General features: G+C 38.2%; 1 protein-coding gene across 1 annotated transcript; it reads left to right on the top strand.

The window, feature by feature from the left end:
* Positions 1-18598: 18598 nt before the first annotated feature.
* On the top strand, positions 18599-60332 carry LOC149234614 (pyruvate dehydrogenase E1 component subunit beta-1, mitochondrial-like). The gene is made up of 15 exons (XM_089371886.1): positions 18599-18905; positions 21025-21098; positions 21385-21462; positions 26974-27054; positions 27179-27205; positions 27343-27405; positions 27528-27614; positions 33232-33357; positions 33506-33639; positions 33850-33922; positions 34011-34076; positions 58738-58776; positions 58858-58982; positions 59084-59198; positions 59891-60332. The coding sequence occupies exons 2-15, from the start codon at positions 21045-21047 to the stop codon at positions 59957-59959; spliced, it is 1137 nt and encodes a 378-aa protein (XP_089228012.1). The 5' UTR covers positions 18599-18905; positions 21025-21044; the 3' UTR covers positions 59960-60332.
* Positions 60333-72089: the final 11757 nt, after the last annotated feature.

Here is a 72089-nt window from a genome sequence, read left to right as displayed (position 1 = left end):
TATATAGAGAGAGAGAGAGAGAGAGAGAGAATGGGTAAAAACAATAACTCATAAATGATAATAACACTAAGATATGACTTGGGAGACCCTTTTGAGAGAAAACATAACTGGAAGGTGACATTTCTTTGCTTTCTTTTTCCCTGAATAGAAATGATGCAAATACAAAAGAGTGAAATTTGTGGCCCATGGGTTGCTATAATACACAAACCCTCTCTATTATGTCCTTTCGCTATCCACTCTTAGCTACTCTGCTCTATTATGCAACAAAATGCACTCGAATAGAATCAAACCCCTTTTCCTCCCAGTGGCTTAGTTATAACACAGCCGATAGCCAACTAGTCGTTAAATTTGACCCAATCAACCCTACATATTAGTTATAACTTGAGCTTTCTAGAGCCTTATTCATATGGCCATGTGCATATCCCATTTTCCATGAGTAATGGGGGTGAACGTTCCATCCTCCCAAATTATGGTAGTTAATCACGGTAAGTCAACTTCTGAGAGGCATAACTTTTGTGTATGAACTTCAATTGATACGATTCTTGAACCGTTGGAAAGGTCTTTAGGTGTAGAATAACAAAGAGGGTTGTGGCACTTAATGACAAATATTTATCCCTAAAAATTATCATTTATTTCCTCAAATCAGATTTGAAAGGTTTTGACCCCAATTCTCCAAATTGGGTACTTGATCCAAATTTATGTAGGCATGAAATGAAATACAAACTTAAACGTAACACAGACCTATAATGAAAACTAAAATTCAATTCATGAATAACAAATACAGAAAATTGTTTACATGCAAAATGGAAACAAACTAGCTCAGGCGATGGTAACTTATCTATAAAAAGAGATGTGACAACTACATGCCTCTTGAACCGTGTTACAATGAGGCCTAGAGATATTTTTATCATAAACAAGAAGTGTGAAACCCTAACCCTAAGAGATGAAGCGCCAATGGTTTTGGGCCCTGTTGGGGTAAGTTGGACTGCCAACTTCCTAGGGTCGTAACTTTGGCATACGATCTCTGTTTGACCATCATAATACCTTGTTTCGAAGATCTCCACGAAAGGGGAGAAAAAAGAATCTACTAAATAATTTTTGGCACTTTCTGGTCTCTCCATTTTCCGAGAAAAGGACCTCAAAATGGCTTCAGAAGTTTAGGACTCGAAAAACTGCCAAAAATATAAAGTTGTGCTAGAATTAAGGAAACTGAAAGAAACAGTGTTGAGGGTCCAAGTGGAATAGGTGGGTGGCCACCAATATCCACCTGGATCATTCCTCCTCCCTTAGGAAGCAATGGTCCCCATTTCATTGAGTGCCTCCATGAGATGGGGAAACTTCTGTTGAACATGGTCCCTGATGAGCCAATTGCCCTAATTTTGGAGTTGGATGACTTTGACAACTTGATACTATTGGGTCCTCTATTTGCGAGTGTTCTTGATCTATGTGTCCATGCTTCGATCAGTTATGACCTATTCAATGCAATTTGGGTTGAGCTTTGTCGGCGTTAGTTGCTTGACAATTTCTGATGTGTCTAATAATGGTGGGAAGTATGGCTGAAGGCGACCCACATTGAATACGGGGTGCAAGCCAAGGAATGGGGGGATATTGAACTCGAAAGTGTTGTCTCCCACAACCTTGGTGATGGTGTAAGGCCCGTATCAGAGTGGTCGAATCTTCTGATGGGTTCCGACAAGGCATTTTTTGCAGTTGTAACCAAACTTTGTCGCCCACCTGAAACTTATGTGGCACCCGATGTTAATCGTTTCGTTGTTTGTACTTGGCATTGGCTTTATTCAAGATGTCATGAACTTGTTGGCGGATGTGTTGAATGTGCTCAATGAACCTAGTGTCTTTATCAGCTTCAGACTAAACATGGGCAGATTCTTCCTGTGTAGTTGCAAAAGGCAGTGCAAACATCAAGGGGACATAATGGTTGAAAGTCTGGACCCACTTGAAATGGCCTGTGGTCAATCGAGCTATGGAGAGCTTTGTTGTATCTGTGTTGCACATAGGGAAGACTCTCATCCCATGTTCGCGAATGTTTAGAGTTGTACATGCGTAGTATGTCCACAATCATCCTGTTGACAACCTCTATATGGCCATCAGTCTAGGGGTGAAATGCAATCGACCTGGAGAGCTTGGTCCAATAATGAAGAGAGGCTCAATCAAAATGTGTTGAGGAACTTGCTATCCCAATCTGATATAATGGTCTGTGGGACCCTGAAATGTACCCATACTCGTTCAAAGAAGAGTTTGGTAGTGGTTTCTACTGTGATACTCTACTACAGGCAACCAATATGGCCATCTTAGAAAATCTGTCAACGACCACAAATACACAGTTGTTACCATGCTTAGTAGAAAGAATGTTAAACATATAGTCCATGGAGATGGATTCCTAGGGCCGACTAAGAGTAAACAAAGGAGTATACAGGCCTTGATTCTTAATAGTTGGTTTGGCGGTAACACTGGCAATGTAAGATCTAATATATTTTCCAACATCTTGTTAGAGATTTGGCCAATAAAAATGCTTATGTAGAATTGCCACTATCATTTCTACTCCAAAGTGACTTGCGACTCGACTATCATGCACCTCCCAAATAATCTTGGCACGCTTGCTTAAAGGAACACAAAGGTGTCTTATGTGGCATAATAGTGCATCCTAGAGGTGGAAATATGGAACTTGCTTGCCCTCCATGACCATCTTGTATGTGATGGCAAATTTAGGATCATTTTTGTAAAGTTGCAACCATCTAGAAGTCTCATGCACACAAGAGTCGAGGACAGTGGTCAGTGCCACAACAGGGGCCCGACTAAGGCAATCTATAACATTATTCATGTTGCTCTGCTTGTACTTAATGTTCATATGAAATGTTGTTGTATGTGGACCATTTCTGATGACGGTTGTTCTGAAACTTCCCTTGTGTCTATATAAACTGAAGAGGTTGGTGATCTTTGTGGATGATTGTCTCCTTCCCTAGAATGTAATGTTTCCACTGTCAACAAGCCTACATGATGGAATACATCTCTTTATCACAAGTGGGGTATTTATGAATTGTATAAGAGAGTGTTTCACTGTGAAAGGCCATTGGATGCCCTTGTTGGGTAAGGAATGCACCAATAACATAGTTAGAGGCATCTGCCTCAATTTCAAATGGTTGTTGCAGGTTTGGAAATGTGAGCACGGTGCGGAGCAAAGGTGGTGCTTCAACCCAACGAACACCTTATGTTGGGACTCAAACCATAAAAACTTTGCTTTCGCTCTGCCCTTGGTGACTTGACTCAAAGGCCAAGTGATATAAGAGAAGCCCAACACGAACCTTCTATAGAAATTGGCAATTCCCATAAATGTGAAAAGCTGTATTAGAGTGGTCGGGGTTGGGCAATCCTGAATAACTTGGATCTTAGCCGGATCCATGCATGCCTTGCTCATCAATGATGTAACCTAGATATTGGACCTGGTTCATGCCAAAGGTGAATTTATCCAAGTTGGCACATAGCTTGTGTTGCCACAGGGTTTTAAGGACTTGTTGAATATGTTGCAAGTGTTATTACCAACTATTGTTGAAGATGAGGATGTCGTCTAGATATACAATCACAAACGAGTTGGTGAAGGGTCACAAGATGTCATCCATCAGCCTCATAAAAGTTGTAAGGGAATTTGTCAACCCGAAGGGCATAACCAACCATTCAAAAAGGCCCTTCTTGGATTTGAAGGTGATCTTCCATACATTTGTGGGTTCTATTAGAAACTGGTGATAGTGGGGCTTTAAATCAATCTTGTTGAAGTACTTGTTGAACATATGTGAGTTGAAGAGACGTTCCCTCTCCTCTGGATCATTAGGCTCAATCTTCTGTACCTTGGTGGTGGCAACGATGGTGTTGGGCTTGCATCGATAATCTGCTTTCCCTTGCCAGGTTTCGACTTTGAGTCAGAACATGCATCAAACTCTAAAGCTTTCAGCTCAGCCACTAGTGACTGCTTGGTGCGACACTCATTTATGTTATGAGTTTAGGGCTCTTATGAAACTCACACCATTTTCCTATGTCCTTCTTCATCTTCGTGGTGTTATTCTTTACTTGTGGCTTCAATGTGTTGTCCATGGTCAACCCACCTGTTGAGTCTTGAAAATGTCATTCATTTCCATTACACTTTCACTATTATGTCCATTATATCACCTCCATTTCACTACTATGTCACCACATTCATCCCACTTTCATTATCATTGGGCCACATTTATGTTTTTCCAATCTTTATTATTTCTAAGCCTTTTAAGTGAATTTGTGGTTAAACATTAGAAAATAATGTGCATATGCTTATACCTAACAAATGAGTTGAGATTGTTGACATGTGTAGGTTGAAAGGAGGCTTCTAGAAGACTCTTATGTGGCACTCTAAGGCCAAATTCGAATTTGAGTGGAAAGAATCATGGGATCATGAGGATATGTGTCACATCTCCTAATTGTATTGTAACTCTAAGAAGACATGTGTCTTATCAGTTCCTATTTTGATTAGGACTCTAGAGGTAGAGGGAGAGATTCATGGATTCTCATTAATGAGATGGCTTCTCATCTTTTTGTATAAATAGGAGATCTCTCTCCTTCATTTGGGAGCTTAGCTTGTTAGTCTTTTAGCTTGTGAGTTCTTTAGCTTGGAGTTTGTAGTTCTTCCTTGATGGCTTTTGAAAGCTTTGGAGAGCTTTGTTGTACTTTGTAATATTGAAGAATTTGAATAAAGCTTTGATGTTCTCAACATGGAAGGAGATGTGAAGTAGATTTCATGGAGCATATTAGAATGTAAGGTAGAGTAGATTTCATTTTGTAATTTTGCTTTGATTTCATTATGTCATTTGATTGCTTTCAAGTTTGATAGATTAGATTTTTCATTCATGCAATTTTAATTCATGCAAGTGTGTTCAACCGGTTGATTGTAGGTTAGTAATGCACATAGCTTTTTAATGACTAATGACATGACGGAATCATCTTGTCCTTCTGCTGTTTTTTTTTTTTTGAGTTCTAATTCCAGCATTGTTATTTCAATCAGTTTTGTTTTGCTCATTTACTTTCCTGCAATTTAGATATCATATTGCTTAACTTGTTCATGATTGCTTCCCATAAGGTAGATTAAGCTGAAGGGTAAAGGATCAGAAGAGTTGATGTAGTGTGATTAGTTTCCTTTATGCAATTTAATTTCTTGCAATTTAGATATCATATTGCTTAACTTGTTCATGATTGCTTCCCATAAGGTAGATTGAGTTGAAGGGTAAAGGATCAGAAGAGTTGAAGTAGTGTGATTAGTTTCCTTTATGCAATTTAATTTCTTGCAATTTAGATATCATATTGTTTAACTTGTTCATGATTGCTTCCCATAAGGTAGATTGAGTTGAAGGGTAAAGGATCAGAAGAGTTGAAGTAGTGTGATGAATTAGTTGCTTTGCTTTCAGTCTTTAAGTTGCTTTAAGTTCAGTTTCTACTTTCTTTTTCATACAGCGGCAAGGATACTGGGTTTCATAGTCACTAGCTCATTGATTGGTTGTTGCATTCCATTTTGATTGAAGCAGCTGCATATTTACACTTTTGTTCAAGTACTAATTCCACCAATAACATGTTTTGAGATCTTTTGAAGTGCTAAAGTTTTGGAAGTTACAATTAGAGACTTAGGCCTTAGGCCTTGTCTTGAAATCTCTATCCATAATTGTCCTTTAAAAGTATTCTTAAGACCTTAGAATAGGATTTCCATTTGCATTAGACACTTTAGGAAACTAACAAAAACAAAACCTCAAAACAAAATAAAATCTATAAAACAACGAAGTAAGAAAAAGGTTAACTAAGCACATATGGTGCACCACACTTCATTAGTTTACGATACCCGGATTGATAATTTATGTAGAGCAATTTAAGACATTAAATTGACTAGACACCACCTTGGCTCTATCCTTTGTTCTGTAGTTTAGGGGTGCCTTTTCCCCGCTTTGGATTCATAGATCCAAAGTCTCGCTTCTTTTGTTTAAATTTCTTCTCAATCTTGACAACATATCGGTATGCGACGCCAAGCGAGGAGATGTCTAGGAACTCCATCTCGTCTTGGATGTATTTGTGTAGACAACCATGGTACTTGAGTACCAGATGCCTCTCAGAATCCTTGATACCCAATTTCGTGCGAAGGGTATGAAAGATATTTGTGAACTCTGACACGTCTTGGTCCCTTCCTTGTCGCAATGTGGTCCATTTATGTACTTATCTTCATAGCTCCCAACAGGGTAATATTGTTCCTTGACAGCGTCTCGGAAAGAATTACAAGTGGGTGTGGATGAAAATAGTGAGGGTACCTTCTCGTCCCTCTGCTCACAATAGGTTTCCCACAAGTCCTTGACGTGGGGCATGATTTTGACAAGTGCAAAAGTAATATTTTCCCTATTGGAAAAGTTATGGACCAAAAAATATCCTTGTAACAAATTTAACCATCTATTTATAGCATCTGCATCTATTTGGCCTTCAAATATAAAAATGCCAAAGTTAACTTGTACCTTAAAGGGGGCAGTACCTTCGAAGTTACTGCTGGAAGAAGATGCTTCGCCTGTTGATACCCGCCGAAGGATATGAGAAAAGTTATCCATCATCTCGTTCCTTTGTCACTCGAGGGCCTAGTTGAGAAATATTTTGAAAGGATCTCTTGCTCCCTCGTATTTATTTTCTTTCGCCATGGGAAGCGAACGGGGTCGGCGAGGGTGCTCTTGTAATGGTTCAACCAGTTTAATTCAGAACTCCTTATACCTTGACCTTGTTGGGGACATGCATAGAAAAACAGAGAAAGAGCATACTGATATGATACCACTGATCCAAATTTATGCAGGAATGAAATGAAATACAAACTTAAACAGAACACATAGTTACAACGGAAGTTGAACTTCAATCTATTAATAACAAATACTGAAAACTGTTTACATGTAGAATATAAACAAACTAGCTCAGGCAATGGTAGCTTATCTATGAGAAGATATGTGATGGCTACATGCCTTCTGAATTGTGTTACAATGAGGCTTAGAGGCCTTTTTATCATAAAGAATAAGTATGAAACTCTAACCTTAGGAGATGGAGCGCCGACAATTTTAGACCCTGTTGGGGTAAGTTGGACCGCGAACTTCCCAGGGTTGTAACTTTGGCATGCGATCTCCATTTGGCCTTCATAATACCTCGTTTCAAAGATCTCCACGAGGTGGCAAAAGATGAATCTATGACATTAATTTTGACATTTTTTTGGTCTCTCCGTTTTCCCATAACAACGTCTTTTGGGACCTCAAAACAACTTTGGAAGTTTAGGACCCAAAAACTACCAAAAATAGAATGTCTTGCTAGAATTAAGAAAACTGAAAGAAATAGTGTTGGGGGTCCAAGTGGAATAGGCGGGTGGCCACCAATATCCACCTAGATTAGTCCTGCTATTAAAATTACTCCTATAATTCGATTTCTCTATTTTTTCCGCCTTGAAAGCATCTAGATGGATAACAAGCAATATAATGATCCAATCTTGATCACATTGACACTCGAAATAACTTAAAGTTATATATTTCTTTCATCACTACCAACAATTTCTAGATGAGTCGTTTAGGGCTATATTTCTCAATGCAATATGAGATAAGAGAGCTCTAATAATGAAGGATGAATACCCCATAAGTAAAACAAAATAAAATAACATGGATGAATCCCCACAAATAAAATAAATTAAAATAACTTAATATTACATAGCTTAAATTGCAAAGAAAACTAAAAACACGCCCCAAGGGCCAATTCTACTATATTTTACTTGAACCTTTTTGTTACCTTACTTACATCCTCATCTATATTTCATTGTCTCGCAAATTCCTACATGGCTTCATTTTTTATCTTAACGAAAATAGGCAAGAGGATCTAATAGCCATTCACTCTAGAGGAGTGTCAATGCTTTTTTGTGGGTCGCCTAAATATTTTAACACCTTATCAACCCTAGTTCAAAAAAAGCTCGGTGATTCCTCCAACTTGTATTTCTTCTACTACCATGAGTGCATGAAAACCTTTACTTCCACCATATCCAATCTTTTTCCGTATGTTCAATTGCCCCTCTTAGTCTAATCTTTCTTCCAATATTTTCATTTGATTGTGGTGATTATTCTTGCATGTTAGACTTCTTCCAAATCTTGTTCACACATCTTAACCTCCTCTTTACGATCACTAGAACACAAAGCACACAACAATAATGTGCACAATGGTGGTGGGCCATTGTATTCCAATTCCCAGGGGAGATGTTTACTAAAGATATCAATATGCTAAGCGAGAGGATATAAATTAGGACCCCTACCTTCTCATCAAGGCTATAAGCATCAATAAACACGCCTCCAGAGACCATCATCGGGTATGTGTGTAGAACCCTTGGGTTGGATAGAGCATATGTAAAGCTACCAAGACTTGCATAGTTTGTGAGTCGTACTTTCCAGAATGAAACTAAGCCACATGCATGAATATATGTCGGCCTTTGGGTTCTTATGAATCCTTGTGTTGACATGTATTAAAGTTATGGTAGGTGGGATTTAATTTCATCTCCCATTCCTTGCACCGACATTCACACCTATCAATCATGGGATGCCTTAAAATATGTTTGATTATCATCATGAAATGGATTTGTAAATGACTTCCTCCTCTACATTACCTAGACTACCTTCTTTTGTTTGGATACTTATATTGGCATGGTGATCCGCTTTTTTATTTATTTTGTGACCTATGCACTTGAAAAAGCTTAAAGCTGTATTTTTCTTTGGTCAAGGCAATCGATTTTTTAACAAAAATGGTTAGACTTATATTTGTTAGTGAAATATAAGATGAGAGGGCTCTAATTTTGATGGATGGATCCCCATAACCATTACAATTACAATGTTTCTTTCTTTTGACTTACACAACCCTTCATAAACCATTGCCATCTCCCCTCATTATTGGTGGTGAATGTCATTCCCCAAACAAATTATATGTTTGTTTGTACCTTGGGATCTTAAATGATCCTTTCTCCTAGTATCTATGTTTTTTTCAAATAGTAATTGGTGGACCAAATCACAACGATGGTCACTATTCACCTCAATTTCAAGAAATTCAAAGTTTCTTGTTCGTTCGAGCTTATAGGAATTATTCCTCGTGATTTTCAACATGTTCAAATTTTTGCCACACAGACTAACATGGCTTGAGAGAATAGAACCTAGGTAGAGTGGAATTAAATCCACTAGCTACCACTTGAGTTATTGTCCTTTTACTCTAGTACTATCTATGTTATTAACAAATTTGTTATAATTTCTATACTATCACTATTTATTTAAATTAATTTTAATAATAAATGGAATTTTCAAAATCTTTAAATTTCTCAAACATACATAACAACTAATAAATTTTGGTGAATTTAAAATATATGAGAGTGAAATTTAAAGATAATTTTATTTTATGTTATTATATTTCTCTATTTACATGGTTTATAACATTCACATATTTAAATAAGATTTTTACAAATGGAATTTTTTAAATATTGTTTGTATTTTTATTAGGTTGTTTTTGAGAATTCTAAAAATTTATATGGGCAAAGTTCGAAAGTTTTAATTAATGACTATATTGTTGAAAAAACTCATAATAGGCTTTAATTATGTTTTTTTTGTTATAATATTTTACATTACACAGTGTGGGAGGTTGGCTGGCTGGCTGCACAATAGACGTTCGACGGCTGTCGTAACAACCATTTGTGGATTTAGGAGCCTAAGATCGTATTATTTTTTAGTAAGGGTTTTTGTCTGCGGCCATAAGAGATGATGAAGATCGGTGCATCCAAGCTCTACATGCCTGCAGACTCAAGGAACAATTGAGCTTGCCTTTTATGAATTACTATTGCGGTCTCTGTCATCAGTGAAGGGGGTCTTTAATTTATTTTGAGGGACAAGGGTTTCAATTGGTTATTTTTGCAGGTGATCTATGATTCTTCTTATCTGTGCGGCCAGGGCACAACAATTTCTGAAGATCTGTTGATGAAGTTTCGATTGGCTAATTTAGTGAACATTGACTCGCTGGGGAATCTCTAATTCATGGTTTATTTTGGAATTCACTTTTTCCTGTACACAAAGTTTTCGTAGGGATTTTCTATTGCAAGGATTGAAGACAATATCAAATTTCCTAGTTCAACGCCTTTCTTAGCCTCATATCATTTGAGACCTTGTTTCTGAACTTTCTTTTCCTGTGGCTAAGAGTCTTCGGGTATAAATGAGGTGAGGAACCGAGCCTATATAAGAAACCCTATCCCTATCTAAATCATCATCGGATTCGAGTAAATCACCACGAGCCCTTTTGAATGAACCCTCTCAAGGTGCTAATTTCTATCAATACAAGTTTTAACGGCAAGTGACAGCAAAAGAAGGTCAGTTTCGTCTTGTAGGGAAGGTGCGACATCATATATCTTCCTCGACAACTGATCTGAGTGAAACATGAACATCAACTGCAAGTACGAAGGCGCTACAACTTTCAGTTTATACACTTTGTGCCTTCAACCTACAGACAGAATGAATGCTTATTTGTGCAAATAATGATAAACCACTATTCTATGATCTCTGAGAAGTTGAGAAGGAAGACTTTGTTCATGGGCAGACTTTATTTATCGGCGAATTTATCCGCACCTACTTCAGTAATTCATGGGCAAACAATGTCAGACTTTTATCTTTAAAGTTTTATGTTGATGAGAAACAAGCAATGTGGACAATAGTGAGAGCAACGAGAAGTGAACAATGAACAGTGTGAGAGCAGGGAGCTTTTATGCAGTAGAAGTATCAAGTAGCGAGCAGGGAGTAGCTTGTAGCCTGAGCAGGGAGTAGCTTGTAGCCTGAGCAGGGAGTAGTGATAACCTGAACAGCGGGGAGCAGTGCGAAGTAATCTTGGCATTTTATAGACCTACATCTTTCTCGGAACAGGTTGGACGACAAATGCATTCAAACATGACAACGGGACAAGAAATTTCAGAACATGTGGAGACAAATGATTTAGGACAAGTGAAAATTGCCTCATCCGCCAAAGTTGGGAAGTGGGTTTGGGTCAATGCCAAACAATATCGGGGCATTTTAAAACGAAGACTAGCCCGTCTAAAATGGGAGCAGACAAGGAAAAAATGGTCTCAAAAGGAAAGTACTCGAGCCCTTTGCAATAAGCACTCAAACAAGTCCCCTCTACAAGCATGTGGCAACAAGAAGTCTAGAGGAAAATTCATTGATGATTCTGCCTTATATAGTCCCACATCCACACCTCTCACTTGGTCATCTGATCTTTATGTGAAAGAATTGTTAAATGCAAAACAAAGGTTGGAGGTTTTAGAAGCTAAAGAGTAGGAAAGAGATCATAAAATTCATATAATAACAGTTGAGAACAAGGCTTTAGAAGAAAGCAATAAAGTTTTGAAAGAACAAGTGGCATTGCTACAGGAAGCTCTCCTGATAGGGAAGACATAATGGCAACGCATGAAGGCAGATGTGCAAAACATAAAGAAATTTGTAGTGGAAAGTACAAAGGTGGTGAATGCGAAATCATCCTAGGATAAAGGGAAAATGATTGCCCAAATAGACAACCATGAAGAGAAAGCAAGAGAAGAAAGGAAAGGAGATTCCACCAAAGTTTCCAAAACTTGGGCTCAAGTTATTAGAAATTATGCAAATAAAGAAGGAGAAGCAAACATTCAGGTTGACAACATGCAAGATAGATAAGGTAAGGAAAGACAAAATAGAGCAACAAACACAATTATTAAAGGGGTGAAAGACTATGGGAAAAATGAATGTACTATTGACCTTGCAAAATACTTCTTGAAAGACAAGTTGTTATGGCAAGGACAAATATTCCAAGCATGGAGGGTGGGTAGGTGAGAGAGCTAGGTCCATAAAAGTCATCATGCCTATATTGCATGATAAATATACCATTCTAATCAAGAAGCATCTCTTGATGGGTTCTTGCTTTTTCCTATAAGAAGATTTAACTATAAGACAATAGGAGGAAAGGAGGGAGGAAAGGTTAAAGGTTAGGGAAACAAGAGATGAAGGCAAGGGAGCATGGATTTATAAAGGAAAAGTTGTGATAGCGCGATTTGGACCTCCTTCCAAAACAGAGCAGCAAGATGGAAATAAAGAAGAGGCAACAGACTCTTCAATAGGAAATTAGGAAGCAAGGTCAGTATGAGAAAGCCATACCCAGGTTTCCTTAAGATTAGTTTGTTGGAACTGTAGAGGTTACCCATGGAGACGAGGACCTGGGTTAGGGCGTATTGCGGAAGATAGAGACATAATTTGCCTCATAGAAACACATGAGCATGAAGGGTGCAAGACACCTCTGTTTGAAGGATACTGGAAGATGTCAATGTGGACAAGGCAATAAGGAATGGTAAAGGGCACGGGGTATCATGGTTTTACTGAGCGAGAAAGAAGGTTGTCTCATTCAGTTAGAAAAAGAAGACTCAAATAAGCAATTCATTTGGTTTAAAATATCAGAAAATGGAAACCACATCAAAATTGCAACATGCTATTTTGCACCACAAGTTTCAAAAATCTACAAAGGTAGAGGGATTGACCACAAAGATCCATTTGCAGCCTTGAAAGCAGATATTGCAACATATTCTCAGCTAGGTAAAGTTCTTATAGTTGGTTCTCAGCTAGGTGAAGTCTTTATAGTGGGTGATTTTAATGTTAGGGCTGCAAGTGAGCAAGCTAGCATTCTTTGCTGTAAAGAAGATTGCGACCCTATTTGACTTACAAAAGAGTGTAATCATCAGTGGGAAAGAATTTAAGAGGACAAGGGTTGTAATCTCTTTGGTGAACAATTTCTTACTCTATGTGGGGCCTTTGATTTAGTCATTTGTAATGGCTTGACTAGATGGGAAAAGTCTAGTAATTTCACTTGTAATACTTACAATGGAGCAAATGTAGTAGATTATGTAATTTTCTCGCATGGTTTGTGTGAGAAAATGGAGGAAGTTTTGATTGGAGATCAACTGTGGGACTTAAAATCAGATCACAAGCCAATTTATTTAAGTTTCTCTTGGACTGGAAAGAAACAATTAGAGTAAAAAATTCAACATGTCCAACAAAATCTCCCACAGGGCAGAATTCTTTTGACTCCAGAAAATTGTAATACCTTCAAAATGATGCTAGAGAGGCTCTTCGAGAAGGAGAAAATCAAAATTCATGGCCTTCATAGTCATGAATTAACACATTTAATTCAATGCGCACTTGCATAGTGCAAAAGAGAAAAAATTAAAAAGTCTGAAACAAATTGCTTTCTGGTTAATGCTTGGTTTGTCAAGGAATGCAAAAAGGCAAGGAGAATGGGGAAAGAGTCAAACAAGGATAACATAAAGCTCAAAGCTTATGAGTAGTTATTAAGAAAGAAAAAGGTCGATTTCATGGTTTCAAGGAGGGAAGAACTAATCTTCCTTGGGAAAAATAATCCCAAATTATTTTGGAAGGAGCTCCAACTGAAAAAGATACAAACTGGAAATAATATTACAACTTCTAAATGGTTTGACTATGCAAGACAACTCTATGAGAAGGATCCCAAGGTTGACCCTCCCCCCTTGGTCAACACTGATACTGAACTCTTCACGATGCAAGAAGTAGAGATGGGTATCAAGAAGTTGGGTGTTGGAAAAGAAAAAGACTTAGTTGAACTCCAAGCAGAATATCTAAAGTGGGGCTCAAAGATCCTTGCACCTCACATTACAAAATTTTTCAACAACATCATACAACAGGGGCTCCCCATAGATTGGACAACTAGTCTGGAAATACCTCTTTTCAAGAGCGGTGACATCAATAATCCCTCCAATTATAGGACCATCATGATAAACCCTTTGTTTGCAAAGCTATTTGGAAGCATGCTAGAAAATAAAATTAGCAAGTGGACAAAAGAAAGAGATAAGTGTGCTAAAGGGCAAGCAGGTTTTAGACCTAAACATTCTATAGTTGATCATTGTATAACTTTAAGGCACATCATTGAAAAAATTTGGGAGAAAAATGAAGAAGTCTTTTGTTGATTTTAGAAAAGCGTTTGACACGGTTCCTAGGGATAAGCTTTGGCACAGAATGGAGGAACTTGGGGTTCCTAAACATTTGAGAGTAGCTATACATAGGCTGTATGAAGAGGTGAAAGTCAAAATTAGAACTTCAACAGGCATTTATGAAAGTTTTAGAAGCGATACAGGCATCAAGCAAGGTTGCCCAATGTCTCCTACCCTTTTTGGTTTATATATGGACAAGCTTGAAGAGTGGTTAAATTCGCAAGGGGGTAATGGTATCTATTTGGGAAAGTTTGTTATAAGACTTCTTTTGTATGCATATGACCTTATTCTGATTGCTAAATCAACTCTTGGTTTGCAAGAGCACTTACTATCCCTTGAGAATTTTTGTAGAAGTGTGGAGATGCAAGTCAATATCAGCAAAACGAAAGTAGTGGCTTTCTCTAAAAATAGAAAACATAACCAGCATAAGTTCTACTTTGAAGGCAACATTTTCAAAGAAGTTGCGGATTACAAATACCTCAGAATTGACTTCAACAAAAATCTAAGCTGGTATGGTTGTACAAAGAAAAGAACTTTGGGGGGTTGGAAAACATTTTATGCTTTTTAAAATAGGTGTAGAGAGGCAGAGTTGTGAGATTGAAAAACCACTCAAACTCTTTTTGGGCTTCTAGTGATTCCGATGATTCTTTATGGTTGTGAACTATGGGCCAATGGTACATCCGACATTCAATGGAGACAAATTGAGAAAATTCAGAAGTGTTTGGTTACAAACAAATTCAAGATTAAAAGTGTAGTTCCTTATGCTATCTTGTTAAGTGAAACATAGGCTGCTCCTATTGAAGCAATTGCTATGGTGCGAGTCATAAGACATCTAAAAAATTTGAGCAAATGGAAGAGAGTAGATGGCCTAAGGTTGTCTTTAATGACAGATTGTGCAAAAAAAAAAAAAACATGGATGCAACAAGATAACAATTGGTTTAGTAAATGGGGCATTTGCTTAAACACGTGTCCCATAAACAACAAAGAGATAAAAACTTTTGTTATGATATGTTCCACAAGCATACTTGGGATAAGGAGCTAGGAAGAAAGAAAAAAATACTATGTTGAAGTGTTTAATCCCACTCATAGTCATCAACCAAAAGCATACATAGAGGCCAATATCTCTTGGAGAGCCAAAACTCTTGTTGCTCAGTTAAGGACTAATTCTCATCAACTCCGTTGTGAAACAAGGCAGTGGAAAAAGCCAAAAAAAGTGTGGGAGGAAAGAGTATGCATTTCTTGTTCTTCCGGAAAAGTGGAAATGGAAAAGCATTTCATTTTAGAATGTGAGGCCTTCAGAGACAACATGGAAAGTTATGCAGATATGTTGGCATCTAGCTCTTGGGATAATCTATTTAGCGAGGGGTTTGTCGAGAAACTGAGAGCATTTATTGTGAAGCTTCATAGAAAAAGCGCTGAATACTTCAAGCATATGAAGAAGTAATCTGTCCCATAAACTATCTTAGCCTCATAGACGCTAAAATAATTTATTTCTTTCTTTATTTGAAAGATTGAAAAATGTATTTAGTTAAAATTGGAATTATTTTATGGGCCATTTTTATTTATTTTTAGATAATATAATTATTAAAAAAAAGTGAACTTTTTATTACCAGGATAAAAAGTTACAAGTATATGCCGCAACATTCATTTTGCTCTATAATTGAGATCATAGAGCTCGCTGGAAGAGGAAACTAAGCCTCGTCCAGCTAGACATGTAGGGAAAACCACTGAACAGATACATGGCCTCCTCCTATGAGGAATGCTCGGACCAGTGCCCGTCCAGTTGGAGTGCTTAAAAAATAAATTAAACAAGAAATATGAGGAAAGACCGCAGCGATTACAAGAAGGAGAATTGAGAGAAATCATGACTTTCTCCCCTTTTTCTTCTCAACTTTTTGCCATTCTCCTTGGGATGGAATTATGGGAACAATTTGAAGAGGATTGTCTTCGCCGGGTCGAGGATTTTCCTTGTCTGAATCAGAGACTTCTGGAGAGTGCTGCCTTTTGGTTCCACTGATTTCCATTGAATTTGTGTTCTTTCCCGATTGTGATTCCATAGGTTCTTGTGGGGCTGTCCTCTGAGTTTCTGTTTGGTTGCTTTCATCCTGGACTGGTTCTTCCTCCTCATTATCTTCCTCCTCGTCTGATTCTGTATAAGAGAATTTCCATCCTTTTTGATGGTTACCTGTTTTCTTCTTCCTGCGGCTGTTCTTTTTGTATTCTGGACATGCATTTTGCAAATGTCTAGTTTGCCGACATATTCTACACCTGAAAGCTGTATTTTCATAATCTAATGACTGCAACCAGCTACGGTCTTTGTATTTCAGTTTAATGTTTCCCGGTAATCCTTTACTAAGGTCTACTTCCACACATATGCGTGCGAAAGTAAATATTCTTTCTTCAATTCTTTGTGTGTCCATTTTGATAAATCTGCCTATGGAGTTGCCTATACATGCAAATATCTTTTGGTCCCAGAAATGGATGGGAAGATTATGGAGGCGTACCCATACAGGCATCCGAGATACAACATAAGTGTTTGCGTCAAAATCCGGGAACCATGGAGTAGTAAAGAGACCCGAAGAGCCCCAAAACCACGGTCCTTGCTGAAGCACAAACTCTTTGATTTCTGGCGACTGAAATTTTACTATGAAAAATCCTTTTGAACAGAGGTGGATCTCACAGTCCAAAGACCAATTTGTGAATATCCAATGAAACAGATCCAAGGGTTTGGGCCAAAACCTGTTAAATCGACAAATGATGGCTTGCTTTTCATAGCTGTCACATACCTTCTCTGCTTCTGCTATATCGATTGTTAGTTCTGGTATTTGCTGTAGTTGTTCCACTATGTATGGACTTGGTTCTGTTCCGGCCTACTTTGGGACTGTCGTAGGAGCTTTCCCACTTTGTAAAATATGCTTGTAGGACGCTCCTTCGCTTTTGTATTGCTGGTGCTGAGCTGGGTTGTGATTCGATTTGGATCCACTGCCTCCTTCTGTTGTTTTGCTGGTTGCTGCACCCCCTCGCAGTCTCATATTGAGAATGATAGTCGATCCTGGCTTGATGTTGTACTCCTTCAAGGTTCTGTGATCCTGTAGCGATCTACCCCCTGTTACTAGATTTTGCTCGCCTGCTAGATAGCCAATCTGGTTAGCTATGTTATTTTTCAGATCTATTGCCCTATCTGTGTCATGCGTCCAAATCAAGATTGTATTTCCCATGGGCGTTCTGACAAGGATTTGAAATCGATTGGGTTCTGTCCCGGCAGGGAGGTCTGTGTTGAATGCCAGGGCGGATCTCATCACAGCTACCCGTCTATGCTTGTTGTTATATGCGCAGTAGCCCGGGTTGTGGAAACTTAACACATCCCTGTTCCAGCAGCATTCCCCACCCCGAAGATCCAGGGCCTTTGGATCTTGGCATCTCTTTCGATTATTGGCTAGATCGATTAGATCCAGGCCGGATCTGCAATGTTTGAGCCTGTCCATTGTAGGAGAGAGCAGATCTGCACCATGCAGCCCCCCTTCGTTGACTTCAGCAACAGATCCAATGAGAAGGCCTGCAGATCCAAACCCTGCCGCGTCCAGGGTTCCCTTCCTTCTTTCCCCCTTGTCGTTGCTCCGCGCAACCAGCTTCTCTACGCGTTTCTGGGAGCGGCTCGTCCTGGCCCCTTTTGCAGTTGGCATATGCGCTGCATTATCATTGATTTTCCCCTGATTCGGTACCCCCCTTCCACCGTGGCCGAGATATACCGCAGATATTGCCTCATGTGAGATCGAGGTGTTGTCCCGTGCATCGTGGTTCTGTTCCTGCTTCCCTGAGATGACCTTCTCGGCTTCTTGCAGGTTGTGGCGGAGGGTTGCAGGGGCGGCCATGGGAGCAACATCCAGCTGGGACCGAATATTACTAAATGAAACCTGCAAATTCGACCAATCTCAAAAACTAGAATTTCATAATTATTAATTTATTAAATTATTATAAAATTTAATTAAATAAACCAATTTAATTATAACTATTTTTTTAGAGTACATTCCTGGTAGACGTTAAAATAAATTTATTTCTTTCTTTCCACCTCAGATAATAGATATTAGATAAATGAATTGAAAATTTTATTTAGTTAAAATTGGAATTTTTTTATCGGCTATTTTTATTTATTTTTAGATAATATAATTATTAATTTAATTAAATAAACCAGTTTAATTATAGCTATTTTTTAAAAGTACATTCCTTGTAGACGTTAAAATGAATTTCCTTCCATTTAAATGTCATCATAAATCTTAAAAGTTTATTAATCTCTTTAAATGTCACAATTGAATGATGAAGGTATTTTTAAGTCACATCACCCTTCTCCGAAAGGAGGGAAGGAAGGAGCTCAATTGTAAAAAGTGTATTTTCCCAAATGAAGGAGGGAGTGTACTATTAACTCGTTTACCGATATCTTCTCTCAATTTCACTCGGAACCATTTTCTTGAAAGTCAATATAATCGTATCTCGTGTTTATAAATGAAATACAAGCATCTCCGTAAAGCTACCCATTACCCACAGGCCCCCACGGTTTACTTGACGAAATCATCATTATTGTTGGGCAGACTCAAGCTGTTGGGCAGACTCAAGGGTTTGGTGAAAACGTGAAGGTTAGCTGTACGCAGACGCAGACAGACAGAGGAAGAAGAACAGAGCCTAGGGTTTGGTGGGAGTAACCAACAAGGGTGTGGTTGGTGAGGAAGACGACTCTTTGTCTGACCCGACTTCCTTTTTCTGCGAGTTCTGTGGTTCCTGCGTCGGACGCAAATCGGCCATTGACAGTGTTATTCGATCTTCTCAGGTCAGGATTCCTATCATCAGATCATTGAATGAATGAATGTTTGATTGCGCAAAGCTTTGAGTGTAGTGGACGAGTTTTAAATTTTGGCAATTAGATTCAATATCTCAAATTTTAATGATAACGATGTGCTGGATCCTAATTTCATAACAAAACTTGGTTTAATTTGAATCGGCCTTGTGGGATTCTAATGTTTAACGCTCAATTTGCAGTTGCTGTTATTGTAAGGTACAAAGGTATTCGTAAATATGGCATCTGATTAGCGAACTGGAAATCTTTTGTTGAAATTTATATGTAGGTTTACATGTAAGTACATGGGATTCAGTGCTTGTTGATAACGTATTGGAATACTTTCGGTATTGGATATTTTTTTTTTTTGAGTTTTACATTCAGATCATGAGATGGCAGGCGAAATGATGTGCAAATGAGATTCTTCTTAAAATAGTATTTTGGGGTGTTTTTGCCTGGCAGTCAGACAGGGATGAATGAATCATGATAATAGATTTAAAATTCGAGATATATCTATATATAATGGGTATGTTCTCCCATGGTGTGGATGCTATGTAGTATTGCTAGATAGGTATTGGTGCCAATTTTATTTTGATTGGTGAAGGGCCACTGGCAGAGCTTCTTGAGATGTATTTATGTATGTTTAGTGGTTATGTTCTTCCATGGTGTGAGTGCTATGTAGCATTTTCAAATAAGTGTTCGTGCCAATTTTGTGTTCATTGGTGCAGGGTCTATCCCAGAGCTTCTTGAGATGTAAGGGATTGGCCTGTGGCGTTTAATCTGGATCCTATGTTGTACTTTTATTATCTACTTAATTCATTGATGGCGGAGGGTCTTATTTCTATTCAGTCGGATGCCTGAACATTAATTTTGGTCCATTTCAGGATTCTTGTCATGTCTCGGCTCAGTGGCTTTGAGACATTTTGGGTTTCGCATTGTACCTAAAGTTGTTGTACATTGTGTGCATGGCGACAGGAACTCTATGGATAGGCTTATCAGTAGTTTGCCCATGTATGTCTTTCTGGTGGCTGGCCTATTTCGCGTTGCGTACAGCCACGGTCCAAATGTTGTTTCAGTGTTGTGCAGAATTATTATTTATTTCTATGCATTATTGCGTGGGTGTGAAAAAAGACTCCAGGGGAATTCAACTGTCAGGACTTATTGTCTTGGTAAAATCTTTTCATCGACTTATATCTATAGTTTTTGGTAGGTCTATGCACTTAAATTGTGGAAATGAGACTCCGAAGGGTATTCATTTGGTGAGGATTATGTGGAAGACATCATCAATAGCCTCATAGATGAGGAAATGAACGTACGGTTCTGTTTGCTTAATCTGTTACCTATTTACAGTCCACCGTTAATTATGAGGCCCATCTCCAATGTGCGTATGATGTTTCAGTACATGGATTGAAGTCATGGGTAGTGGTTATAGCCACTGTAGGAAACGGTTCTTGTTATAATCTGTCATAGTCCAGCTTGTTCATTGATTTCTTTCTAATAGAATTTGAAGTTCAGTAATAGACTATATGTCGACGATGTCTATTTTCTACTGCACACCAAAAATAACATTACTGAAATATGATCAATAACCATGTTGAGAACACGCTTTGATGATGGAAGCTCGAAGTGCATTCAATGATGTATAATGATGTGGAATTTTGACAGTAAGATGGAGTACATTCAATATGCATGCAATTTTAACTAGCTTCTCTTATGAGTTACAAGCTGATTAGATCATTCTTCCCAAAATATTGTATCTAATTAATTTTATAATGTCATTCCCAGGTGTGAAAAGTGATACGACATTGGCATGTAAATTAAAGTAAAGTTTTTGCTACTTGTGGTTCCATGAGTAGTGTTAATAGTGGTCTAGTATAGAGATTCCCATCAATCTTCTGATACTTTTCATTGTTGGACTGGATGGTTAGCTTTTATAATATAATGGTTAATTCTGATACATCTCCTTAGCCATATTATATGCCTGTATACCATGATTTATGGTAAGGATTATTGTCAGTTATTTGTAAATATTCTTATGAGAAGATTCTGTGTTTTTTTGTATATTCTTGTGTTATTTGTTCATGCTACATTAAAAATTGGTGGTTGACTGCAGTTAAACTCTAAGAAGAGAAGATGTGGGGTGCTTTGCGGCAAAAATCTGGCATGACAACTCTTTTTTCTTCATTGGTATAATTGTCAACCTTTTACTTAACTGGCTATTAAAGTGGCTTGGTTCTTTTCCTCTTTATATGGCTAGTTGGTGATGTGTGATAATGTTCTAGACTGCCATTACTTAATCATTCTAGCTTGGGATGTGTCATGTCTGTGCTGCTAAATCTATTGAGGAGATGATAATGTGAATTGGCATCTCTTGTTAAGAATAGAAACGTTATATGCTAGTGTGGTAATTCATAGCTTGTTTTGTTTGGTTAAACCTTATTAGTTTCTAATATGGTGTTGGATTGATGTTCAGAGACATGGTCAAGTTTTGGAGAGGTTGGTGCCTATGGCATCCACACCCTTAAGAAATTTATCTACTGCTGCTAAAGAGGTAAATCAAATGTATGAAAACAACATTTCAAGTTCCTTAGTGTTTTGGCAGTAAGTAGTATTTGGTCACTGGTGTAATATAATGATTGCTATTTTCAACACACTTACATATTAATTAGGAATCAATTCTTTATGCATTTTCTTCCGAAGAAATTCCATTCAGTATGTCATGTTTTATTGGTTTGTTTGTTCTATTGGTCTTTGGTGTTTCAAAACGGCCACATATAAATTGTTATTCCATTTTAGCAAGACAAACCTGAAGGGTCAAAGATGTCACCTGAGGATCCACTTTCTCTAAAAGGATTGAAACCTAGAAGTAACTTAAGCTGTGTATCTGCAATTCCTTTCTCCTCAACTTGTGGCCTATGGATGTGGCTACGACTACAAAAACTCTTTAGCCTGGGTCTTATAACCTTTTTGAAAAATTGTACAAAAAATGACTGAGAGGTTTCATCTCCCAACCTCTCATTTAGTACCTAGGGCTCTTCCTACGCTAGTTCTTTCCTATTCTACTGGATATAATTTCAAGTTTCATTGACCTACTTTTGTCATCTGTGAACATTCTTAAAATTTGTCTTTCTGTTAATTTATGGTATGTTCTTATGCTAAAGAGCAATTTACTTCAAATCTTCTTATTAGTCCAATATCAATTTCCAGTATAGCAATCACATTAACATGATAGGAAAATGCAGATAGAACATAAATGTAAACAATGTAAGACAAGCCAAGACAAGAGACACAAGATGTGGCACCAGCCAGGGACAAACCCCAATGTGGGGAAACCCTTTGAATTCTTCTATATTCTTCAATAATTCAGCAAAGAGAGAGAGATAGTACAATATCACAAATCTTTGATTTTACGACAACAGCGATAAGACCCTAACCAGCAAAGTCAAAGCTAGTCAAACAGCTCCCAAATGACCTCAAGTCAACCTTGAAGAACTCGGTCTTCAACAGCAAGCATAGGCAGCACAAAACAGTCCACAATACCCAGTCAAACAGCAGTCAACGCATCAGCAATTCTGCAGTCAGCCCTAACCAGTCAACGCTGGTCAGATTTGTGGTCAAACAGGTCAATGTTTGGCTGTCCAGCAATGCGGCTAGCCTAGGAGAGGCTGCCCAACCCAAAAACGCAGTCAAACCTCCTCTTTGCTGGTCAACGCATGCAAAATACAGCCCTGCTGCTCCACGGTCAACCCCAAGTCAACGCTGCCCTAAAAACAGAAATCTGCGTCCTTCTTTCAGCCACACATGAGAGAGAGATGCTCTTCTAATGCATAGGAGAGAGAGAAGATGTGTGGTGAGATGAGTGGAATAATGCCACAAGGTCTCCTCCTTTTATATGAATTGTGGAGGATAAGTTGGGGGTGTGAAACACTGTTTTGTTTGCTGGCTGGCCTTGACAAATTGTCAAGAAAAACCAATAAATTCATATCTCCATGAATACATGTCGGAATCGGATAATCGTTAGATCGTTCTTGATCTCAGTGATCCTTAAGAAGTAGGATTGAATATCCTCGTCCTTGCCCTTCTTAATATCCTTCAACTTATTTTTGAGAAATAAAATTTGACTAGCATCACTAACCTTGAACATGTTGACGAACCTGTCGTAGATCTCTTTGGAGGTGTTCAAATCAGAGATGTAGGCCACCAGGCGCTTGTCAATGGAATCTCTGATAATCTTCTTCGCTTTGACTTCAGCCCTATTTTATTTACTATTTAGCCTTTGCTGCAGTCGGTGCATTTGAAGGAGGCTCAGGGATTTTACCCTTCATATAATCCAACACTTTTTGTTCTTCCAAGGTCAAATCAAGAGACATCTTGCATCCATGATAGTCAGATTTTTCACGGAGCTTGTCTTCAGCTGGGAAGTGGGATGAGGAACCCATTGAGCCTTTTGTCCTTGTCCAACTGTCCTTGGTGATTGCTCTTTCACTGTTGCTTGGGCTTTGTCTTCACCTCAACTCTGATTCCATGTGAATTTTAGGCAACAATGGTATGTTCTATGCTTAAGAGCAATTTTACTTCAATTTCTTTATTAGCCCAATATCAATATCTAGTTTAGCAATCACATCAACATGATAGTAAAATGCAGATAGAACATAAACATAAACAGTAGAAGCAACGTTGAGGATGAGTTGGGGATTTGAATACCTGTTTTTCTTGCTGGCCGACCTTGACAATTTGTGCATAATATAAATAAATTCATATCTTCATTTATACATTTCAAAATCGGATGATCTTTAGATCAATCCTACATCTCTCAGAGAGAGGAATCCAAGAAAATTATCCGCTGTCATAAATAAGATGACCCATGTGGAGTTTGGCCCTAGTTGCCAATTTTAACAACATATCAGAGTATGGTTACGAGAAAACCAGTATCATTCAAACCTTTTAAGCAGTTAGTCCAGAACCCCTACTTGATTGCCAACTCACCAAGTTACGTTGGAGGGATTGGCCCATGTTCCAATTTGTCTCTACCCAACAATTATGCACCTATTGAAGAGAATATTGTCATAAACTCTAGCTCTGACAACAAAGTGGAAGCAACCCTTGTTATTCCCATTGAATCGACAACAAATTGAGTGGTGTTCTAGTTCATGTTGAGGATGAGACATCAATAGTTGTCTTCCAAAACTCTTATAATTGTTTTCAGTTCACATTTCATAGTAGTCGGCATGATTGATGAGCTGGGAATTGTTCTACTGATATGGAATCTAGCCATTTGACACTACTAATTCAGATTGTTTACTTGACTTATTCATTCCATGGTTTTAGAAGCAGCTTTCCTGTTTCACCAGTTGGGAGTCAGTCTAGTATCCCTATATGTGACCTTGGCTTATGGATGGCTTTCTTTAATGTAAGCATCAAGGGAAAAGCTTTTCAAACTGGTGTGGTATGCTATGATCCTATCTAGTGATGTTATGTACCTCGATGATTATATCTAATTAAGTTGATAGGTAGGTGGCTATTGAATGTAGCCCACTACGCTAAATAATATATTATGGCCAAGTCATTTAATAAGGGCCATTATTGGTTATGACTAGGGTCAGGATATAAGTCTAAAAATATGGAGGGAAGCTCATATTGGAGGCATTGGGTATTGTGTGTCATATTTTTGGCACTATTGGGAGGTTGCCTCCTTGAAGGTTTAGGAGAGTTTCCCCCCTCTAGTAGGGTGGATGATAGAGTTCTTTTGGCATAGAATTGTGTTGGTGTTCTTGTTACTGTTATGCACTGAGGATCTTAATGTTCTTTTTCTGGGCTTTTCCCATTTCTTGTGTTTCTCATGAAGTCTACACAAGTTTGACTGCCCTTGTTGGACCATAGCTGTACCTATTTTAGGAAACTTGTTTCCTACTGTTTTCAGTTTCTCATTTTCAATACTTGAGGATGCATGGATATATATTTTCTAATGCATTTATTTGTTCATGAATACAGAGGGCCATCCAGATTACCTTATATTCTGGATTCGTTTCCCATTGGGTAATACAGCTCTCAAGGTTTTGAGGCATGCAAATAGTTAGTCTATCCCTCCTTTCTTTTATGGTTGGAGTAAACGATTTACAGCTGGGCGAGATGTAGTTGAAAGGTGTCTGTAGCTTAAGCCTTAAACCCAACATTTAAATTCTTTCAACCACAAAAGGTCAAGGTCAATGATCGAATTTCTCACTGTCTTTGTTATTGACTTTCAACAAGGATCGGTGAGCTCTTTAACGTTGTAGCTTAGGATGGTGATCATTGGAAGCTTTCTCCAAGTCTATCCTACCATTGTATACTGGCCAAGCACTTAGTGCAGTAAACATTGGGTGGAGCTTATCACTTTTGAACAACAAACTGTCTAACGTGCCATGGCCATCTGTAGTCCTTGTAGGTCTGTTCATCTCCATTGGGAAACTGGATTTTGAATCCTCAGGAAACATACGTCTTCTTGTTACATGATTTATAGGAGGTGGATCTCTTACAGTCATGGTTTCTTTACTCTTACAAGCAGTGGCCGCTGACACTGCTGTTGTCACTTGTTTGACTCTTTGACTGTGCTTGGTTCTTGAATTCTTTGGAGCTTGTGGTTTGCTTGGGCCTGTAGAAGAGCCTCCCCTGCTAATTTTCATTGGGGTCTTTTATCTTCGCCATTATCTTTCTTCCTTTGCATCTTATCTGCCTTCTATCCTCAGCCATTAGGGGTGGAGCATAGGCTCTGGTTCCTAGGTTTTGTTTTAAACAGGGCACAGTAATCAATATGTGAGATCTATCATGTCATTTGAAGCAGGCATTTGGATTGTAGGGATAAACCACTTTATGCGTCTTTAATCAGATCCACATTATATTACAATTTCCTCTCCAAGCTCTTTTAATAAATCCGATTTTTTATGCAAGCCCTCACCTGTGGTCTTGAGCAATATGGCTTAACAACTGCAGAGTAAATAAATTTACTGAGTTTGACAGTCAGTTATGGCAAAAAATGTCTACAAGTACATAGACATCTTTGGAATTCTACCCAGCCAGGACATTGACACTACAATATACCAAAAAGTGTCAGGTTCTCAGCTCTGGCATACTGCCAGGCCTTCTTGCAGAACTGGGTCCACAAAAAGGAATGTGCTTGACCGACAAGGCAATTTCAGAAGTAAATGATAACAAAACGTTTAGAAATGTTTCTGGAGGTTTTAGCCTGCCAACCATAAACGTCCCAAGGCACAGAACCATTTTCTCAGAACTACTATGGGGTTTGTTTGTTGGGGGTGGGGTGAGCTTACTGACACAATAGGCAATTAAAGTATGATTTTTGATACCATGTATCACTTGCTCAATATTCGAGTGTTGCAAACAGAATTACATTCAAGAGGCTTGCCTTGTTGTAAATTTTGGGCACAAAATTTTGGGTTCTCTTCCTTGGCAGTAATATCTTGATTGACCAGTTTTACTTCCAGGACAGGAGCATTATGACATGTGGTATGATTCTCTATGATTCCTGAAGCTTAATTATATCTATGAGAAACAAGGGCATGCGTTTCCAGTGTCCACATGGCAGTCAGTACAAAGTTGATAAAGAATACATGCACAATTATTGCAGATTGACCTTACCATAATCGTATAGAATCCCAAGACCCTTCTTACCCTTAAACAATTTAATGTTTCTCACCTGGACTAAGTAGTGTTTAAAATTCCTGGTTTTAATTTGTGACTTCCCGAGGCTTTTGATATTTATCTTGGAGTATCATTTGATGTTAATCGGCTGTTGTGATTAAAGGGTCAATGCTGTGAGGCTTGCAATTGTTATTATCTGTTTCTAGTGAACATTTTATTGGTAGATAGCTACTTTTCTGTATGATAATTTTAAGAAATTTACTTGGGATTAATACTGGATCTAACCCTTGTGATAAGTAAATCCTTCCGAGTTTGTGTCTTTTTTATTTTTTTGGTTTTTTCAGATAACTGATGGCCCTGATGATTATGAAGTTTTTATGCAAAAGTATTATGTTTTTTATTATAATTGAATATTTCTGTGCAGATAACTGTGAGGGATGCTCTTAACTCAGCTATTGATGAAGAAATGTCTGCAGATCCAAAAGTCTTTTTAATGGGAGAGGAGGTTTGTGCTGTTCTTATGGGATTTGGAATTTTATACATAAGCCTCGGGAGCTCTGATTTGTAGAATTTTGTGCGTCTTATTTTCTGTATGTTCCTACTGATGTTACTCAGTGTATCTCTACCAGGTTGGTGAATACCAAGGAGCATATAAGGTAACTGATTTTTGGAATATGAATCAGATGAAATTTAAAGCCTATAAATAGCTAAAATCCTGTTTGCCATGGCTGCAAGCGGTTTAAACTATGAGAATTTCAGAACATTTTTTAACAATATCTGGATTTCCCTTCAGATATCAAAAGGCCTTTTGCAGAAGTTTGGACCTGACAGGGTTCTAGACACCCCAATCACTGAGGTGTGTGAAGTTGAAGAAACAAAATGTGCCGATCTAAAAGTTGACAAGCCTTTTTATGTGTTCATCCTTTATGATTCATATATCTTGGCAAATTTATGTTTGTATCTATGCTGCTATGGCAGGCGGGTTTTACTGGAATTGCTGTGGGCGCAGCATACTATGGGCTACGACCAATTGTGGAGTTCATGACCTTCAATTTTGCCATGCAGGTTACTATTTTTGATCCTATTTTTTTTTGTTGGTTGCAATTGCTATTGAGTCTCCACTATTGAGTCTCCACTCTCACGTTACTTTTTAATTCCACGTTTATTTGGTTCTCTTTCATTATGATGGAATCTTGCAAGATCTTAGAGTTGTTTCTACTCATACTCTAAATTCACACATAACTGCATCAACCTATATGAAAGCTTTTTTTATTGTTTTCGAGCAACTTTATGATTTATGTACATGAAATGTGTAGCATATCTTCGTTTTTGGTGCATAGTTAAAAATTAAACCTTTTCAGTTATGATACAGAAATTACAAAAATAGTACAATTCTGTAAACTTAGATGGGCACCACAACAGCCTGGAGTCTACCATTTCTTTGGCTCGTTCAGGATAGCTCTTCAGTAGTTGGTCGCTATTTGTTCCTTCCTGTCTGCAGTGTAGGTGACACTGCATATTTGGCATTTTGAAGACAGATACACGATGTTGTCCATTGCAGACACAGATAAATGCAATGGATGATGGACAGCATTTTGTAATTGCTTATAGATGAATTGGCCAAGCACTAATATTTTGACAGTTGTCTAATCAGTGAGACCAGATCGGGTGAGTTCAATAAACAACTCTCGTGGATTCACTTCCAAATTCTCTCCCTGAATCCTGTAAAATGCTAGAATGTGTCATGTCTTTCCTCTATAGCGTAAACAGTAATGATTAACTTCACTTTTGCTTCCATCCACAAATGATGATTTGGCAGGTTGTTTTCCATTCAGACAGACACTTGCCCTTTTTCAACAGCTTGCTACAAATATTCTAAATGTTCTGATGCCCAATCTTCTTCCTCACTCTATTAATATAAAGATTTGTCATGAGTATAATTATATTAGTAATGCCTCTCCACCTTCTAAACTTATCTGCACACCTTGCACCTTCAGCTTTGGAATCTCCCCTTACATTTCCTATTGCAACAATAATTAGTTCTCCTTTAAATTTATCATTGACACACAAGAATTAAGTTTAACATCAGATGAAGGATTGCATATTGAAGATTAATGCCCCTTCGATCAGCCTTAAGTTTTAACCTTTGGTATCCTCCACTCCAGTTCCTCGACCAAACATGCAAGTACTTCTATTTCCTAAATTTGGATAGTTAAGAACTTATGAAAAACAACATATGACTATCCTTGTGAAACTACCATTGGCAAAAACTTAGCTGGAAAATTGGATGTCAGTCATTGACTGGATTTATGAGCAATTTCTGGTTAGTGCTGCCTTGTTGCTGATGTCCTCCCATTTTTTCTTTGAATATGAAACCACTTTATTAAACTGCAACATAGCAGCAACATGCATGTGCCCTCTAAATCTCTACATAGCTATAAATTGCCTCCCAAATTAAACTAGTGCTGCACCATCATCAACATGCCCATCTGCTTTGCACAGAACTTGAGGTATGATGGATCTTATGAATTGCACCACTGCTTATGGATCTGCCATACTTGACAATAATACTGACTGGGCAACATAGGTAAACTCTTAACACCTAAAAGTCCAAATGGTTGATAAAGAGTGCCAATAAGAAAGTGGCAATGCCGATGTGGCTGCATTGCTGGTGCCGTTAATCTAAATTCTGGAGGTGGAAGGCAGAAAGTCTGAAAGGCAGGATTATAGATGCTGAAAAGAAGTGACTATAACATGTAATGGAAATTCAACTAACTGTGGTCACTATGGAAATTCTTGCCCCATGCTTTTGAGGATCAGGAGTGAATGAGGGGATGAAATTTGGTCAAGTGTTGGAAGCTTCATAGAGTCAATCAGGACTTAGATGTGATGGAAATGTAGGTGGGAAAATGAGTGAATACAAAGTCAATGAAAATGGATGAATTCTAGAAGTGATATCTGGGAGATCTGGTGAAAAAGTGGTGAGTTGCCACAGCAACAGTTTGCTGACAACATTGACAAACCAGAGAGCATTGTAATCACCAGAGAAGGTGCAGATCAAATGTAGTAGCTGAGTGAAAGTTGAAACCCTAAATTTCCATTTATAAACAATAAATATATAGCCTGATTATACCGAGAACAGTAACGACTCACGAGTAGTGGGGAAGATCACCGTAAGATGTAAAGGCATCGAGGGACCTGCTGTAAATATCGGGGGCCTCAGACACACTGAGATTCATACAAGAGATTGAGGATTGAATGGAACCGAACAACCAACCCAAAATCCCACAATAAAGGAGAAATAACAATGGTAGGGCTGTGCACTCCTTAGAGAGAAAAGGTGCCCTAGCATAAGTGTACTAGAGATAAAAACCTTGTTAATTTTAGATAACAATGGTATGTTCTATGCTTAAGACAATTTACTTCAATGTTCCTTTAGCAGCCCAATGACAAATCCAATTATATCCAGTAGCAATCACATTAACTTATAAACATTGACAGTAAATGCAGATAGAACATAAAATCATATGCCTAAGACAAGCCAAGACAAGAGGACACAAGATATGGCGGATGCCTGGGACAAATCCCAATGTGGGGAAACCCTTTGATCAAGTCTTCTTATTATTCTTCAATAGTTCAGCAGAGAGAGAGAGAGAACAAATATATGCCCAAAACAGATCTGCCAAATCAGCCCTAAACAGAGATTTAACGTTGGTCAAAGCTGCCCCAAAATGTCTTCCAATCAGCATTTCAATTAGGCCTTCAAATCAGCACAAATTGTTTGGTCAAACCAAGTCAAAGGAGAGAGAAATTCTGCTGTAATTTCTTTAGTCAAACCTGAAGTCAACGCTGGTCAAACCACTCCAAATGCCTCGACTTTTGTGCCAATAAATTCTGGCCCAAAAAGAGAGGTCAATGCTGGTCAAACGCTCTGAAATTTTGGCCTGATCTGCCCAGAAAAACTCGGCCTCCTGCCACACGTGTGAAGTAGAGAGAGAGCTGCCCAGCCACACATGCGAAGAAGAAGAGAGAAGCCTCCAATGTTGTACGACCCAATCAAGAGAGAGAAGAAGTTGTGATGAGATGATGTCCAAATGAGGGAAAGGTCTCTCCTATTTATACACTTCGTTGAGGATGAAAAGACACATTTGTTGGGCTTCATGAGCCTACATTTGACTGGAGCCGACCTTGACAATTTGTCCATAGGAGAAATAAATTCATAATTCCATTTCTGCTTGTCAGAATGAGATGATCTTTATATCAAAATTGTACCTCTCCGAAAGAGGAATCCAATGCAATAATCATCTCCATCATATGAGCTATCATAAGGTGGAATTTGGCCCTAGTTGCCAATTTTAACACTCCCTCTCAACTAGGGAGAATTCCACCTGGCAATCCATCATCATGCCAACCTGTCATGCTATCACTGCTCTGCTCTGCTGAACCATGAAGAAATAATGAAGAAGAAGTGATCGAGAGTGTATCATACCACTCTCCACTAACTAAAGTCAGTCCTTGATCCCAGATCAAATTGTTGAACACCATGCATCCTAGTCATAGGGAGTATGGCAGTACACGATACGTCCATCGGTAGTGCTATGGTCCCGAACCAACTTTTCCCAACTCATTGGCCAGATGAGAGGTACTTCCAATGAGTTTCGAACCCTATCAGTAGGATGTGTGTCGGGGCATCAACATGAGAAGGTGAACCACTCATCTTGCTTATATACCATAGGAAAAGGTGAACCACTTATCCTATGCATATGTCAATTGTAGGGGAAGGTGAACCACTTGCCCTACATACATGTGTCCAGGTAGGGAAAGGTGAACCACTCACCCTACACACGTCAACCATAATGGGGTATCACAGGGGAGGGTGAACTACTCACTCTGTATCTAGCGCACCACTAGGGGAAGGTGAACCACTCACCCTTATGGTTGCTCATAGCTTGCTCCAAGAAGTACCCCACGCCCCCAGAGCTCTGTGTTCAACTCATACGGGACCCTCATAAGAGGGTCGTTCCACGACTCCAAGTCTCTCTCGGAAGGTTAAGAATTTGACCTTCCCCAAGGGCTTTGTGAGAATGTCTGCAACCTGCTCTTTTGTTCCAATACTTTGGAGCCTAACTACTCCCCATTGTACCATATTCTGAATAAAGTGGTACTTGATATCAATATGATTGGAGCGGTCGTGGAACACGGGATCCTCTGCTAAACAAATCCCACTCTGGTTGTCGCAGGAGATCACGATCGTATCTAGCACGTGCTCAAACAACTCACTGAAGAGCTTCCTCAACCAGACTGCTTCACAACAGGCCAAAAGTCACCTACAGTGCATTGTTTTCAAACTGTTTGTGAAAACACCTCAGAGAAACAAACCATATAACTCAGAAAAACACTGGTATTTTCGTTCAATCTCAAGATGGAATTTGACATGAACACTTTCTCAGAGACAAATTCCTTTGTAATAGATCCAATTGCTCAAGAAGAATCAATAAAATACCACAACAAAGGAAACATGTTTTCCCTTTTGGGTTTCCTGGGTAACCAAGCGTGTCAATTTGTGTGAATGTGTTTTTATCTCTCGATTATTTTCCGCTGATTATTGATTGTTAAGAAACTGTGTATCTTGGTGAAAGTAAATTTGGTTTCAGTTTTCAGTTGTCTTGTTTTCAGTTATTCATCTAAGTAGTTGCAGAGTTTCAAGAAAAAGTAGCACGAATCTGGCCACTACTACTATACTTCTGAGGCATATTACCTGTCCTATCTGTAGACTGGGTCATGACTGGGGGATTGAACCTTGGATCTCTTAGTTTGCACGACTTCACATCACTTCAATTACCAATTGAGCTGTGCCCAGGGAATTTATACCACACAAACTTAAATTATATAAATTTATATATTTTTAAACAGTTATAAGATAGAAGTGCTATATTTCAATGAAATATAAAAGTTAACTGTTGAATATATAAAAGAAACGTGTAAATTAAAAAAAATAATTTTTAAATTTTGTTGTTATTTTTTTTTGAATGTGTGTGTCTATTATTTATTTATTTATAACATGTACACTTAAAAAGTTAAATTATATAAATTTAGATATTTATAAACTGTTATAATAGAAGTATAATATTTCACTAATATATAAAAGAAACATATGTATATTAAAAAGTATTTTAATCTTTAAATTTGGTTGTCATTTATATATAATCTAAAAACACAACACACTTGTATCTTCACATTATATATAAAAAAGAAAGAGTTACAACAATTCTTAGCATTATATATAAAATAGTTGCAACAATTTTTAGCATTATATATATATATATATATATATATATTAGTTTTCAGTTTTTTTAGTATATTGAACTTAATACCGATATTTATTTTCAAAATTTTAAGTATCGAATTTTGGTCAAACTTTAAAGTCGTCGAACTCGAACTCGAAGATGAACCAGGTGACTTAGTGTATATGTATTACTTTGTCAATTGAAAAATGGCATGGGATTTTCTAGATGTTGGGATATTGTTTATATGTATTACTTTGTCAATTGAAAAATTGCATAGGATTTTCTAGATGTTGGGATATTCTGGTTCTCAGTCTAATGATCACATCATTTAGATTCACTTTTATTAGAAGTATTGGATATCTTCCATATTCCTAACGGGATTTTTTTGTTTTCAGGCTATTGATCAAATAATAAATTCTGCAGCCAAGACATATTATATGTCTGCAGGTCAAATTTCTGTTCCCATTGTTTTTAGAGGACCAAATGGAGCTGCTGCTGGTGTTGGTGCTCAGCATTCACAGGTATGTTACATGTCTCTACAACCTTTGTGGTTATTTTCTATATCAGTTTCTATTCTCTCGATAGTTTGCAATTTTATGCTTTGGATTTTTATCCCCTCTGAGGATGTGGAGGAGATGGTTATTCTGTTGGTGTGATTTTTGTTTGCAGTGTTATGCTGCATGGTATGCTTCTTGTCCAGGGCTGAAAGTTTTGACCCCCTATTCAGCAGAAGATTCTCGTGGATTGATGAAAGCTGCCATCCGTGATCCAGATCCTGTCATTTTTCTTGAAAATGAATTGCTGTAAGAATAAGAAGCATGCTTGCGTTGATGCATGTTTTTTTATTTTTCTCTTGGCTTGACTATAGAACCATTTCAAGTGAAGTATCTTGGAACAAAAACTGTTTAAATTTAATGTTTGAACTATGCATTTCTATTGTAATCAGAAATAAATGATGTTACATATTTCAACGATGAGGTTGTTTTTCATGATTTGTCCTTGGGCCATGTCAGGTATGGGGAGTCTTTTCCAGTCTCAGCAGAGTGTCTTGATCCTAGCTTCTGTCTCCCCATTGGGAAGGCAAAGGTAAAATTGTTTTATAGTCTTCTTGTATGAAAACAATATCTATTCAACTGCCCTGTGTTGATTTTTGTCTGGATATTATTCCATGTAGATTGAACGAGAAGGAAAAGATGTAACGATCACTGCCTTTTCTAAAATGGTTGGCTATGCATTACAGGTGAGCATTTTTTCTATTCATTTTTATTCACAAAGGCTTTCCAGTGCATATTGTTAATCAACTCATTGTGACTATCATAATTATTAGACATATTTTGCACTCCACATATGTAGTGGTTTAGTTCCTGCACATTTATTGTTGAGTATATTTGTTTTCAAAGATGTTATATTCATGTGCTCAAGGCGCCAAGGCAGAAGCATCCCAGTTCCACATTATTTGATCAGGGTGTTTCCTTGATATTGTGCAATATTTTTGAGCAGAAAATGGTATTTCTACATCTAGGTTTTCGTATATCTATTGCATTCTTGGAGAAGATTAAACAGTTTATTTATGTTCTATGTTGGGTTTATACATTGTTGGTTCAAATGATGCTTGTAGACAGATGAGAAGGTTAACAGCTTGAGTACATCATAGTTGCGAGTTTTTACTGCTTGAACCATCACAAATGAATAGAGCATTGCAAACATGTTCATCAGAGTCAAGACTAAAACAAATTCCTGGTTGACCTCATAAGAAAATACCATGAATGTTATATTCCAATCTCGACTTTTTGATTACCCTGCAATTTTTTTTTATAATATCACCAAAATGATTTACAATGTTTACCAAAAATGCATGTTTAAGAGACAAAGCTGTAGTTATTCACGTTATTAATTAATTCAGCAGTTGTGGATTGTTTAAAAATGGATTCATCATTCTGGAAATTGTTGAACATGGAAACTTGCATATATTTTGACATCAAAATGGACAATGTTATGAACATAAATATATAAAATAATATAAATAAATAATTCATAAATAATTAATAATAATCAGTATAATGAAAGGACATCTTAGAGGACATGACTATAAATGAAAGGGCATCCCACCTAGGTATATATACTGTTGGAAAATCATAAAGGCAGAAAGATTTTCTTAACTTGATAATTACTTGTGATCTTTTTGTTATGTTCTTATAGTTCTTTAATTTCTTTATGCCTTCTTATCATCAAGCAACTACCAAAATGAAACATGAAGATCAATGCCAGAAGATGTAGGCTCTCACCAAGGGCAAAAGCCAAAAATCTCCTCTTCTTCAAGAATCAAATCAAACGAGACAACCAAGATCCTTTGACCAAGACCAAGACCTTCCACCATCCATCAATTCAGCCTCTTATGATGACAAGTCAAACTGTAGTCAAATGTTCAAAAGTAAACAAAGATCAACTCTCTAAGAAGGGTGAACTAGTGTCTCGATCCTCTCTGAAATCCTGAGATTTTCGGTCCTCTTTGTAACCCTGAGATTTTCGGTCCTCTCCGCAACTGTAATTCAGTCCTCTCTCACATGTGACAGAATGATAAATATTTTCGGCTTCCAGAAGTCTTCTCTTCTTCACTGTACCTTTTTCTTCTCCTTTTAAGCTACTTCACATCCTCTTCTTCATTGAAAAGTTGCAGATCAAATTGCTTGTATGTGCCCAAACTAGGTCGAATGCTAGGGTATATATAGTTTTTTTGCGACTGTTCTTTGAGGCCGACTTGATGGGGGAGGAGAATTACATCAAAATAATTCTATCTTTTGATACAAAATGCCCAATAAGGGTCTAGACCATAATGACAAGGTCATAAACTTGTGACTCAACCCTAGAAGCCTTCAACGGAGGCTTTGACCTAAAAATAAATTAATAAAGCATGAAACCCATGCTAATAAATAAATTTTCTTTTATAATAATTCTCTTTTTCTTTCTTTTGATAAGTACATGACTCGAATACAATTATGAACGCTGATACTAGTTACATTTCTCGACACTCCCTCTTAACTAGGGAGGTATTCATAATTGTTGAAGTGGTACAAGGTTGACCTCAATTTAAAGTGTTCCAAATCCAAGAAGAGTACAACAACATACACAATGCTAGGGATACCATCACTACCAAGGTATCTCACATCAAAGATCCAAGTGTGATGACAGTAATACAAAGAATCCAATTCAGGGATTCCAGTGCCATACACTCATTCAAGGATCTAAGACACTTATTGGGACTAAGGTGTTATCCAGGCATCTACCACTATAGGTACCATTAGGCTTCAATCATAACACCAACCCATAGGGATCTAGGTATCATATCCAAGGTCAGAGCTCCACAAGACCAATGATACCCTCCCTCACCGGGATCTAGACATCATCAATGGGCTGACCAAGATGTCCTCCCAAGTACCATCATATAGGCAGTTTTATGGTACTTCATCTCTCCCTATCAATCCAAGCATGCTTGTTAAATATTCAAAACTTCTTAGGGAGAGATCCACACATCAACTACTTGTTCAACCATTAGAACATCTAGTAGCTTCATAACCCCAACCAATATCAAACTTCCAATGTATATGATCTTGTATGCTAGCACAAAACTTTGGGGTCTTCAATTATTTTGACGCTGCTTAATTTATCACATAATCCAAACACATCTCCATGGAAGTTTCCTTCTTCAGTAGCACCCAACTCGGCCTCAACACTTCTTCCAAAAACATCCAAGTCTTGTTCACAACTTTATCAATCACGAATAACCATCAGTAGTGCTTCAGCTATTCTCCGATCTCAAACATCCTCATGGCCTTTTATCATGTCATCAACTATGGAGGAGATTCACTTTTCTTCAACCTCCCTCTCAACTAGGGAGATATACACTTTTCTTTATCCAGGTTCCTTTTCAACTAGGGGACAACTATCTTGTTCTTCCAGTCACACAGGTTCTTTCTTTTGCATCATCATTTCATCGGAGAATTTTGACCTTTGAAAACTCAGGAACATCATAACAGCATGGTCATCTCTCAATTTTTAATGCCAACAAGATACTTATAACTCCCTCTTTTCATCATGCTCATCAAGTCATTATGAGGTAGGTAAACATCTTCAACATCTTGAAGAATATGTACCTGCAAATCTTCAACATGTACAACCAAGTACAAATATACATGTACAAGAGCATGAAATCAATTTTATCAATGTTAGTATATCATCACAATGGGAGCATCTTAGGGTTATTAAAACAAGAAATCAAACTTTAGACATCCAAAACTAAACAAGGGTTGCAAATTTCATACCTAGACTTCTAACAACTTTGCTAGGGTTTTTAGCTTTTTTCACAAACCCTAGATTCCATCAAAACTAAGCCAAGCTAGGGTTTCAATCAAATGGAAGCACATACACCAAGGGTTTTATTCCTAGGATCTTATATTGACTATTACAAGGGTTTTGTCATAAACCCTAATTCCAAAAAATTCTAGGGTTTCATCATATATCCTAGACATCAACAACAAACCCTAAAAGGCTAGGGTTTCATAACATCAACAAACCTAAATATCAACATAGTAGGATTTCATCATATGTTCTAGACTTTATCAACAAACCCTAAGTAAGCTAGGGTTTTATAGTGAACCCTAAAGTTTAGGGTTTTACCAAAATTAACAAAAGATAGATAGTATGATAATGATTGATTTGATCTAAAGATCAATCATCCTTAACAACATAAGAATCTTTATAGTGCAACCCTAGACATGAAAGTTAGTAATATAAAGCAAATGCAAAATGATCATATCTTCTTATATGAAGAAGACTTGCTACAGGTCTTTATACATACCTTGAGTTGTTCCTATCACAAACCTTGTAGGGTATCTTCTGCAACAAGGCTTCTTTTACAATACACGTCTTTCCTTTGAAGTCTCCCTATGAATCTAGCCATAATCCTCATACCTGCAAGCTTAGTCCTTCCAAGGAAAATACAAGAGAAAGGACAATAAAGATAAAGCTAGATATATCAACATAATACTTATCTTTTGTAAGAAGGTGGAAGCTTCTTTATGAAGGGTTCCCTCTTATTATGAGTTGTCAACATCTTCATCATTTCTACAACATTTACTTGACAAGGACCAAAAGTATACAAGAGTATGCTAACAAACTCCAAAACCTAAGATATCAATTCTAGGGTTTCAAATTTAATTTTATACTTACTAGGTTTTCAACAAACCCTAGAGACCAAAACTAAAAAATAGGGTTAAAGTTTTCAACCAGCCAGGTTTTACATGAATTTAGATTCACCAACAATCAAGACAATGAGATTTCAAAACCCTAATCCAAATTGAGTCAAACCTTAGAAAAATGATTATATGTACCTCAAGGACTACTGACCTTAGTCCTTTATGATCGCAATAAGTTTGCCGCAATGATTTCCTCAAGATACCATGAATTCCAAAAATGTTGAGGTTGAGATCTTCTTCTTCCAAAGATGCCAAGTTCAATGATTAATCTATGTACTTTTATGCAACATAAACTTTGGATTATTGATTTGTAGTAGCAACTCACATAATAACAAAGATTGTTATCACACCATCTATACTTCAAGATTTCAGATCCTTAGAACTTCATATATGAGCTTGGGATTATTTAGTTGTGCTAAGGTAGATTCCATACTTCACATCGTATGTGAATATCAAAGTTTTAGATTTGAATGTATCACTATTGCATGGCCCTTTTGTAATCTCAACTAAACATATCGTTGTCAAATCACAATTGGAATGTCTAGTATCTCTGTCATGTATTTTGCATCTCTGAAAAGTAACTTGCACCATATATAGTATAGCAAATATTGCAATTGATAGAAGTTTTCAGATCTTTGTATTGACCTGCAACAATAGCATGTTTTCGTGTTTGGATTACTAGTTATACACATAACTGTTTAAGAACTCCTTATAATTCCTTTTAATGATTCAACCATCTTTCACTGCAAATTCGGCCTAACTATTGTCATATTCATGTTTTTCATCAATCTTCCTCTTCATGCTATCCATGTAAGCCTACTTCCAGGTCTCGAAAACGTAGTTTTATCCTATTCAGATATGACTGCAAGCTTTATTATTGCAGATATGATTCCTGATCTTTGGCCTTGACTGCTCTTATAGCCTAGTTATTTACATCTCCAAAAAGCTACTCGGCTCCTCTCACTGTTATCGGTTTCATGTTCCTTCAACTGATTTTAAAAGTCAAACTATGAAATTCTTCTTCTCCTTAAGATGAGAGCAATTCATCTTCAAGGCTGCCTTTTTCTACTTCTTCTCCTTAGCTCTGATTCCATGTTGGAAAATCATAAAGGAAGAAATATTTTCTTAACTTGATAATTACTTGTGATCTTTTAGTTATCTTCTTATAGTTCTTTTTTAATTTCTTTATGTCTTCTTATCATCAAGCAACAACCAAAACAAAACTTGAAGATCAATGACACATGATGTAGGCTCTTAGCCAGGGCAAAACTGTAACGACCCATCTATAAATATAAAGAACGCAAGCATAGTAGTAGGTATACGGTACATGCATATGATAGCTACATATGCATGTGTTGCATACGCCGCACTAGTATTTTATACTAAATTGATTATAAGTGCTAAATACCATGACACTTCTTGGAATAGAGGTTCTACTCATTCATCAATATTGCTTAATGTATGTGTAGATCTTAAAAGAGGACTATATATATTATATGTTCCAGATTATTGATAAAAATTATATTAATAAATTAATAAAATAAATTTTAAAATATATATAAGTAATTAATTAAAAAAGGGATCCAAGTACAAAGTTATAATGTTATATTAAAACAAATATATACTAAAACAATGTGATATGTTAAATATAATGTTTATAATGTTTTAATGATATATTAAATCCTAATGTGGTATATACGATATAAAGGTTATACTAAAAGAATATTTAATAAAATATCATATGATTTCAAACATAACAGATATTCATTCACGACCTTGAATGAGATAAGGGAGGGATACGTAAGAGAGGGCGTGTCATCAACAGGTTGAGCGGTGGCTGCAGATGGAAGGGCGGCCACCGCCAAACAAGAGAATAAAACCACGGGACATGGATTTGGGAAGGGGACAGAAACCAGAGGGAAGAATTGTGAAGGAGAAGGGAATCAGCCACAGGAAGAGCTTGAGAGTTCTGAGGTTCTGGGCACGGGGGAACAGTCGGCTTCTGTTAAGAAGCTTACTGGATTGAGCAGCCAGGCTCTGCTCAGTCTGGCTGGGTGGATTCGGTCTTTCGGTAACTGTAGCAGCGCAGTTGGAGGCATCTTCAACTACAGGAGTGCAGGTAGGTACCTCAACAGTCTCGTTAATTGATTTTGTCAGGTTTCAGAAAAATGTTACAGGTTCATGATAAATCCCTTACTGTTTTTCTTTGCATCTGTTTTTTAGTTCTTACAAAAACGCCTCCTTGAGGGGAAAACCCAAAAATATCCTCTTCAAGAACCAAATCAAATGAGACAACCAAGACCCTTTAACCAAGACCAAAACCTTCCACAATCAATCAATTCAGCCTCTTATGATGACAAGTCAAATTGTAGTCAAATCTTCAAAAGTCAACATAGATCAACTCTCTAAGAAGGGTGAACTAGGGTCTTGGCCCTCTTTGCAACCCTGAGATTTTCGGTCCTCTCTGTAACCTTGATATTTTCGGTCTTCTCTACAACTGTAATTCGGTTCTCTCTCACGTGTGATAGAATGATAAATATTTTCAGCTTCCAGAAGTCTTCTCTTCTTCGCTATACCTTTTTCTTCTCCTTTTAAGATACTTCACATCCTCTTCTTCATTGAAAAGCTGTAGATTGAATTGCTTGTCCTTGCCCAAACTAGGTTGAATGCTGGGGTATATATAATGGTTTGTGACTATTCTTTGAGGTCGACTTGATGGTGGAGGAGAATTACATCAAAATAATTTTATCTTTTGATACAAAATGCCCAATAAGGGTCTAGACTATAATGACGAGGTCATATACTTATGAATCAACCCTAGAAGCCTTCAATGGAGTCTTTGACCTAAAAATAAAATAATAAAGCATGAAACCCATGCTAATAAATATTTTTTCTTTTATAATAAATTTTCTTTTTCTTTCTTTTGATAAGTACAAGACTCCAATACAATTATGAAGACTGCTACTAGTTACATTTTTCAACATATGCTAGGGGTACCTCATTGTATTCCATCATATCACTCACATGCAAAATATTCAAAATATCTGGAATATGAAAATATCCATAAGGATGAATAATATATATATATATATATATATATGCTTGAACACAATTGATATGATGTAATACAGTGAGGGTGCCAATGGTATATATATATAGGCGGAATGCCCTCTCATGAATTGTCATGTCCTTTCATTATACTAATTATTATTAATTATTTATATTTTTATATATTTATGTTCATAACATTGCCTTCACCTTTAGACTTGCTTTCTTGCAAAGCATATTTATGGAAATGCTTGATGTCATTTAAATTTTTTCCTATTTTGTGATGTTTTTGCGTGAATCTTTGTTTTTGGAGCTATCATCATTGAAAATGAAGACACAAGATGATATAAACTTCATAGTTCTGAACTCAGATCGAAAAATGATCTAATCATCCTAATTCAATCCTCTTTGGAACTTTGTAGTTGATATCCGAGTTGAATTATTATTAAAAGACTTAATTGCACTGGTATCAATATTTTTCAAAACACAAATCAATTGTTTCTGCCTTAGTGATATTGATTTGTTCACTGGTTGAGATGTCTGCTCTTATGTTTTGGATGTAAGGAGATTTTGTGGTGTCATTTTCCCTTATCATGCTTGTGGCGATTTCTTGATTTACTTTAGGTATATGACTTTATAACGCACTGGTGTTGCTTGGTTGATCACTCGATCTTTTCTTAGAATTTCCGTCGTTTTCACTGCAACATTTGAGTATGTCATTAGTTTAGTTGGATTGGGAATTTTCTGAATCGTGATATTATTTGGATCAATATTTGTTCCATTTTTTTCAACTTGGACTGTCACTTTTTAAGACTTCGATGCTTCTTTTCTGATAAGTTCTTTTAATTTGTTCTCCAAAGATTTGTTTTTATCATTTTTAAGTTTCTTGTTTTGTACAAGGAGATTTTGATTATGATGCCAGAGACACAAAAGTTCTTCAACTTCTGATTCATCAATTTTGTTTTTAATGTTTTGATACTTATATTTCTCATTTTTTAATGTTTTAGTATCTTCTATTAACTTTTGATTAACGCTCTTCAAGCAAGAATTTTCTTCTATTGAAGTGAGTGGTAGCTTCTGAAGGTCTTCTGCATAGGCTTGGTGTCTTAACACGTGAAAGACATTATTTGCCTCTTCTAGGTGCTTGTTTGGTGGAGTAAGTGATTTATGTCTTCTTTCATAAGTCTAACTTAGGAAAAGTACAATAATTAAAGTAAATTAATTATTGTGGACTATTGAGTTATTTTTTAAGGATAAATAATTTAATTATTTAAGTGACGTAGAAATAATCTCAACCATAGATCTCTCCAAGATGGTTCTAAAAAGGCGATTAGGTTGGGGATCTGGACTCAATGAAGTTTATAAAGGGAGCTTAGCAAGGAGGCAGAGATGCAAGTTGTGTGAGCGACTCATCATTCAAAGAAAGTGATTTTCCCTAAGTGTGAATGGCTCTATGGACCTGGAGCACAAAGAAGGAGAAATGCAAGTGGATTGGGGCAAATTCAAGAGGGTTGAGTTGTTAGAGGGAGATTGATTTTATCTAGAGGAGGTTGAGTTGCTGGAGGGCCGAGTTTTCCCTAGTGCGCATTAGTGGCACGTGAGGAGGGTGTAGGTCGAGTTGCTGGCTGAGTATTTGCCCGAGTTCTCTAGGTCAATTTCATCTGGAGGCTAATTTCCTTGAGGCTTTTGGGCCCAATTCATTATGAGGGAGTCGAGTTACAGGTTCCAAATTTATATTTTCCCTTGTATCTATGCGGGTCGAAAAACCTAGATTTTCTAGATAATTAAACGACGAAGAATTGTTGTGGGTAAGTTTAATTTGCAATGTGTGATTGATCTCTATGGTTTGTTTCCATTGCATATATTTATTTCTAGAAGTTAGAAATACCAGTGATTTTATTTTTTAGTGATTCAATGTTTATTTGTCTAAATAAATAAATTGTTGGGGATAAATTAAATTGCTGTCAGAAAATAAATCTGGCTGGTATTAGAAATTTAACATCTTCATCCCGTTTTGATAGGCTTTTTTAGTTTCGTCTTGATATCTTCCTTTTCTTGTTCTAATTTATACTTCATAGCCTTGGTCTTCTTGATTTGTGTCAGTAATTTCTGATTGTGATATTTTAAACGAGAAATTTCTTTGTTTTTATCCATGATAACTTCGTTAAATTCTTTTTGCATGTTTGATATTGACTTTTGAATTTCCCGACTGATCACCATTGATATATCTTTTAGGTCTTTGAATGAAGGTCTTTTAGACTCCGACTTCATTGTGATGTCTCGAAGTGTCATCATCTTCTTATTGATAAAAGTGAAAAACTTTCTCTGTGTTTAATATGAAGGAACCCAGTGTTTCTAACCATGGTAAGCTAAGAAGTATCTTAATCTCTTCTTTATACATAGTTGTAAAAATGAATTGAGATATACATTCATAATTACCATTAGTTGCAAGTCCTTGATTTGATAATGTTTCTTGCGAAAAATATCTTTCCTTTCACCTATATTTGGTTCACGAATTGATAATTGATTTGCTAAATTAATATCAATGTAATTTTCCTTGTTCATGCTGATAAGGATATTGATTTTTTTCCCTTGGATACTCCTTTTTATTGTAAATAATGCAAGACATGCAACTAAGGCTTCCTACACGAACATTATAGTGAAATTTCCAAGTTGACTCGTTTGAATTTGATTTTATGATTTTATGATTAGGCACAAACCCTAACTTCCACAGGGTAACCCCACCTTGAATTCTTACCACTCGTACTTGAATATTTCTCTTTAGTCTCCTCAACATTTCATGATTTGGTGTTTCCTAGAAAAAAGTTATAGTGAAATTGTCAAGATGATTCCTTTGGAGCAACAAAGCTCGAGGATTTTATGTTTTGATACCATTTACTATGCTCCATATACACATACTCCAAATATCATAAGAAACCAGAAGTACACACCATGTACAACTGTTTTGATACCATTTACTATGCTCCACATACACATACTCAAAATATCATAAGAAACCAGAAGTACACACCATGTACACCAATTGAGCATGGAGCACAAATCTAAGATGGATAAGAGAGATTAGTTACACAATAACTCCTTAAAAGTATATGATAAAATCCTCCAAATATCCAATTATATTCATACAACCAAATCACATGTCCTCAATATTGACTACATGATCTCTATATATATCTATTCACACATTACTCATGTGGTCCCTTTATTATTAGACAAATTCTATTATATATACATTTACACATTACATGTACATTTAACCCGGTATATGCCCTCCCCATGTTCAAATCATATACATTAACACCCCTAAATGCCCTCTAAAATTTTCTTTCCTTGATGCCAAATCAGCTCCAATAGAAAGCTGCTATGTCGAGATTTATTTTATTTTATTTTTAATTTTCTTTTTTCCATCTTTCAATATATCAAATACAAGGTCTAAGAAATGAAATGAGGTGAGAAAAGTCTAGAGATAGGGGGTTTTAGATAGGTAGATTTAGAGTTCAGGTAGGTTAGTTTTTGTTTTTTGCTTTTTTTGTTTGTTTGTTTATAATGTCTTGGGCCTTGTTGGCATAGTAATGTGTCTTTCTAGGAGTAAATTGACTAAAATGCTATTTGACTCAATCGTTAACTGCTGACATGGTCTCATCTAATTGGATCATTTTTCTTAGAAAATTGTTAAACTAGCAAAGTGGGTTTGACATAGCCGAGTTTGATGTCATTGTGCACCACGGTCCAATTCTTACATAAGGTTAAGGTTAGAGAGCATTTTCTTCTCTAAGTCAGTAAAGTTTTTGTCCAATCTCATAACAAACTAGATAAATTGTAGGTAAAATGGTCCTTTGGTTCAAAAAGATGATAGTAACTTACATAAATAAAAAGTGGCATCAATAAATTGGTTGCCATTTTGTCTCATCTTCAAGTTACTTTAGAAGATCTCTCTAGGTGGAATCTTAATAGGTTGGTCATTGTGAAGCATATGTCTTTGACAGGATGAACATGTAAAGGATGGCATGATGAAATTGCTTGACATTTGAAGTTTTTTAAACTACTCTAGGGTTGTAATGAATGGTACAACATAAGATTGATAAATTCCAAATTTGGTATTGTTAATTTTGAGTTAACATGTTCTTTGCTTAGGTTAGTTACTCATTAGATCATTTGCCTAGTATCAATTTCATTAATCCATTAGCAATCACATAATCATCATCACATGACAATAACTAATGAAAGAACATTAAACGTAAGTGCATAAGATAAGCCAAGACAAGAGGACACAAGAATTTGGCTCAAGCTAGGGAAAAACCCTTTCAAATCTTCTTATTATCTATTTATTAAATGTTCAATAGAGAGAGAGAGAGAGATAGAGTACAATGACTTAAAGTCAAACTGACTTGCCGATTAGAAGATGTCACATCACAACCCTTAGACAAATAGGTGGTCCAGTCAAAACTGCAATCCAGGCATGAGTTGGAGACATACTACTGAAGAGGGATTCTCTGGTTAGGGTTGCTGAAAACCCTTCTTACTGTGTCAAGACTTATTCTCTTAACCACGACTTTGATTGATAAGCAAGGAGCATCGTTCTCCTAATCTGAACAACAACGTCACTTCATCTATTGTGACTTGATGAGAGGGTAGCTCTTAGGTCTTTTAGCACCCCAGAAATGAGACACAACCTTCTACAATTGACACAGGTACTTGCGGCCCAAAAACAGAGAAAGAAATGACTACAAAACAATGCCTAGAACAACCATGTTATCACCTTTTAGCCTGCGACCTTCTACCTTGAATGTGATCTACCAAACATTGAGGAAAAACCCAAATGTCTGCACCATTCCTCCTTCGCTTGGAGTCCCTTCTTCCTATGGCTAGATTAGAGAACCTTTGTGATGAAACTGCTTCTTGGATGACTTTAATATGAGGGTGGAAGCACCCCTATTTATACAATTCGGTAGAGGGTCAAGAGACATGTCTATTTGATTTGTTGAGCCGACATAGAGATAAGGCTGGCCTTGATAATATTTGGTGAGAGAATAAATTCAAAAACCCACTTTTACTTATCCAAATTTGACGATCTTTAGATCAATTTTGGTCCTCTCGAAAAGAGGAATTTAATGCTGCATTTATCTTTCCCAAAGGAGTTGTCCAAAGTGGAATTTGGCCTTGGTTGCCAATTTTAACAAGTATCTTCATTAATCGTGCATTGTTTTGATGTTGGGGACATGTTAAACTACACTATGTAGAATATGTAAATAGACAAAAGAGACAAAGAGATATCATTTTTTATCATTATACTTAGAAATGACATAAGTGTGTTATATATATATATTAAGAAAGTTTTGTTATCCTTATTAGATTTGTTAAACCAATCTCATTAATATAATATTAACTTAAATGCCATTTATTACATATGATTTCTTTTCAAGGAAAACCTTGTGAGGAAACCAAAGAGATGCTTCCTACATTTGTGGATGTCATCCTTAGTAAACTTGTCAATGTAGATTAGCGTGCCTTACCCAAGGCTATTTGAATTGGGCACCTGTTGGAATGGAACTAGCCAAATGCTTAACAACATTGGCTACAATTGGTTGAGTTGACACCTTAGTCTAATTTATAATGTATGACTTGTTGCTCACTTTAGTGTATTACATCTTAACTCTTATGTATGTTATTGCGTATTGTCCTTGGATAAAATAAACATCACATTGGATGCACTCATTGAGGATCCTTTTGGGCCAACTTTGGGTTGGTTCTCATTGACTCCGTGTAGAGACTAACCACCATATACCAAGATCTGATAGGATTTTCCAGGTGTGTCACCTTCAAGAGCCAGAGATAGAGCAACACCTCATTTTAGGTGCCACCCTATACTATGAGTTCAGAGGGTGCTACCACTGTCTCTATAGAGATTCAAGAGGATCCATCTCTACCTTCTTCCAGTATCTTGACCAGGGATGCCTAGCCCTCTTCACAATGAGATATTTAGACACAAATCTAAGAACCTGCATACCCTACTCCACTCGGGGTGATTCAGACGTTCACATCCTACTTTCAGGTTGATCCAGCTGACTAAAGCAACATGTGACGAGTTGAGTTTCAAGGTATTTCAGATAGTATAACAATGAGACCTTGGATCTCCTCTTAGCCTCTCCCCCCTTTGGGAGTCCAATTGGTGTCCTCGAGACCGTTGTGGAGGTGTTGAACAACACATCAGTTCACTCCCACTGAGAGCGTCATAGGCATTAGTTCCAAACAGTAGTCGAGCAAGGGCCCCTTGCCCGCCCCCACACACCACCCTCCTAATGGACTCCTACCCAGCCCTAGCAGAGCAACCAAAGAGTTATCTAGAGATTCTTTCCTTCAGCCTGAAATGCTAGGGGTATCCATTGCTTCTACACCCCCCAAGATTGTGCAGCCAAACACCTTGTTAGATCCACAGTACTCCGATACTGAGCCAACGCCACTGTCACCTCCCTCGTCGTTGGGACTCGAGCATTCTTGACATCATTGACCTCTAGCCCTAGACTTATTCACTTAGTCTTCTTGATCCGGTTATATGCACGTTTATGAGGTTTTCCTATTGTTGTATCCTTCTTTACTTCATTTTAACCTAGAGTTAACTTTGGCATTTTCTAGGAGTTGTGTTTGCATTCCCACATTGTACTCATATTGGACGTATCCTTTAGTCCCATTGACCTATTTTTGTGGCCATTTGTTGGACATTAATAAAAGTATCTTATCTGATCTAACACCCAATCTCAATGTTTATTTCATTTTCCATTACTCGAGTCCTAACAATTCTCAACATTTGAACTTATTCTTGTTGAGTGGTTTAGTGAAGATGTCTACTATTTGGTCTTAGGACCTTCAATAAATTAGTTCTCTCCATTTGTTTTGCACTTGTTTTTTGATGTAATGATGGTGAATATCTAGAAGTTTTGTTTTTGAATGATAGATTGGATTCTTTGTCATCTCGATTGTGCTTTGATTATCACAATGTGAAGTTTTTGGTTGCATTTGTTGAAGCATGAAATTATATAAAATCCTAGGTAACAATATTGCTTCACATGTTCTCCAATTGTTGCTTTATATTTTGCTTCTAATGTTGAAAGGGGTGCCGAAGGTAATGTTTTACTTGACCATGAAATAATCGTGTTATTACCGAGAGGAAAATCCTAAATTATAGATTTTATTATCCATATTACTTGTGTAATATGCATCTTAAAAGCCATTTTTAAGTACAACACCCAACTATGACCTTTGACATACCTAAGCACTCTTTTAGCTGGATTCTAATGTCTCTCGCAGGGACAATTTAAAAACCTTGATAACATACCAATTATAACGTTTTGTTGGTTGTTGTAAGATACATTAATTTTCCTATTGGTTACAAACAAAACAATTCATTCACCACCTTTATTTTATTATCCTTTGAAAGCTTTAATTTTACCTCCATTGGTGTTTTGCTAGGACTGCGGTCATCCACTTTGTTGTTGAAAGATTACAAAGCATATTTTGCTTGTGAGAAGAATTTTTTGTTGTTGTTGTTGTTTTTGCCAAACGTCAATTCCTAGACAACAATGTAGTAATCTCAAGCCAATGATATCAAATGATTTGAAAATATTTTTTTTCTTCTTTATTCAAGTTGTAAGTGTTACTTGTAGTGTTTCAGTCATCAACATATACAACCATAACAATGCTTATTTCTCCTTTTCTTTGATATGTAAATTAGGATCGTAGGTACTTTGTTTTGAAATCACTTGATTTAAGACATTTATCAATCGTTTCATATGAAGCTCAGGGGGCTTTCTTTAATTCATAGTAGGCGTTCATTGGCTTACATACCAACTTTTCTTCTCCTTCAACAACGTATCCTTTGTATTGCTCCATGCACAATTCTTGAAAATCCCCATTTAGAAATGCACTTGTGTTAAATTTGGCAACTAGGGCCAAACTCTGCCTTGGACAACTAATATGATGGAGCTGATATTCTCATTGAATTCCTCTTTCTGAGAGGCATAGGATTGATCTAAAGATCATCTCATTATGACATGTACAAATGGAATTATGAATTTATTTTCGTTTATGGACAAATTGCCAAGGTCGGCCAACAATCTAATGTAGGCTTAGAAGCCCAAAATACACGTCTATTCATCCTCAATGTTGCATATAAATAGAAGGAACATCTACCTCATTTGGACACTCATCTCTCACACATCTCTCTCTCATTTGATTGGGTCGTACACATTTTTGGGCAACCTCTCTCTCCACACGTGTGAAGGACAAGACTGCAATTTTCTCATTTGGGCGTCAACCGAATCGCAGTAGGGTTTGACCAGTGTTGACCGAGTTTGACTGTGTTTTTCTTAGGGAATATTTTGTTTGGGCAGGCTGCATTTCAGGGCATAAAAATCAAGGCATTAAGAGATGTTTGACTAGTGTTGACCGCATGTATGACTTTGTGTTGACCAAGTTTGATTGGTATTTTCTGGATTGTTTTGGGCTTATTTAGACTATTGTCGGAGGTTGAGGTGATTGAGTTTGACCGAGCTGATTTGGAGGAGAAATTTTGCCACGTTGACCAACATTGACTTTCTGGTTAGGGCTTCTTGTGACTGTTGTTTGACTGAAAAGATTTGACGTTGATTGGGCAAGTGAATTTTGTATATTGTACTCTCTCTCTGTGCTGAACTTTTGAAGAATAATAAGAAGAATTGATCAAAGGGTTTCTCCACATTAGGGTTTGTTCTTGGCATGCGCCACATCTTGTGTCCTCTTGTCTTGGCTTGTCTTTTACTATTTTTATTTATGTTCTATTTGCATCTACTGTCATGTTAATATGATTGCTAATCTGAAAATTGATATTGGGCTAATAAGAAAAATTGAAGTAAATTGCTCTTAAGCACAGAACATACCTTTGTTATCTAAAATTAACATGGTATCAGAGCTGAGGTGAAGACAAAGCCCAAGCAAGAGTGAAAAGAGCAATCACTGAGAAGAGCCATCACTGAAATTTGTTGAAAAGGACAAGGGTCAATGGCCTCCGCATCTCACTTCAAGCCTAATTACAAACCCAATGATAACTCTGATTATTATGCATGGAAGACGTCTCTTGATTTGACTTTGGAAGAGCATGATGTTATGGACTATGTGCAGGAAAAGATCACTGAACCTCCTTCAAATGCACCGGCTGTTGCTAAGACAAATTACAAGAAAGGTGAAGTCAAAGCAAAGAAGATCATCAGGGATTCTATTAACAAGCATTTGGTTGCATACATCTCTGGTTTGAACATATCCAAGGAGATGTATGACAATTTGGTTGGCATGTTCAAGGTTAGCAATGCAAACCAAGTGCTCTTTCTCAAAAACAAGTTGAAGGACATAAAGAAGGGAAGAGGTGAAGATGTCCAATCCTACTTCATGAGGATTACCAAGATAAAAAATGATCTTCTTTCAATTTGAAAAGTTATCGCTGCTAGGGAGCTCACTCTCATTGCCCTCGGAGGACTCCCTCGTGAATGGAATGTGTTCAACACTACTATCCTCAACAACAACAAGATTCCAAGTTTTGAAGAATTGCTGACTAGATGTTCTCAAGAAGAGACAAGGATGATAGAAATGGACATGCCTTCAAATAAGAATGATAGGGCAACACCATATAATCACTCCTTAAGGAAGTCTCTAGCCTCTATATAGGCCTCATACATATAATACCATGGGTCATTACCATGGTTCCCTCAATACCATCAATCTAATACAACGGACTTATTACATTATTGTTAACTACTTGTGGTCCCTTACATGATACGGGTTAACCACTTTATTTATTACTATGGCCCATCCCATTATTACATTATTCCCTTGGGTACCTCCCTCTGTACCCCATAGTATCCCCCCTAGGTATACTACAGCCTTGCGTGATGCATGCATTGAGCTCTAGGAGATCCTGGGGGATTGGGGTACTTCTTGGAGCAACAAGCGACCATAGGGCAATTAATGGTGTGCTGTGTACAGGGTGAATGGCTCAGCCTTCCCTTGTGATACCCTATGGCGACTTAGGGACAGGATGAGTGGTTCTCTTGTCAAGGCATCCTACCCATACAGTCTGGGACTCATGGGAAGTACCTCTCATCTGGCCAATGAGCAGGGAAATGGGGTTAGGGACCATAGTAGTAATATCAATGGACACATTGTTGTATCTACCGTACTCCCTATGCTAGGATGACCTCCATTGATATGGGATTAGTATGAGTAGTTTGAGACACACTGTTGTGATATTGATCTGGGATCAATGAAATTGACTTTGGGTCAGTAAGAGTGGTATGCCACACTCTCTTCATATGGGACTGACTTCGGGTCAGTAGAGAATGGTACGAGACATTCTCGATCAATCCTTCTTCATGGTTCAGTAGAGTAGAGTTCAGCAGAGCAGAGCAGTGCAAGGCACTGATGGCAGAGATAGTACAGTCTGGCAGATGGATCGGTGGATGGAGTTCTCTCTAGTTGAGAGGGAGTGTTAAAATTGGCGACTAGGGCCAAACTCCACGTGGGTCATCTTATTTATGGCAGTTGATATTTTTCTTGGATCCCTCTCATCGAGAGGTGTAGGATTGATCTAAAGGTCATCCGATTCCGATAAGTATTGATGGAGTTATGAATTTATTTGTGTTATAAGACAATTCGTCAAGGTCGGCCAGCAACCAAATAACCCACACATGTGCTCAACATTTTAGTATAAAAGGAGGTGACTTGATAGTCATTTCTACACACTTCACTCTTGATTTCTCTCCACTTGTTTTGGGTTTTAGTGGAAGAGAAATCTAGGAGGATGAAGCCCTAGGAGCAGTCAAAAGGAGAAGGCCTTACGCTGCCCTAATGGAAGTCAAATCACAGCTATGGTAGATACGCTAACCAAGAAGAGACCTTACCTTTATCGCAGTCATTTTAACACAGCTATGGAGGAAACCTCAACATGATATACGCTGCCCTAGACGCAGGCTATGATGCCCTAGACGCAGGCCTACGATACCCTAGACGCATGCCAATTCTTGTTGGAAGAAGGATCGAGGAATTTTACTATAGGAGGCTGAGTTCTAGGGCCAAGAGGACTAGCTACTAGACCGAGTAAAGAAGGAACAAAACACTGGTTGTCTAGGCGCTTTTGGAGGGACTGAAAGCCTAAACAGGTGGGCTGTAAGTGGTGTAATGGACAACGAGTAGGGAGGATTTGTTTGGGAAGAAAATCCGCAGTCCTGGAAGCTTAGACGACCAAGTTTTAGGGCTGTAATAGTGGTTATAGTCAACCCTAACCAGAGGGCCAAGATTACAAAGAAAGGTATAGAATTCAAGGACAAGGAGGACAACATATTGTTGATAAGCAAGGTATGGTTGTTCTATTGTTTTGATGCTTGTTGGGTTGCTATGGGTTATGATGGGACTGCAACAACAACTTGCAGCAAACACATGGCAACAATAGCATGGTGCTACAATTGGGACAGCAACATGGTACAACAATGTTCAATGGGACAGCAGCGTGTTGGGACAGCAACACGTTGGACACGCACTGTCATTGATGTCAATATGGCAATATTCAAGGAGTAGACAGAGCCACCAGAGGAGTAGATGGAGATGAGAGGAGCAGACAGAGCCAAAGAAGAGGAGCACACAGAGCCATCGGAGCCATAGAGGAAGCAGACAGAGTTATCAGGAGCTATTGGAGGAGCAGTGGACGCGTTTAACAGCAAACAAACATGAGCCGTCAGATTTCTAGCGAAAAGATCCGACGGCTACCGGGCGATAAAGATGCACGGGAGATAGCGAGCGGGGATGGCAGTAAACGGTATTGTTCGCACCGCCTTTGGAGGGTGCGCGGTAATTGTACGCGGGCGAGCGATCACAATCACCGGGCGACGCGTGGCAGATGGGACAGGGCAAAAACCGCTTTATCGCGAGTTAACGCACGGGCGGTTCGCGGGATCAGGAGGAGCGAATGTCGTCGGATCGCCTGATGAATGATCAGACAACAGGTTTAACTTCACGTGTTTTTTGACTGATGTGACAGGAGATTGGTAGAGAAGTTTATATATATATCGGCATATATATGTATATCGGCGAAACCTCTGATTGCGAGAATGTACGCGGACCCGATGTGACATTGTGTTATGGTTGAATGCTTTATCGCATCCGCTCATCGCAACAATACACAAAGGAATTACACTCTCCCGAGTGCCGATTGTGATAGAGGTATGGACCCGATGGACTCATCAAAAACAGTTTATATAATATCGCATCCAGCAGGGGAATCGGCCTTCGGCAATCGACTATGTTATGTGCGAACCTCCGGAAGCAATGATTGCGATAAAAGGATGACGTGGCATGTGGGACCTCTATATGGCTATAGCCTCGTTTATATGGTTTCCGTGAAGTAATAAGTCTGTGAATAAAAGATTCTCCGACATATATATTTTTCATTCCTTGGTGATAGGAAGAAGTCATATATATATATGTTGAAACGCCTCATTTCTGGAATTGATCTCGGGCATCTATATTACAAACAAATAACGGTTCACCTCTTTGATATGTTTTCAATAAGCATCATTTCTATTGTAATTCGGCCCCTCTTCCTCTTGAACATGTCCCGTGAAGCATTGGTTAATTCGAGCGCAGAGGAAGCTAAAGCGAATGGAGGATGGAAGCCAGAAGGTTGAGCGAGTGTTGAGGAAGCCGAAGCTCAAGCGAGCGAGGAGGAAGCTAAAGAGCCAGCGAGTAAGCGGAAATGAATGGACAAAGGCATGAGAATGTATAAAATAGTAAAAATAGAGAACTGTTGGTGCTGTTATTGTGGTGAAGAACAAGAGCGTGAGGTAGCAGAAGCAGCAGACGCAGAAGAGGCAGCAGAAGCAGCGGAGGCTGTAGAAGCAGCAGAGGCAGGAGAGTAGGAGTGAGAGAACCTCAGCTGAATAGAGTGCAACAACATACTAGTGTATACCAAGATTGGGTTGTAGCCCAAGAGGTTGGAGCCTCAGAACTGAACAGGTGCTCCTAAGTGCAGAACCACTGTTAAACAGAGTTGGTGCTCTGGATGTTGGAGCCTCACTGAAGTCCAAGTTGGAGCTTGGCAACTATTCACAGTCAGATATATACTTATATTGTATTTATTTCATTGTACTGTCTTGAGTATTAATAAAAGCATTTATTCCAGTTGCTGGTTTCTGTGTTTTGTGTATACATATACATATCTATATATGCTTTTGGCAATCACTAGAATAAAAAAAGTAAGAAATACTAATTCACCCCCCCTCTCAGTATTTCCAACACAACAATGATGGGACAGCGCAGTGACATGCTAACAAATAGGACAGCAATGACATTGTGCAGCAGTGGCACAATGGGACAGCAGAAACAGCAAGGTGCAGCAAGTACATGGTGGCAAGCATGGTGCTGCAAACACATTGGGACAGGTAGGCTATGATGCTTGGTGGAGCATGGTACATGGGACAGCAAGCAATCATTTTGCAACAATGAGATGCAGCATGATGGGTACGGCAACACTGGTGGGTGCAGCAAGATGATAAGGTACAACAAGATGTTGCAGTACAGGAAGGTGCAGCATAAGGCGCAGCAGTATGATGATGAGGTCCAGCATAGTGATGATGGGTGCAGCATGGTGCAGTTCAATGAGGTGCAGCATGATGACGAGGTGCAGCACTATGATGGGTGATGAAGTCACCTGAGAGAGTCAGTTGAAGCAACATGGTTTCAACTGAGTTCAACTACATCATGTATCATCTTCTTAAATATGATCTATCCTGTTATTTAGATAAGTCAAAGTGTTTGACTTTGGTTGTAATGTACTGTCTCTCTCTTTCTCTCTGCTGAACTATTGAAGAACATATAAGAAGAATTGATCAAGGGTTTCCCCACATTGGGGTTTGTCCCTGGCTAGCACCACATCTTGTGTCCTCTTGTCTTGGCTTGTCTTTTGCGATCTATGTTTTTGTTCTATCTGCAATTTACTTTAATGCGATGTGATTGCTAATCTGGAAATGATATTGAGCTAACTGTGAAAATTGAAATAAATTTTTCTAAGCATAGAACATACCTAAAATTAACAAATCCAAGTGGCAGCGTATCTGTGAAATGGCACGGAGTGTAAATGACTGGCGAATAAAACTGCAGCGAATTAACCTAAAAACTTGCCGAGTCAATTTGGGATAATTGCTGAAGTCATAGAAGTCACATCTAATCACCAAGTTGGGAGTTAAACCCGCGTTGACCACGAGTCAAACTTGGTCAACGCGAGTTTGACTTGCGCAGAGCCAACTCTGCCGTTTGGTGGCTGAGCCGACTTTGAGTCGCGATTACTCACTAGACTTGCCGATTCCTGTTTCACTGAGTTTTAGCCCTCCAAATATTTAAGAAATGATAAATATATATGTGAATTCCTAGTCTGCTTCATAAAAAGAAAATTTGAATTTGAAACACATGAATTTTTCCTCCAAAATGTAAAGTCGACTCCTCCATTTGTCAAGTTGGAACCAGTGAAGGGACACACTTGTTCGGGCTTTTGAAATGGCTATATATAAGCCATTCGTTATCCTCAACAGAGCATGAATTCGGATCACTTCTAAAGCAGAATTTGGATCATCAGTCTGAGGTCGAATCTGAGGCTAGAAGAGGATGAAATCTAAGGTATAAAGAAGGTCGAATCTGAGGCCTAATCTAGTGCTGGAAAGAAGGGCGAAATTTCTGAGGCTCAAGCTGACCGAATTTCTGAGACTATTCTTATGGTGGTTGACCAGGTTTGACCTGGGTTTGATTCTGATTATTTTGTTTCTTATTTGACTGGAAAGAACAGATGTATTCCTTGTTGAATGGATAAATCTCTATAAGAAAAACTTTCTGATTTTTTCCTCTGGTTTGGGGGTGTCACAGGATAAATTGTGTCTCCTTTTTATGTTTGGCTGTCTCTTCATGATTCTATCATAATTGTCTTACTGTTGAAGATTTTCTGTGTAATTACTTAATAATGAATTTGATGCAATATAATCTAACGACCAAATTATTGGAAGTAACTATCAGTCTAGGAAGCCCCAAAATATCAACACAGTGAAGGTTTGTAGTTGATAATTTGTTGAGGGTTTGAAAACAGAGAGCAGTTTAAGAGAAAAGTTTATAGTTTGCAGAGGTTTTACCGGGGATATACTTTATATGACTTCAGAAAAATGTGGATTACCGTAACTTTATTTATCTTTGAGAGTGATTACTGTGTGCTTTCTTAAATTGCCAATTTTTGTGATTGAATTGATTAAGAACCACCATTTTGCATGCTATGCCGCTGGTCAATAGACATGGGTGGCAGTGTTTGGTGTATTATGTCATCACAATGCCAGAGATACTAATGTATGGATGCCACTTGGATATGTTTGCAGTTGCTGATTTGATTGGGAGTCTTTGTCTCATGGTCAATTACCACCACAGTTATGCATGTGTGTCTTCGCAGTTCGGGGGTTGCATTGTCTATGGTCTATTACAGTGGTTGATTTCTTACTTTCACAGGATACTAATACGCCTTCAACCAATCTTATGAAGCCTTCTATGCTGCCTGCTTTATTTATCTTTTTGATTGGGTACCCATCGTCTTGCGCACAATCACCTTTTTTGGTACTTAGAATGGGGGGCTTGAACTCACATCAAGTAATTCATCCTTTCTAACAAATGATAAATAACTCAATTTCAGTGATGTCTCTTTCTCCAATTGTGTCAAACTTTCACTTAACACAATTCTTTGTAAATGACCAAAATGCCATGCACAATGGCATGGTTCTGATATCATGTTAAACTCAACTATGGAGAATATGTAAAGAGACAAAAGAGATGTAAAGAAATATCATATTGTATCGTTGTGCTTAGATATGACATAGAAGGGTGTTATTTATATGTCAAAAAAGTTGCGTTACTCTTTAGGAACTGCCCACCTAATCTCATTAATATAATACCGACTTAAATGTCATTTATTATGCATGACTTTTTTCTCACTTTATTACATTACATCATTTCTCTTAGATACTTCTCATTTATTTTCCTTATATAAAGTAAACACTACAATGTCTCACAACTTGGGGGAGGTGATTGGGATGTAAGATCTATATATATAACTGTTATATAAATTGGTAGGTCTTTGTTGTTTAATCCATATGAGGACAAGTTAGACAATTTCCAGCAGTGATCTTTTATTGTCAGCCTATTCAAATGAGCTACCTATCGGTTGTCACAGTTGACATTGAATCTCAAAGAGAAGGAAGAGATTTTCCTTACCCTCTGTAGTAACCTCTGAGCATTGCCATGGAGAGTGGTTATGGTTGGATCATTTCCACAGTGATTAATCTTGTGAGAAGCAAAAATTCAAGTAGAGAGTTATTTTTACTTTAGAGTCGCTGATGTTTCTAACCCCAAGTATCTTTAATATCAATTGTTTAGCTACGAACTCAGGCTGCATGATGATTCCATCGTCAAGTTTATGCATAGTAGCCAAGATGCCAAAACGGCCTGTGGTCCTCTAGTTTTTGACTACTGCGTTAATGTCAAAAATGTTTTCCAAATCATTGGCCTATAATGACTCAAGTTATAGGGGTAATAAGAGTGTCAAATAGAAGGCCTTTTGCTGGGATATTCTAGAAGCTACAGGTTGAACACTCTTTCCAAGGAAGTGATATTTCTGCCTTGGTGAGATGTTTGATGAGAATCTCATACACAGGAAGACAAGGAGATTGCTAACTTGGAGATGTATGTTTCTTGCTCGGATAAGTTTGTTACTGTGGTCCAGAGAGTCTATCCTCAGTCCTGTGATAAGAACTTGGATTAGAGGCTATTTTTATCTTGGGCCCTTTTGGTGTGTTTTTTAATTTTCCTTTTTCACTTTTGTTGGTTTGTGGGATGACAGTGGACACTGAGGTGGTGAAAAATTCCAAATTGAGGGCAGATCATGATAGTTGGTGAAAGTTGGGTGGACTTACATGGAAAAGTGTTTTGGACAGCTTATGTAGCAGTAGTATGCAGATGAAATCAATCGAATGTTATATACAGAGTGCATTTAAATATATTGTATTAACACTTGTGCTTTAACTCTCAAAAACAATTAATTTTTGAGACACTAAAGAGTTAACGATGCCAATCTGATTCCTTGAACATTTTTTCCACACATGCACTTTCAGCTTACAGCATATGAAAGAAAAATAAGCAACAAATATGACAGTTATAACAATTAAATTAATAATTCAATTTCGTAAACAATGGATATGAGCAACAGCAGAAATAATTGCAGGGACTCAGACAAACAAAATATAGAGATAACTGCACTTTTATTGGCTTTGAATGTTCTGTGTGCTGGTAGCAGTAATAAATTCTGATTTTTCAGAAGTACTTGTTAGTTCATGAATAAACTATTATTGGCTTTGAATGTTCTGTGTGCTGGTAGCAGTAATAAATTTTCTGATTTTTCAGAAGTACTTGTTAGTTCATGAATAAACTATGTCCCGAGAGTGTTGACTTTTTTTTTTCCTGTTAAACCATTGCATATGCCAGGCTGCACAAGAGCTTGAAAAGGAAGGGATCAGTGCTGAGGTGAGTCCCAAGATTATTTTGGGTATTGTTTATTTGGAATTTACTAGATAAATTATTCTTATTTGGCATGTGTTTCTGCAGGTAATAAATCTTCGTTCAATTCGACCATTGGACAGAGCTACAATTAATGCATCCGTTAGGAAGACAAGTCGACTTGTGACAGTGGAAGAAGGCTTTCCACAACATGGAATTGGTGCAGAGATCTGGTCAGTTCTTTAGCTATCCTCACATTCCTATTTCTCAAATAAATTTAACTTGCATGGAAACTATAAGTTCTCTTGTGATCCTAACTTGGTGTATTTGACAGCGCTTCTGTGGTTGAGGAAAGTTTTGAATATTTGGATGCTCCTGTGGAAAGAATCACCGGTGCAGATGTTCCTATGCCATATGCTGCAAATTTGGAGCGCTTAGCTGTTCCACAGGTTTCCCCTAAAATGCTTTATGGCTTTCATTGTTTCAGTTTTGTTCGATACCTTTTTTCAAAATTTCTTGTAATTGTATTTGATGTCACCTTGCCTAGTGTTGTAGGCTTGCAATTTAGTTTCTCTTACTCAAATTCGTTATAGTATAGTTCATAATTACAGATAGTTTGCAGCAAACAAATATAATTTGGGTTGGGTTCATGTGATGCATCATAAAATCACTTCAATATAAAATATATTGAGAAATGGTGAAAGAATATCACATTTTTTGGGTGTGATGTCTTGTAGAGCCTATAGTATCTAGAGTTCTTGATGTTAGCTAAATCTCTTGGAAAGAAGTTTATAAGCTTTAATGTCGTTGAATATCTGGATGTCTTTATAAAATGTATCTGCAAAGTCTGGGCTGGAAATTTCTGTAATTTAGATTGAAATATTAATATTTTGATAATATGACCATAAATTTTCCCGTATTTAAGTATCCAGATTTGTCAAAGTCTCTTATATTTGCCTTGGAACTTGGAAAGAAGTTTATAAGCCTTAACGTTAATTGACTTACTGAATATCCAAATATATTAATAATATCTATCTGCAAAGTATGAACAGAAAACATTTCTTCTTTATGATTGAAATATTCTTAATAATAATATGCTTGCATCTTTTTAAGTATTTAATTTGCTTTCAACTTGTTTCAGGTCGAAGATATCATCCGTGCCTCAAAAAGAGCTTGTTATAGAGCAGTTCCAATGAGTGCAGTTGCGTAGTGTAAATGTTGATTTCTTTGATCATCGTCATGCTAGTTTGTATACCGTGAACAAAGTCTCTATATATGGAAATCTGCCTAAGGCACATGGCAAGCTCATTTTTAACTTTTGTTTATGTTAAGATTGTCGGCACTGTCTATTTTAGTGCCCGCGAAGGTCACATGGAGAGAGGGCTTGTTTTTTCTGGAGTTGGAAAAAAGTATGTTCATTCTACATGTTTTCCATCAGTCCAGTGATTAGAATCGATCCTTGTTTGGTTCAGCTTCAATATATGCACTATTATTGTATGCCTGGTTCTTGAGAAATTGGTGCCAGCTCATTCTTCTGAGTTAAAAAAATAATGATCGAATACCAGTGGTTGTTCGTAATGTTAGCCGTTCAGAAAAAATGACATTTCATTTGGATATATAGCACATTTTAAAGCAATTTCTGCACATGCATTCAGATATAATCTAGATAAGTACATCAATGTTTTGGGCACTTTGCTGGATATAATTTTATGTTTAAGATGAAGCTCCCATTCACATTCTCATTATGTGTGCTGCAGTTTGTTTCATTATATATTCAGTGACATTCTTGTTGCAATCCAGCATCTGATCGAATTCCACCATATTCTTTAATTCAAGACTACAATGTGGGGACATGGCTAGTGTTAGGGTTTCAAGATGAGCCCATGGTAACTGAGTGTAATGGTGGTGTTTAAAAATATCTTTAAATAGTGAGGCACATCTTTTGAAGAAGATTACAAAGAACATGATGCATTCTGTGTGCGATATGTGTAGTGTGCATATCATAAGGGTAGAACCTCACCAATAAATAGATTTAGGGTTTACCCCTAGGATTCCAAAGGGTGGGATCATAATAAGTACTAAAATGGTTAAACATAAATGAAGCTATCCGAAAGGTCCAAGGAACTGATCATGTGGTTTTAAATTAAATATTCTCACATCTATGTTCAACTTGAACACAACTTGAAAGATGTATGAAGGTGGCATTCACAAGCTAGGGCATGCATCACAAACTTGCTGTAGCTACATTAGAACTGCATTGTCATATCCATACAAAATAAGGTTGCAAACTACACACGTCTTCCTCTTTATTCCCCTTGATACTCTGGTTCTGACACGTTGTTAGTGTTTCAGTTGAGTGGAACATGGGGTTCAGAAACACCTTTGAACAATGAAGCACATCTTTGTAAGATGATCCCAATGAGCACAACGCATTATGTGTATGCAATGTGTGTACCCTAGATGTCATGTGACACTAGAGTCCCACCAATAAATGGGCCTAGGTTTATCCCTAAGATCCCAAAAGGTGGGATCGCAATAATCAATAAAGTGGTTAACCATAAAATGAAGCTGTCCCAAAGGTTTATCAAATCCTTTCCGAGTTGGGTTTACGGTAAATATTCTCACAGCTAGAAAAGGTAGAACTGAAGGCTGCTGATTGGGCTTTCAATAGTATATTTTATGCCAAGTTAAATAGGCTTAACCCTTTGGTGTTGTTTGAAGAGATTCATGCTATTTGATTTTATTACGGAATTACTAAACAATGTGCGCTGGTTTTGAAGTTCATTTAAAAGTTACATTTGAAACCATGTACATTTCCGATGCCCGCAAATAAAAGAATACAGTTTCCTTTGATTGATCCATGTATCTTTCGATTATGCTGGAAAGCTTGAAGTCATAGGAAGCGGTGTAAGACATGACCAATTTGTAGCACTGAAAGTATCCATTATTATTATAAATTCGCTTTTCGATGTCTGTAGAAAACCACATACTGGCCATATGACCACTTGATAGGCACTAAGAGATGTAAACTTTGAAATTTGTTGTTTGTCGATGTTATCTATGTTGTTATGCTGTGTGAAATCAAAGGGTTTGTTGTTAGGGACATACTGCCATAAACTTGGTCACTAATCGGTGTGTTTGATTGGTATAACTCGGCGTGGGTATGATTTGAAATATTAAAAACTCGATCACTTAGATAAAATATTAGTAAAAGCAAATAATTTTATAACCTCTCTCTGTAAGCTATTCTCAACTCAGATTTAATTGGGACATTTTAATTTCCATTTTGAAAGAAGGTTATTATTTGACGAGTGGCACAGGAAAGTACAAGTGTTTCGGGTAAAACATGTAGAACAACTAAGTGCTCCAAATCTTTATCATAGGGCATTGGAATGTCTACACCAGCAAATTGTTTCACAGGCGCATCCTAATATTTAAAACCACTCAATCACACAGTGCTGTTAAATACATCAAGGGTGAATCATGACAGAAGGATCTTTATTTCCCTGTAGATCTGTAAAAATAAGTGAAAAATATGTTAGTTTATGTAGTCAGATAGGTATTATAGTTCCAGATGGTGTCCATGAGGCTAAGGAACACAGTGGATTAATTTGATTAATTTTCTCCAATACCCAGGAAAAGTTTCCAAGGAAAGTTGCCTTGATTTGAATTAATTACCAGTTTATTATTTTTCCTAAGTATAACATAGGGAAATGGTTTAATTAATCAGGGTTCATTGAGGTAAATTGATTTTCCTGTAGTGACTTCTAGAAAAATCATTTTTAGAAGTCAAGATGATTTTAGCAATCGATTGGAGTTAGATCGTTGCCGTTGATTGCTCAACGAAAGATTATAAGAGGAGATGGATGGACATTTGGAGAGCACATTCGATACATATATTTGCAGTGAGAGCAAGGGCACAGTGATAGCGTGGAGGACACCAAGCAACGAGGAATCAACAAAGATTGAGTAGAAGATTTTTGAAGAAATTTCTTCAATTTCTTCGATTTTCTGAGGTCTAGAGGGAGAAAAATTCCTAGTTCAATTTGTCTGCAAGAGGCTGAGATTTTTCTAGCGTGCAAGGGTTTTTGGAGGCAGAGTTTGTATTTGCACGTGTTGGAGAAAGAGGCTAGCACAATTTCTTGTACAGAAGGCTAAGAGGTTAGGCCAAATTTTGTTACTTGAGGAGGCCAAGTTTGCTGGAGGCTGTGGGGTTGAATTTCCTTTAGCCAGGGCCATACATGTGAGGCCGTACACACTTGCAAAGGGAGGCCAAATTATCTTAGGAGGGTCGAGTTATCTTGCAGAGGGAGGCCAATTTCCTTCTAGGTATTTTCATATGTTGGTAGCTGGAGAAAATGAATTACTGGAGTTTTGCCAGTTTACAACAAACCACTGTAAAATATCAATCACAGATTTCGCTGAAGAAGAATAATAATTCGCTGCACTCGTTTTCCCTTCAGGGTTTTTTCCATGGACATTTGTCCAAAAATATTGGTGTTCATTATTTTAGCTGTGCAATAATTTCTTAGTTCCTTTGATTTGATTTATGTGAAGTTGCAATAATGTTTTATTCAATATTTGCCACATCCAAATTGCAGAGGATAAATAATGGCTTCAGATAGGTGAATAATAACCAGTGACTGCTATAGTATTAAATTTTTCACATGGTATCAAAGCAGATCTGAGTGTAGAAGGCGGCTTTGTGCAGACACAAGAAGAGAAAAGCTGAGGGTTTAAAACCCAATTCACACTCTTCAGTGTATTTGGGTTTTGCTATATTTCCAAGGGTTTGTAAAATGGCCTCAATGGGCTTGAGAGATCATGACAGATTGGATGGTGTTAAGGTTAGGTATGTTCTATGCTAGAGCAATTTATTTCAATTTTCACAGTTATCTTAATATCTTTTCCAGATTAGCAATCACGTTAACATTAAAATAAACTGCAGATAGAACATAAATATAAATCGTAGAAGACAAGCCAAGACAAGAGGACGCAAGATGTGGCACCAGCCAGGGACAGACCTCAATGTGGGGAAACCCTTGATCAATTCTTCTTATATGTTCTTCAGTAGTTCAGCAAAGAGAGAGAGAGAGTACATTTACAACAGAAGTCAATACTTTGACTTATCTAGATAAGATCATAGATCATCTTTACATGAGATCAATTGAAGACATGCTGCTTCAAATGATTCTCTAAGGTGACTCAACTTATCATTGTGCTGCATCTCGTTATCATGCTGCACCTCACTGTGCTGCACCATGCTACACCCATCATCACCATCCTAGACCTCATGCTGCCCCTGTCCCAGTGTTTTAGCACTGTTATACATAGTGCCACTTCTGCACCATGCGTACTGCTGTCCCAATATACTTGCTGTTGTCCATGCTTTAACACGCTACTGCACTGAAATGACTCACATCAGGGAGTGCCCCATAATAAGTAGACCTCCGGTGCTATAGATTGGATGTGACAACTGACATGGTCCCCAATGGACCATCCTACAAGTTGATACAAACGCCAACCCTGAACTCAAAAATCATTTTTGAAAATTCTATTTTCAAATACTTACCTTTGCATCAATGAATACCACCCTGAAACCTTTGACTTCCATTGCCGAAATGGACACTTGGTTTTTCTTGCGATTAGGCACATAAAAGAGATTCCATAAATGAATCGAGTTACCCTCATTCAATTGAGGGGTAACATTTCCTACACCCTTTCCGGGATAGGTGGCATCGGCTCCAAGTATAATCCCACGACTGTTTCCATCTCTTACCAAATTCGAGCGAGCACCCTTCTATCCGATGAAGTGCCTTGAAGCACTATAATCAATAAGCCAGATTCCCACAGAATTTGAAGGAGAGGGCTAATACAAGATAGCTTTATCTTATCAGAAACAACATTTGATTCTCCATACCTGGGGTTCCTTGCTTTCTTTGAAGAGTCGGCCATTTCCTTGATGACCTGCATTACCTGTCATTCCTCTGATCATTGAAGATGTCCCTGGAATGATTGTTATCATCATCAAGTGATGTGTCCCTGCCATTCAGACACTCCTTCGCATAATGGCCAAACAAGTCATCTGCCTTTCTTTCCACCCTTAGATCCGGACTTCCCAATGAAGTGATCTTTAGGTAGGCCATCATAAGCTTCCGCTGTGCTATTCTCATAATGTTCTCTACTTCGATTTCACCCTAGGTGAATTTGAAGAGGGATGAGGAATCCATTGATCCTTTTGTCCTTTCCCAATTGTCTTCGGTGATTGCTCTTTCACTTTTGCTTGGGCATTGTTTTCACCTTAACTCTGATACCATGTTAAGTTTAGGTATGTTCTATGCTAGAGCAATTTATTTCAATTCTTACAGTTATCTTAATATCTTTTCTAGATTAGCAATCACATCAACATTAAAATAAATTGTAGATAGAACATAAATATAAATCACAGAAGACAAGCCAAGACAAGAGGACACAAGATGTGGCGTTAGCGAGGGACAAACCCCAATGTGGGGAAAACCTTGATCGTTTTTTCTTATATGTTCTTCGGTAGTTCAACAGAGAGAGAGAGATAGTACATTTACAACGGAATTCAATACTTTGACTTATCTAGATAAGATCATAGATCATCTCTACATGAGATCAGTTGAAGACATGCTGCTTCAACTGATTCTCTAAGGTGACTCCGTCGCCTATCATTGTGTTGCATCTCGTTATCATGCTGCACCTCACCATGCTGCACCCATCATCACCATGTTGGACCTCATGCTGATACTGTTCCAATGTTTTAGCACTGCTATACATAGTGCCACTTCTGCACCATGCTTACTGCTGCCCCAATATACTTGCGGCTGTCCATGCTTTAACATGCCACTGCGGTTCGTGATTCTTCATGCTTCCAGCGGTTCTATGTGTCACCAAGCTTGCAGTGGTCCCACTTGCAGCTGTCCTAGTGTCATTGCAGCGGTCCCATGTACTATGCTGCTGTCCCATAATATGTCCAACAACACCGAGTTATAGAGTCTCCACCAACATGCCCAAATAGTCTACAATTAGGCCATGTTATCACCTACAACAATGTGGTATTATGACAGTAGTTAAAGTGACTGCAACTAGGTCTCTTTGGGCAGTGAATAAGAGTCTTTACAAGACTAATAATGGACCTCTCTTAACAACGGACTGGGGCTGCCTTCAAATTGTATATAGAGCTTATATTCCAATGCTGGTCAACCCTCCTTTTGCTGCAGATTATGGCTACACTTTACAACCATCAAACTGACTCGACACATACAAGATACATTCCAAGATGTGTGCACTAGCTCACTGTTCTAGGGTAATTAGGCTGCTGCAATTCTGGACTGGTTAGGGCAACCAACCACTGTCCTTAAAAACCCACAAGCTAACCCATAATTGCTTCCTCTTGTTGCGACTGTCCTTAAATAGGATGCTGCTCTCCATGCTCCTTGAGGGCAGTGCTAAGCCCAACGTATGGACTTGTCACCCTAAAATAGTTGTTGCACCCTCCAGCGAACCCTCCTTGCCTCGACCTCCAAGAACAGTCATTCTGTCCTCTAAACGGACCCTTGAAATAGCTCTCAAATGACCTCGCTGTCCAGACTTCTCCTCGCTGTAGCTAGGGCTTGCTTTAGCTGCAGTTAAGGGCTTTTTCTACCTTTCCTCTTGTGGCAGATGTGGCCTTTCCTTGCTATGGAATTATGGCCTTCTTTTTGACATTGAATAGGGCCTCTTGACAGCGGATAGATGACCTTAGATTAGGTCTCTCTAGGCTGCGTTTTAGGCCTCCTTTAGACAACGGATTAGGGATCCTTTTCGCTGCGAATTGGAGATCCCTTTGACTTTGGCTAGGGCTGCCTTCTTTGACTGCGGCTAGGGCTAGATCTCCACTCTAGCACTGCGACCAGATCCTCCTCTTCATTTGCGGCTAGGGCATCATAAGACTTAGGCTAGTGTATACTCTTAGGATCTCTCCTCCCACCAAAACCCAAAAACAAGTGGAGAGGAAGAGATCACAAGAAGAGTGTGTGCAAATGACTTGCAAGCCACTTCTTTTTATACTAAAATGTTGAGCACAAGTGAGGTTTATTTGGTTGCTAGCTGACCTTGACGAATTGTCCCATATCACAAATAAATTCATATCTCCCTGAATACTTATCGGAATCGGATGATCTTTAGATCAATCCTACACCTCTCGATGAGAGGGATCCAAGAAAAATATTCGCTGCCATTAATAAGATGACCCACATGGAGTTTGGCCCTAGTTGCCAATTTTAACAGATGGAGCCTCAAATTTTGGTGTTTGGAAAGCCATAATTATTTTGTCGTTGGAAGAAAATGGTTTCAAGAAGTATGCAATGAGTGTGATAGTCATACTATTGGATCCAACATAGCTTATAACATACCCGAAGGAAGATGCCAGAACAAGGAGAATGATCCTTGATGGAGTCAAGGACCATATAGTTCTGCATATCGCTGAGTTAGATATAGCGAAGCAAGTGTGGGGTGTTATTTTGAAGCTGTTCTAGGATGCTACCACAAATAGGAAGCCACTTCCAAGAGGAAAGTCGAGGAATACCAAAATGAACAAGGGTGAAGACTCTAGAATTTACTTTACCAAACTTTGATTGGTAAATGAGGAGTTAGCTTCAGTGGGAGATAAACCAGATAATGATGATATGGTGCGTATAGCCTTGAATGGATTTATGAAGCAACAAGATTTCTTTGTTCAAGTCGTTAATGGACGAGACACTTTACCGAGTTGGGATCAATTATGGAGTGATTTCACTTAGGAGGAGCTTAGACTTAGTTTTGTCAGTGGCAACAACAGTAAGACTCAAAAGAGTGAGGAGAAGGAGGAGAATGTGGCCCTAGCAGGAAAAGGAAAAGTGAAGAAGGGTTTTAGTAATGGATCGAACCCAAAAAGTGAGAAGAAAAAGGACTTTTCCAAGGTCAAATGCTATGGATGTTGCGAGTTCGGACACAATGTCAGCAATTGTCCACAGAGGAAGAAGACTAAGAAGAAAGGAAAGAAGAAAACACCACTTTTAGGAAGTGTAGATGAGCTCTCCAGCAAAATGGATCGGGAATTTTGCACTTATTGCTTGCCTATCTAGCTCGATCTCACAAGGTGTTTGGTATATAGACAATGGGGTGTCATTTCGCATGACATGAGTTAGAGAGTACTTATCCAACTATAAGGAGGAAAACATCAGATTCCAGATTCAAATAGGGAACATAAGTGCAATCCAGTGGCATGAGAAATTGTTCTATTTTAGAGGGAGAATGGAAAGACAATTCTTATTCATGATGTATTGCATGTGTCAGGCTTGGGTATGAACTTGATTTCCTGTTTCCATCCTCAAGGATAAAGGATATGATGTACTCTTTAGAGGGGTGTAGGCACTGATTAGGTACAAGGATTGAAGATCACCTATAGCGATTAGAGTTAGGAGCGACTTGTTATATAGGTTGCAGATGGGTACTCCTAAGGCACTTGTTAGCAGCAGTAATCCGAGGGATTAGGGGGAGCTATGGCATAGGAGGATGGACCATATACATATGGAACACTTAGATTGCTTCATGTTGAAATTTCTAAGTCTGACACGTTAGAAATCCCTACTGCATTTTCTGGATTAATTTCTCATACTTGTTTATTTCATTAACAAGTTATTTATAAATATAAATATTAAAATAAACACAAATGCAACCTTAACTCATACATAGCAACAACTGAAATAGCTGACACAAACACACAAGGGACACCGTTTATTTTTGGATAATTGTCCTCACAAAAACCTAATGCAGGAAAACCGGTGCATCAGATATGAGGGTTTTATTATTATGCAGTTTCTGAATACAACTAGGGTGCCAGAAATGGCTCACCCAACAGAGAATGCCCTTGGTAGAAGTACCTCTCCTTGGAGACAGATATTCCGGCTAATTACCGGATGATCGATCCCACAACAACTATGACAGCTCCTTAGTTGGACAAGGAAAGTTGCTCCAAGCTTCTCCACTGCTCTACGTCACTTAGCTAAGGACTGCGTTACCCTTCCCAGCTCCAGTTTGCCCCACGAAAATCTCCAGCGTTGCCTCTTAGCCCTGCGTTAGCTCTGCTAGCCTCTGCGCCAGCCCCTTGGCTCTTTGCATCAGCCCTCTGGCCCTGTGCGTCACCCACGCTGGCCTCCTGAGCCTTTGCGTAAGTCCCAACTACCTCTGCGTCAACCTCTCCAGACTCTGTGCTGTCTCTCTGACACTATCTCTGCCTTTCTGCTATGTATTCTCGGCCTCGTGCCGAACTGCCCCTTGCTGCAATAGATCACTAGCTTGATTCTCTCAGCAAAATCCCGCTCCAGAAAATCGAACTCACTGATCAATCTTGGTGTATCTCCAACAGACCCTCAATTCTCCTCTTATACTTTTCTTGTTGAGTTTTCAACAACCGAGATCAAGTCCCTAATCAATGGCTAAGATTAGACTTGGCTTGATCCATGTCATTTAGAACATTCTCACCCAGTTTTATATTAATACCCATTAATATTTTAATTTTCCTAAGTTTAGACTTAGGAACCCCATTAAAAATATTAATTATTTTAATATCTCTCCCTCCGATGCTACCACAAATCAACGCTCCCTCTTAGCGAGGAATGTGCTCTAATAATGCTCCATCACTGAAACTTCACACTGATTCTCCACACCGGTACCTGTGCTCATGCTTGACTTGCTGCCTCACATCATCTGCACTGCTGCTTCCTGTACTGCTGCCCATGACACTACCACTTCCATTGCCACATCTATACTGCATCTCCCTCTCAATATGTTTCCCATGCTGCCCCTAGCACTGCCACTGCTAACTGCTACACTGCAACTCAGTTACCGAGAAGTAGGTAACTGACTTCTCCCAAACACTGACATCCCAGTGAGTCTGGAAGCCACGTGAAACTGATGCTGCCTCTGCTGCCATTGTGCTACTACGTATACCTCTGGGCCTCTTGCACTGCTTCAACCTCTATTGCGCTACCTCATATTTCTGCACCTAAGCTGCCTTGCTGCTCCACTACACTTTTCTCCACCCGATAATTGTCATTCTGCTATTGTCATTAAGTGCTCCCATAGCCGGATATGATCTATGAGTTTGGGCACCTCAAGGATCCTGCCCCTATTTGTAGTCCTCCTGACTACAACTCAATGTCTCCCCACCTCTTCTCTAGAGGTGCATGAGCACTCGGCACAATCGTCATCAGTCTCAAATTCTTTATCCACCTTATCTGGAGTTGCCTTGAAATTGGAAGCCTCTTCCTTGTTTTTCTTCCTGGGACATTGGGATGCATAATGTCCCAGATCCCCATAGTGGAAGCACTTCACCTTGGAGATGTCCTTCTTCTTCCTCTTCCCCTGCTGTCCCACGGATGTTAGAGGCGCATCCTCCTCCTCTTTCTTGATGCGACTTCCCTTGCCACTACTCCCCACCTTGGTCATCCGTCTGATATCTTCTTGGCGAAGAACTGCCCACATCTCCTCCATCTTGGAAGAGTGGCCCTGCCCAAAATACTTTGGACAAATGTCTCCCACTCTTCGGACACTGCATTCAAGGCAGTGCTTACCATGAACTCTGAATCCGGTGTAGATCCCATGGAAGTAAGTTGGTCACGAATCTCTTGCAATCCGAGGAGGAACAAATCTATCTTATCTCCCTTCTGCGTCTGATACGACCACAGCTGATTCTCCAGTAGCATCTTCCACTGCACGGAAGTGCCTTGATACAAGGTCGTCAAAGTATCCCACATCTCCTTTGCTGTGTTCTTTTCATCAATATGTGGTATGCCATGATCTTTGACCCTGTCTAGGATCATGCACTTTTCCCTTACCATTGCATCCTCATACTTCTCATTTTCAACGAGGTCCACCGGGATAACCATAGTTTTCAAGGCAAAGTCCTTGATGCGATGTCGATCTAGGACTGGCAGGGTTCTGGTCTTCTAGATGACAAAGTTGGAAGCCTCGTCCAACCTATCCTGATCCCTTAGTCCATTCACTGCCATTTTCGCTCATCTTATGGACTCCCTCTAAGTTTCGACTTCCCTCCTGGAAATCTCTATCTAAGTCTTGATTTCCCTGTTGGAAATCCTCCCGCAAAATGTCGAACCACTCCTCTCCAATCCTCCTCGCAACTACAATTTGGATCTGAATTCCTTGGCTAGCAATCCGTTAAGGTAGTGACTCCCTCTACCTTGGTTTTGTCCCCTTAGGTATTGTTCTACACCGGCATAAACAACACCCCACCAGCGTCTCAATCAAAATCTGCCCACAGCTCCCCAAGCCCTGATAGTTGAAGAAACCGAGCCTTTCAGGGTTTTCCCAATCCCGGAAACGGCATAATATGCTCCTCCTGGCCACAACATTGATCCTTCCTGGCTGAAAAAGATGACCGGGCACTGCGTAGGTCTGATTTTCCCCTCTCTGCCTCTGCGTTGACCCTCCTTCTGGCTCAAAATGATGATGCAGGCCCTCTGCGTCACTTCTTCTTTGCTACTTCTGCTCTGGAACAACGCTGTCTCTCGGGATAGTTGTTACCGCTGCAAATTCTTCAGATTATCGCTGGTGCCTTGAGTTCTCCTGTGATCTACAATGCTTTGATACCATGTTGAAATTCGAAGATTGACACGTTAGAAATCCCTACTGCATTTTTTGGTTTAAATTCTTTTACTTGTTTATTCCATCAACAAGTTATTTATAAATATAACTGAAATAAACACAAATGCAACCTTAGCTCATATACAGAGAAACAACTGAAATAACTGAGACAAACACACAAGGGACACTGTTATTTTTGGACAATCGTCCCCGGAAAAACCCAATGCAGGAAAATCAGTGCAACAGATATGAGGGTTTTATTATTATGCAATTTTTGAATACAACTAGGGTGCCAGAAATGGCTCACCCAATGGAGAATGCCCTCGGCAGAAGTACCTCTCCTTGGAGACATATATTTTGGCTAGTTATCGGATGATCGATCCACAACAACTATGGCAGCGCCTTCGCTGGACAACGAACACTGCTCCAAGCTTCTCCACTGCTCTACGTCACTCAGCTAAGGATTGTGTCACCCTTTCCAGCGCTAGTCTACCTCACGAAAATCTCCAGCGCTGCCTCTTGGCCCTTTGTCAACTCTGCTAGCCTCTGCGCAGCTACTAATGCCTCTGCGTCAACCCCTTGGCTCTTCACGTCATCCCTTTGGCCCTCAGCATCACTCACGCTGGCCTCCTCAACCTCTGTGTAAGTCCCAGTTGCCTCTGCGTCAGCGTCTCCAAAATCTGAACTGCCTC

This window comes from Pinus tabuliformis, chromosome 8 (assembly GCF_031772625.1).
Source record: "Pinus tabuliformis cultivar Carrire ecotype Pingquan chromosome 8, CPIR1, whole genome shotgun sequence".
NCBI lineage: Eukaryota > Viridiplantae > Streptophyta > Pinopsida > Pinales > Pinaceae > Pinus > Pinus tabuliformis.
This window is presented reverse-complemented; position numbering and strand designations above follow the sequence as displayed.

What these genes read in the sequence shown, in the direction of transcription:
- LOC149234614 (XM_089371886.1), top strand. Translation starts at nt 21,045, where the DNA reads ATGTGGGGTGCTTTGCGGCAAAAATCTGGCATGACAACTCTTTTTTCT. An exon ending in TTGGTGCTCAGCATTCACAG is followed by an intron (nt 33,358 to 33,505) that starts GTATGTTACATG and finishes TTTTGTTTGCAG; the next exon opens with TGTTATGCTGCATGGTATGC. An exon ending in AGGAAGGGATCAGTGCTGAG is followed by an intron (nt 58,777 to 58,857) that starts GTGAGTCCCAAG and finishes GTGTTTCTGCAG; the next exon opens with GTAATAAATCTTCGTTCAAT.